Genomic DNA, 72,089 nt, shown 5'->3' with positions numbered 1-72,089 from the left:
AGATGAACTCGGTTAAATACCAACTCCTTAGACAGAGTAGGATTCCAAGGGAACTAGTAGCATATTGGCTATTCTAGTTTTCTTCCCAAGAAATTTTCCCCGATTCATGCATTCTCATATTATAGCATAACGTTTTGAAGGGTTTTTTTCAAAACTTTGATGTTCACGGTTTGGAAAAAGGCTTTAAGAATATGTGAACCTTTGATCTTAATGTGCTAACCTTCAGGCACTACCAAAGTCGTACTAAACCTTATGTACTTTTATAACCGCAATATGCTAAAGTCCAACTTCTAAGGAATTCAACAACTCCTAAAAGCACTACCAAAGTCCAAGTACTAAGGAGTTTAAGAAATTCCTAAAATATGCATTTCTAAGGCATAAAATTAATCGCATAATTAAAATAAATTAAAATTATGCTAATTGGACATAACATGCATATTATAAAAACACAAACTCATATTAAACAAATAAATTGCACAAACATTATAACAATTTAAAACATGAGCATACCGAATAATAAAATTCAAATTCAATTTGAATTTACAATTTGAATGAAAATTATATTAAAACAATATAATTTATAATATTTTAAAACCAAATTGTAGGCCCACAATATATTAGACAATTATATATATGAAACAAATGATTTATATAAACCCAGGCCCAAAACATTTTTTAAGAGTGGGCCAAGCCCAAAACATAACCCGACCCAACCATCCCCTTTAATTTGCTAATCCAACCATAGCCCTAGCCGTTGCAATCGGAAAGGGAAGAATACCGGAGAAAGCTGCGTAGAGAGGGAGAAAGAGCGCCAGCCGGAAAAAGGGTCGCCACTCGCCACCCCTACCCGAGACCAGCGCCGCCATCCCTCCGCCGTCTCCCACAGCCACACCATCTGACCGTGGCCAACAGCAGAGGCAGTACGAAGGAGACAACGCCGCCGCCCACGGTCTGCCAGCCTCGCCGTTCGCCAGAAAGAGCAGCCGGGAACCCAGCTTCTCTGTCACCGGTCGTTGCCTAAAGAAGAAAGGGAAGCAGCGACGTCGTCGGAGACCAGCTTCGCCGCCACCCCCTGTCTTCTACGCAGTCACTGGAGAAAATGGCGCATCGACGACCATTTGTTACCGTTACACGGTCGTCGGCGAGTGGCCAGAAACAGAGATCGGAATCGGAGAAAAGCAACAAGTTCAAACCACCATTTTCCATTTTTTTTTAATATTTCGAAAATAATATATGTATATTCTGAAAAAATTTCATGTATATATATACATATATGAAAACCAGATACATATATATTAATATACACACTGTAATATTCGAAAATACAAATTATAGAATACGGAGCAATACGTATACAGAACAAAATGTATCCATATAAATCCACCCACATATGAATCCAATATTCAAATTGCATATAAAGAGAGGCATACAGTATTTTTTCCAGAATATACTTTTACAAAATAATAGCAATTTGAACAACTAGGCAGAGATAAACAGGCTCTGATACCAAATGTAAGAAATAATAGGCACATATACACTTATCCATCATTGTATATGTGATAATAAGGACTAACCTCCAGCCGTAGTTGATTGCCTGTTTTCCCTTGTAGTTGATGTAGAATGCCTTAGTTGATTTCTGCAGTGATTTGGGCAGAGTGACTCCCACTTGTCTCAAGTATAATAGGATGGTGTATATTTTGTCAGAATAATGACAGTACTTGAGTAGTGGGAGGACCTTACTTATATAGTCTATCTAACCATCAATATAGGCTTTGTAACAATTGTAACGGTAACCGTTACAGTTGTTACAATTAGCACACCTTAATGGCCATTAAGGCCATAATAATCTTGCACCAATCAAAGGAAAAATGTTACAATACCTTGATTCATAGAAAACTTTTAAGAGCAACTCCATTAGGCATAATTTTTAAGGAAATTTTGTCAGTTTACAAGGACCGATGAGAGAGAATAAAAGTATAATTTTTTTTTTAAAGAAAACATCTGGAATTTAAAAAAAAAAAAAAAGTTTTACGCGCCCAACGGCACGTGTAGTGCACGCGCCCTAGTCCAGCTTGCTATACGTTATACTGATAATTCAAAATAGCACCTTAAATTATGTGGTTTTAATCCCCTGACTAATTGAAAACTTTTGATGCACTGTTTCCTTATTTATGACTCGATAATATCAATAACTTTCCTATAATATCTGGTCCTATTCATTCTTCCAAAGGCTGCACCCCAACCCTAAGGGCCTATTCATGAACAAATGATATGAAGAACAAAGTTATCTATCTCTAGATGCATACCAGCTCTGATCCTTTTTTTTTTTTTTTTTGGAAATCAAAACTTAATGCATTAAATCAAATAAAAGAGTGACAACAAGATAAGAAGGCGGAGTGGCCAACCACTCGTCTCAACTTGACACAGAAATGACCTCTCGAGTTTGCAGATTGCTTAGAAAAATATAAACAAACACCACCTAATCTGGATGCTACTTGTTTAATATCATCAATGATGGTACCAAAAGCCGAGTTGAATGATGTTGAGGATAATGCATGTACCACCAGCTGTGAATCTGTTTCAACGTCGATATCTTCCAACCCTAACTCCTTGAGCCAGCATAATGCTTCTCGTATGCTTACTGCCTTGGCGTCTTTTGCCTCGAATACCCCCAGACATCTCACCCCTTTTGTTGCAATAAAGTTTCCTTCTTCATCTCTGAACACCCATCCCAGCCCCATCGCCTTGTTCCTTAGGTTGATGGCAGCATCTATATTCAGTTTGAGTCTCCCCCTGTCTGGCTTCTTCCATTTTTACATTCAATCTCCTTTTCGAGAGTTGGAAGGAGACAGAGCGAGATAGAGAGGAATGAGAAATTATAGTGGAGTAGGGGTAGCGCGCCAGCAAGGGCTCTGATACGACATCACACTTCACCTTGTCTTTAATACACGAAGAGAATAAATGCTTACCTGTATTCGGTGGATAATAATAATAATAATAATAATAATAATAATAATAATAATAATAATAATAATAATAATAATAAACTCAATCAAATGCCGTGATGGTTCAGTTAGTGCTTTGGAGTAGTATTTCTGGAAACAGAGTTGAAATGTGAAGAGAGAAAAGGAAGCGCGAAGACTTGAGACTGAGAACAGCCATGATTACTTATTGGACTACTGGGGCTACTGGTCCGAGTAACAAACACTCTCTCCGCATAGTGGTGGAAGAAGAGTGGAAACGTGTCCAACTGGAATTGACATTTTTGGGAAGAAAAAAGAAAAATAATTGACAAAAATAAGAAAGTTCTTTTTCTTAATTGGATAAAAATTTTAAAAAAAAAATTAAAAATGCATTTTTGGTGTTGAGTGTTGACGGGATCTTAAAATATTTTCAAATATATCATTATTTTAGTTTTTTTTTTTGAAAAAGATACAAATAGACCCATTGAACTATTTAGGAAATAACAATTAAGCTAATGAAGTCAAATAAACTCCAAAATCATCAATGAATTGAACCCGACAAAAAGAGTAACGTAATTGATATTTTTAGCAGGTTAACAACTAATTTGCGCCTATTGAAACACCATGTATTTATTTTATTTTATACTTTATTATTATTATTATAATCTACCGTTTCTTCTCTTCGTTGAGTTCAAGTACCATTTCTAAGATAAAATCTTATTCAATTACACACTACAGATTGAAGCATAGAATCATTGAAAACCAAGAAAAAATACCTTCACTCTGTGAAAACTTAATAGAAAGGGGAGAAATAATTACCTAGATGGGTAAGAAGCCCTTGTAATTCAAAAGGCAGTGAGAGATGGAAATGCAAGCAGGGTCTCAGAGACGGACGACGCACGGTGGCTGTACAAAGGGAGGGATCGGAGGAGAAGGTGTTGAGGAAGAGGTCGTAGAGGAGCGTGGAGAGGAGAGTGGAGGAGCAGAGCTTGTTCCGAGATGGAAGGAGAGGGAGCGAGATAGGGAAGAATGAGAAATTATGGTGGAGTACGGGAAGCTCACCAGCAAGGGTTCCAATTCGGCATCACGCTTCTCATCGTCTCTGATCCACGAAGAGAATAAATGCTTACATGTATTCAGTGGATAATAATAATAATAATAATAATAATAATAATAATAATAATAATAATAATAATAATAATAATAATAATAATAATAATAAATAATAATAATAATAATAATAATAATAATAATATAATAATAATAATAATAATAATAATAATAATAATAATAATAATAATAATAATAATAATAATAATAATAATAATAATAATAATAATAATAATAATAATAATAAATAATAATAATAATAATAATAATAATAATAATAATAATAATAATAATAATAATAATAATAATAATAATAATAATAATAATAATAATAATAATAATAATAATAATAATAATAATAATAATAATAATAATAATAATAATAATAATAATAATAATAATAATAATAATAATAATAATAATAATAATAATAATAATAATAATAATAATAATAATAATAATAATAATAATAATAATAATAATAATAATAATAATAATAATAATAATAATAATAATAATAATAATAAAAAAAAAAAAAAAAAAAAAAAAAAAAAAAAAAAAAAAAAAAAAAAAAAAAAAAAAAAAATAATAATAATAATAATAATAATAATAATAATAATAATAATAATAATAATAATAATAATAATAATAATAATAATAATAATAATAATAATAATAATAATAATAATAATAATAATAATAATAATAATAATAATAATAATAATAATAATAATAATAATAATAATAATAATAATAATAATAATTTTTGAATAAGGGTAGTTATGTCTTTTACACATATATTCCATTTCTATTCCTTAAACCAACCAAACACTCAAATAACATTCATAATGTCTATTCCTTAACCGAACCAAACCATAGAATACAATTTCTATTCTATTCCTTACCTATTCCATTCCTTATGGAATAGTATTCCTATTCCCTCAAAATTCATTCCACGAACCAAACGTGCTGTAAATTCCTTCATAATTCTCACTTTATTCCTTTTCCACGAAATTACAATTCATTTTCCTTAATTTCCTCTTTCCAACCAAACGGTCAGTAAACGTAACTCTGAAATATGTTAGGTATATTATTTACAAACACCACAAATGTATTTCAACAAAATTTGAAAATGCGTTTGACGTATATATAAGCTTATTAAATGCGTTTGGCAAAAAAAAAACAAAAAGTTAAACGCAGTTGCAAATTTCTTTTGAAAGCGGATTGAATTTGGCTAGTGGAATGTAGAGCATAGTGGGATTAAAAACTTTTCCCTTGCAAGCTATTGCATTCCTATCATCTGAAAAGGCAAGAAACTTGTGAAAATTCCCCAAAAACCTATAGCAAATCTCAAGTGCAATAGAGAGCTAGGAGAAATAGTGAGACGTTTGGTTAGAAGGAATAGATTAGAGAAGAAATGAATTGTAATTCTGTTGGAAAAAGAAAAATGTGTGAATAAAATAAGAATTTAAATTACATTGTTGGGTAGGTAAGAATATAATTATTGGAAATAAAAAGGGAAGGAGTGGTATATAGACTAAGATATCCTTGGGTAATAATAATAATACTAAGAGCATCCTCACCAGTTATTTTTCTTGATTTTTTTTGTGGAGCGCATTATGACTTAGATGATAGAGAAGGGGGTGAGAGAAGCTATTTTTAACTCCTGCAAAGAAATGATTTTTTTGTAGATATCAAGGAGAGAAAGAAATGGAGAAAGCTATCTTTTTTTAACGTGTCAGATTTCATAATCATTCCCTCGCCGGAGAGGGAATTTTTCTTGGGATCCCAAATAGGGAGATTTTTGGGTTGGGATACAAAGAAGGGAATAACTTCTTTTGCTTTAGCTTTATTCCACTCCATATTCCAACCATGCCTTTTCCTTAGGCGATGTTGGTTTATACAGTTAAAAAAAATTAGAGTATGATAAGTGCCAAAATGTTAATGTTTTCACCTTGCATTTAAGCTTATTTTTCTTGTTATTTGTTATAATTTTTCCCAAAGTGTCCTCATTTGATTCATTTGTGTGCCTATGAGTAATTCTTGATGATTTAGATGAATTGAGTGATTTTTGGGACATTTCGAATGCATGTAGAGTCAATGGGATCCAATGAGAAGCTATGAAGATGGGGGAAACACTTTTAGAGAGCCAAATTATGGTGTGTTTTTTGGTCTTGGTCATTTGGACAAACAAAGGCAAAAGTGGAGCAAAAGATCAAGAAGTTGAAATTCCCGCACAAATCGTCCACTGCTCGGTTTTTTTATCATATATCTGCGTAGGATTGTCCAAATCAAGCGATTTTTAAGTCATTAGAAAGCTAACTTAAAGGGATACAACTTTAATGAAGACCACAAACGCTAATACAAAGATTTTGAGGGTGACAACTTGCCTAGAAGACAAACCTATGCACACTGCCTGTGGCCACAGGTGTGGCCACGGCCGTGGCCACTGGGCAGTGTGATACGCCCTTAAATGTAATTATATAAGTTTCTAGAATTTGTAGGATAATTAGGATTGTATAACTTAATTAGTGGGAGAGTTAATATTGTGCCTAAATTAGCATAGGGAAATTATGTATTATTACCTTGTATAGTTAGTATACTTTTGGTAGGTTAATTATTATAGCTATTAGTAAATTAGTATAAATAGGTTATTGTATATGAAGATGGGAAACCACTCAAAGAAAATATATTTTTATTGTTATATTATTATTCTTCTTGGAGTCCTCACATGCTCGAAGTGTGAAAGTGGAGTTTGCCGTGACTCGAATACGGTTAGGAGCCAGAAGCCTGCTCGAAAGGTTTCTTTCGTTGCGTACTAAATTTCAGTACGTAACATTGGTGCTTTCATTGAGTGATATGCCCTTAAATGTAATTATATAAGTTTCTAGAATTTGTAGGGTAATTAGGATTGTATAACTTAATTAGTGGGAGAGTTAATATTGTGCCTAAATTAGCATTGGGAAATTATGTATTATTACCTTGTATAGTTAGTATACTTTTGGTAGGTTAATTATTATAGCTATTAGTAAATTAGTATAAATAGGTTATTGTATATGAAGATGAGGAACCACTCAGATAAAATATATTGTTATTGTTATATTGTTATTCTTCTTGGAGTCCTCACACGCTCGAAGTGTGAAAGTGGAGTTTGCCGTGACTCGAATACGGTTAGGATCCAGAAGCCTACTCGAAAGGTTTCTTCCGTTGCGTACTAAATTTCAGTACGTAACACAGTGTGCCCTGCATTTCTGGCCACGGGTATAGTCACACCCGTGGCCAGGTGGCTGCAACACTTGACAACCCTGATTTTACCCTTTAAAAGAGGATTTTTTTTCACCCCAAAAATACATCTTTCATTTCCCTTTCATTCCTTAGTTAAGTTTAGCTTTAGTATAGCTTATATTAGTGTATATTTCTTGTTCCTTTCCATTTCCAAGCTCAAGAACACATTGCAATCTTGGATTTCAAGGCGTCAATAGAGAAGTTTTCTATTTATATCTTCCCTTTACTTCTCATTTATGCTTTCAATTACTCCTTTAATATTGTGTATCTATTGTTATATTATGAGTAGCTAAGTGTTTTAGGACTTGGGTTTGGTTTGATTTCTTGCTAATGATGCCTATTTGACTTGTATTGCATAAGGGGGATTATTTGCGTGTTCTAGGGTTCTTGTGTGAATTGGGTTTGTTGAGAAATTTATGTATGATTGTTGGATCCTAATCGTATGCTTCATTTTGAGTGTGTTTATTGCTACGAGAGTACAGCTTGTACAGTAGCCACACATTCACACACTTAATGCCCAATACAAGAGTATTTCGGGTGTTAAGGAGAATTTTTGCCTTATGTTCTTGTTTGGGCATCCTTGGGTTGAATTACCACGAGAGTGGAGTTTAATGTGAGGTTGCAAGTCCAAATAACTACGAGAGTGGTATTTGGACACTTTTATGCATCTCACTTACCCTATGTCTTGATTTAATTCCCTAATCCTTAGTATAATATATATTTGGCATCTTAGCTTGAATCAACCAAGTTCCGGTCCTTTATTTCGCTTGTCTTATTTGTTATTTGCTTAATCATATCAACTCAACTCCTTATTGATAGACATAGCTTCTAAAAGGGTAGTTTTAGCTTGTGCTTAACTCCACTTTGCATCAATTCCTAACATTACAAGAGTCATCTCCAGTGAAACGATATCTAAACTCTATACTGTGATTTGATACTTGATGGTTTGTATGTGTAAAAAACGTCCTCATCAGAATACAATGGGATTCCAGAATATTTTTGAAGAAATTACAACCCTGTTTGGTAAAATGGTTGTTAGCTGTTAGCTTATTGTGTTAATTAGAAGGTATAAATAATTGATAAATATTAGCTGATTGTAGAAAAGTGTTTGGTAAATTAGCTGTTAGCTGATAGTTGTTTGGTATATTAATTTTTTTTCTCAAAAGGCTAATTGAAAAAGTTGCTTGGAGTAGCTTGCTTTTTGAATTTTAGCCTTTTGGAGTTGCAAAAAGCTAATTAACCAAACATTTATATTGATATTTTAACTAAATCAAAGAATTAATAGTGGTTAGATAAGCCAAAATTGGCCTATATGCCAATTTTTTACCAAACAGGGAATATGTGTTCAACAGGGAAACATAAATCAAAATAATGTATATTTTTTAAGAAACTAGAATATGTGTTCATCAAGGAAACAACAATCAAAATAATGTACTATTACTGTAAAAATAAAAAATAATTTATTTCTTGCCTTCAAGCCGAGTGTTACGTACTGAAATTTAGTACGCAACGAAAGAAACCTTACGAGCAGGCTTCTGACTCCAATCCGTATTCGAGTTACGATAACTCCAAAAGAAAACAATATATGAAAGAAAATGAAGAATTCTTCAATATAAAAGACTAGAACAACAATATATTTATCTGCTTTTCATCTTCATATACAATATCCTATTTATACTAATTTACTAAAACCTATAATAATTAACCTACCAAAAATATACTAACTATACAAGGTAATGGTACATAATTTCCCTATGCTAATTTAGGCACAATATTAAACTCTCCCACTAATTATTTTGTACCATCCTAATTATGCTTCTAGAATATCCTACTAATTCTAGAAGCATAATTAACTCTTCCTAATTAAACTACATAATTACAATTAAGGGCGTATCACTCTCCATCCCTTTAAAAAACACCTTGTCCTCAAGGTGTAGGTATGAAAATGAGCATATCCATGCCTTGATACTGGTTGATTGATTTTCCAAATGTGGACATCATAGACAACATGTTCACTGGATTGCTCCGTAATAGAATTCATTGTTGGTGTCATGATTTGGACCAATTTTGGAATCATTTCTACGGCAAAGTGGATGAGAGTTTCATCCAAAAGACACTATTGCTGTGAAAATTGATTCTTGAAACAATTGGGGAGGCTTAATGTGCACAATTGTAGTTGTTGCTTTATCACTAATTGGTGCTTCAATTTGGGCTGAATCCATACGAACCATGATGTGTTCCCCCATAGTATTTGGTGCAGGATCTACCTTCTCAATAAAATTTTTAATTTCTTCTTGATTAGTATAGTCTTCACCAACAATTGCACTAGAACTCATGTCAACCACATTATCATCAATCTCTTTTTCGATTATCACTTCAGCATCAATTTCCCCATGAAGAGTGGGAGTTTGATGATCTACTTCCCCACAAGTAGCCATGATTAATTTTGCATCAGGAAATTCTATATTCATAGTGCAATACCTTTCATAAATGTTTTGTCGATTTGAGTCACCATGATTTACATCCTCCCAAATGTTCTGTCGGGCCGGGGTGTGGGGGCCCTTAGGGTTGGGGTTCAACCTTTTGGAAGAATGTTTTGTCCATGAAATGCTTGTTTGGCTACAATTGAATCCACAATAGAATCAAACCATACCAAAGCTTGGAAGGTGTAATTCTCATCCTTTAAAATATGAATATATTGTATGAGTCCTTTTGTAGAAAAGATCTCATACAATACAAAATCATCAATTGGATACCATACTTGATGTACAGAAACCAATAAGCATCGATAAATAATATTTTCCATAATATTTTTTTTTTGCTGATTTTTTTCCACTGTTTTTTTTTTTTTTTTTGTTTTTTGTTTGAACTTCCTTTTATGATTTTTTTTCTTTTTCTTTATGTGTTTTTTTAAACGATATTTAAAGGCAATAAGCAATCTAGATTACAGAGGTACGTAGTAAAAAAAAAAAAAAAAAAGAAATGCTGGACTACAAGAGAGATTATAAGTGATGTAAATCTATGACGCAAATCACAAAAAATTTGATTGTTGTGAATGATTTGCTTACTGCGAAGAAGAGGCTGAAATTATTGGTGATTAATGTTGATGATATGATGCGGCTTCTTTTGCTCCTTCTCCAATGTGACGATGACAATGGAAATGGCGTCCAGGACAGTGAGAGAAGCTATTGATGATACAGAACAACAATTGAAAAGGTGATTGTCAGGGAAATAAAACACACTGTAACTCAATCTCAAAAGTTCAAAATAGTATTTGATGCCCTTTCTCATCAGACAAAGCATGTTTAAATAGGATACAAAGGAAAATAAGAGAAGCTACTGGAATTAAAAGCTCGTAAATGAAGAGACAGAAAATTAAAACAAAATACATGAACCAAGAGTAATTAAAGATAGTCCAAGTTTCCAAGTCTTCCAGCCGCCAACAATTGAGTTTCCTGCATGCTTATGATTATTTGAATTCCTTATTTATGTTCTCCATCATTCTCCCCAGGTTGCAGAAGACTCGCCCTCGAGTCATCGGGATATAACGGAACATCCACCGAGTGGTATTTGAAAATGTCAGCAACATTGAATGTTTTTGAAATTTTTCACTCATCCGGTAAATCAATGATGTAAGCATTATCATTGATTTTCTTAATAATCTTAAAAGGGCCATATTTCTTAGGACTTAACTTGTGGAATGTTCCAGCTGGTACCCGTTCCTTTCGAATGAAGACCATAACCTCATCTCTTACTCCAAATATTTGGCGGCGGCGCCGTTTGTCAGCTTGAGCTTTATTTTTGGCATTGGTGGAGTTTAGTCTGGCTTTTACTTCTTCTTGAATCTCCGTAACCTACTTTACAAAATTTTTAGCCTTTGAACTCCCCTAGTCTAACTTTAAACTCTCATTCTCATTTTGTGGAAGCCGAAGTAAATCAACTGCATGCATGGGTTGCTTTCGATAGACAACAGAGAAAGGTGAACGTCCAATGGCAGAATGTACACTGCTATAATAGGAAAACTCTGCTTGAGCCAAAGCGAAATCCCATTGCTTAATATGTTCCCCACAAATACACCGTATGAGGTTTCCCATAAATACTCTGTAGCCGATCATGGTGGTCTGCGATGAGGTAGACTTGACAGAGTTGAAGGTCTATCCTAGAATAGACCTAACAGGGGATATCTCAGGGTCGTGAGTATGACCTCATGAGATTCAAGGCGACCAAAGCAAATTAAGTGTGTTGAGTTCAAACTTTGTCTATTCGATGAGTTCAAGATCAAATTCACTCCCGTCTAGAGAAGTACTTAATGTCACTATATGACAGTTCAAGTTTTATACACTGCATGAAAATTTGTTTTGATCGTTATCAGGCAATGATAGCATCAGCCTAAATCCCTTTAATGGTGGGGGATAGTTGGGAGCATTTAAAAGTCTGTTTTGTGATAGACTTTGACAGGGTAGAAGTCCATATTTGAGACAGACGTAACACTCTTTAATACTAAGGGTGTTCATAAGAAGTCAAAGAGTTTGACTTTTGTAGAACCTGCTTTTTGAGTTGGTGTGTGCATTCGAGTTCAAAATTTATCTAACCGGTGAGCTCAAGATTAACATCACTCCCGGGAAGTAGATTACTCAGTGTCACTAGGATCAACTCATTTGTATTGCTCAGACCTTACCCTTTTCCTTTCCTCTTTAATTTGTGGGGGATTGTTGGGAAAATGAAAGATGAAAGCGTCCACCTCACCCCTTTTGACTTTGTCATTTGATTAAGAAATGGAAAATCCATTTCATTACATGGTAGCGCAAAATGTGCTCCTTTGTAAGGTGTAGCTCCAAAAGCGCTAAAATGTGGACAAAACACTGTGTCCATCATGTGGGTGGGATGGAGGGGCTGCTTACTATAAATAGCAGCTTCCAACATCGTTTCAAAAGACACCTTGAATTCGAGTCATTTATTCGATTCTCCTTCTCCCTCCCGTCGTCTGAGCAATAGTGAGGTTCACCTACGCGATTGCTAGTGCAAGCTATCCGTAGTAGGTCTGTGTAGCCGGTCGAAAGCGTGCCAGGGTTCTAACTGCACCGTTACCGGGAAAATAACGCTTTTAAGATAGTGTTATTATAACACGGCACAGATTTTCTTTCTACCATACATCCGTAGTGTCCGTGCGTCTTAAAAGGCTTCCAGATCGCGCGTTGGCATTGCAATTTTCCCCAACAGTTAAAAGCGTTAATTTGCAACAGTCAACCTTTAGCATTATGACACCTTCTGTCATACCGGATCTATCAAAGATCACCGCGCTTGATGGGAGAAATTACAATAGATGGGCTCAAAGAATGCTTATTCTTTTTGAACAATTAAAGTTGGTTTACGTGCTATTTTCAGTTGCACCTGAACCTACTCCAATAGTGTTCTCTCCTTTTGGTGCTACAAAATGTAATCATGAACCTGATTACACTCCGGGTAAAGAATCGAGAGAAAGCAGTCCTGAAATAGATTACATTCCGGGTCAAGAACCGGGTGTAACTCTGACTCAATTCAGAAATGACAATGCGGCAGCCAGAGGATACCTACTGTCACAAATGAATGACGAATTGTTCGACATCTATGTCAAACAAGATTCGGCAAAAGTCATTTGGGAATCACTGTCAGAAAAGTACGGTGCCAATGGAAATGAAAATCAAAGTGTCAGAACCGTCTACAACGAAAGGAGTAGAAAAATCAAGAAGTTTAAAGGAAGGTGTTTTGCGTGCAGAAAGCAATGACACCGAGCACACCAGTGCTACCATCACAAGGGCAAAACCAGCAAAAGTCAATCTGACAGAACAAGATGAGTATTGAGTCTCTTTAAATAAATAGTTATTTTGAGTAACTATTTTTGCTCTGGTTCTAAGGGTTCGCATGAAGTATGGTTATCTTAGTACTGAATTCTAGTTGAGCAGTCTAGATTTTGATTACTTAGTAGTACTTATTTCTTTAGTGTTTTGAATACTAATGACATTGATTGAAAGAATTCGTGCATAGATATTGCTCAAATCTTTTACCAAAATTATTTGTATAAAAATAAGAGCATATATCATAGGCTTCAATTGTAATTTAGTGAGAACATAGAAAAGTCATCATTCTTGAACACTCTGTCTAGGAAGATGGTTTTTAAGTAAACTTCGGTTTCACCACTCGACCTGGGAGTTTTTAAGAAGTAGGGTGTTGATCATGCAGGCTAGTTAGAGCGCCACTTGATCTTTACCTGAAATGAGGTTGACTTTCATATGTTGCTAATACAATCAAAGCCTTGCAATAGAAGTTGTTGAAGTACTGCAATAGTAATATTGATTTGCATCCTATAAATGCTTTATATGAGTTTTAAATTCCTTAAGGGAAGGAAAAATTGTGCTAGTGGCAACTCTGAAGTCTCATTGTTGAGAGATATTCCGAATAAATATGAACTTAAACATATTCCTTTTGTATGAGATTAATTTCTTATAAGAATATGATGTGAAATTTGTGATTATGTTGTTCAACTTGATGTAGCATGTGGACAACATTATTTCTATGGCTTACTAACAATGAGCATTTGTATATATATTATTTAAACTCTTGGTTGAGTCATATTGAAATACCTATAATTCCTAGTTAAAGGGTAATTGTGATCAATTGAGATAACCAAGTTTGTTGAAATATATTCAACTGTTGAGCATGTATCAGGCAGAGTGCAAAGCTGCTATAATGGTCCACAAAGTAAGTCGGCAAAACTCAGTCTACAAAGGAGCTAAAGTTGGGCACCAAATATCAGTCTGGGTAAGAGATCAAATACGTTTGACAAAATTATTTGTAAGTGTTGCATTGTGGGGGTAATAAACTCCTTATATTTTCATCAAAAGTTTCTCTGTGGTATTGAGAATAATGATGAAAGAGAATGTTTCATGTTAAACATGAAAATCTCAAGGGATTATTTACGAGTAAACGAAGTACTCGTCAAAGTGCATGTAAGTTTGGTCAAGAGAATCAACTTACTTGAGGGCTAATTATGAGGATTAGTCGTTGACTCATTGGAAGGACTTGAAGTCCAAGTGGTAATGAATTCGTGGTAGATCCCACTTCTGTGGTCAAACGAAGCCATGAAAAGAGTTACAAAATAGTACACTAGTTGGTCATTCCGACAGTGTGTGTACTTGTGAGGTTGAGCTACAGCTCTTAATGAATTCATAACTCTTTGAGAAAGGGTGGTTTTGTTGAGACAAACCTAATGAATTCACCGCATGTGAGGTTGAGCTACAGCTCTTAATGAATTCATAACTCTTTGAGAAAGGGTGGTTTTGTTGAGACAAACCTAATGAATTCACCGCATAATGACATGAGTACAAAGTGCTCTTGGTGCCTTATACTCAATTGGGATGGTCTATGTTGAGATAGACCTAAAGCGATCCCTAACTTGAGTGGAAAAGGGCTACCATGGTCTATGTTGAGATAGACCTAAAGACATCCCTAACTTGAGTAGAAAAGGGCTAACCGCCTCTTATGAAAGATAATGGGGTTATCCCAAGAAGCTGAGTGGCTAAGAAACATGGTGATAACCGTGTAATTGTGGGAGTGTCCAACACCTTCACCACATTGTGATTCACAAACTGTCATTTGTGTTGCGCAAAACGATGTCTACAATGGGAAACGTAGACACATAAGAGTCAGACATGAGTCTGTACGGCAGCTAATAATAAATGGGGTAATCACAATGGTTTTTGTGAGATCTGAAAGGAAAATTGCAGATCATTTCACAAAGGGCCTAAACAGAAAGGTCGTCCTTGACACATCAAGGGAAATGGGTTTGGGACCCATAAATACTCTGTAGCCGATCATGGTGGTCTGCGATGAGGTAGACTTGACAGAGTTGAAGGTCTATCCTAGAATAGACCTAACAGGGGATATCTCAGGGTCGTGAGTATGACCTCATGAGATTCAAGGCGACCAAAGCAAATTAAGTGCGTTGAGTTCAAACTTTGTCTATTCGATGAGTTCAAGATCAAATTCACTCCCGTCTAGAGAAGTACTTAATGTCACTATATGACAGTTCAAGTTTTATACACTGCATGAAAATTTGTTTTGATCGTTATCAGGCAATGATAGCATCAGCCTAAATCCCTTTAATGGTGGGGGATAGTTAGGAGCATTTAAAAGTCCGTTTTGTGATAGACTTTGACAGGGTAGAAGTCCATATTTGAGACAGACGTAACACTCTTTAATACTAAGGGTGTTCATAAGAAGTCAAAGAGTTTGACTTTTGTAGAACCTGCTTTTTGAGTTGGTGTGTGCATTCGAGTTCAAAATTTATCTAACCGGTGAGCTCAAGATTAACATCACTCCCGGGAAGTAGATTACTCAGTGTCACTAGGATCAACTCATTTGTATTGCTCAGACCTTACCCTTTTCCTTTCCTCTTTAATTTGTGGGGGATTGTTGGGAAAATGAAAGATGAAAGCGTCCACCTCACCCCTTTTGACTTTGTCATTTGATTAAGAAATGGAAAATCCATTTCATTACATGGTAGCGCAAAATGTGCTCCTTTGTAAGGTGTAGCACCAAAAGCGCTAAAATGTGGACAAAACACTGTGTCCATCATGTGGGTGGGATGGAGGGGCTGCTTACTATAAATAGCAGCTTCCAACATCGTTTCAAAAGACACCTTGAATTCGAGTCATTTATTCGATTCTCCTTCTCCCTCCCGTCGTCTGAGCAATAGTGAGGTTCGCCTACGCGATTGCTAGTGCAAGCTATCCGTAGTAGGTCTGTGTAGCCGGTCGAAAGCGTGCCAGGGTTCTAACTGCACCGTTACCGGGCAAATAACGCTTTTAAGGTAGTGTTATTATAACACGGCACAGATTTTCTTTCTACCATACATCCGTAGTGTCCGTGCGTCTTAAAAGGCTTCCAGATCGCGCGTTGGCGTTGCAATTTTCCCCAACAAAAGTGTGCCATTTTTGAGAATCTATCCACTACCACAAAGAGAGAGTCTACACCACGTTGTGTTCTTGGAAGCCCGAGCACAAAGTCCATAGATAAATCTTCCCATATATCTTCTGGAACTGGTAGAGGCATGTACAATCCCGTATTTTGGGAATGTCCTTTTGCTCTTTGACAAACAATGCAACGTTTCACAAAAAGTCCTACGTCTCTCTCTAACTGAGGCCAGTAAAATCTCTCTTCAAGACTGGCAATTGTCTTAACTCGACCAAAATGACCTGCTAAACCGCCTGCATGCAAGTCCCTGATCAATTTTTCTCTTAGAGACGTTCTAGGAATACACAACTTTGTTCCTTTAAAAAGATATCCTTCAGACACATGGAAGTCTAGAAATGGAGCATGACATTGAACTTGCTCCCAAATTTGCATGAAATCCTCATCCTTAACATATAGCTCCTTGAGTTGGTCAAACTCAATAACCTCCCCTTGCATGATGACCAATAAATTTCTCCTGCGACTAAGAGCATCTGCTGCTCAGTTTAAGGTTCCGGACTTATGTTTGATAACAAAAGAAAATTGTTCTAAGAAGGAAGACCTCCTGCATGCATACGGTTGATGTGTTTTTGATTCCGAAAGTATTTAAGTGCTTCATGGTCTGTATGTATGACAAAGTCTTGAGAGAGTAAGTAGTGCCTCCAAGAGTGAAGAACCCGAACAACAACATACAATTCTTGCTCATAAGTGGACCACTTTTCGCGTGCTGAGCTTAATTTCTCACTATAAAAAGCGACCGGCCTTCCACCTTGTTAGAGTACTGCTCCTATGCCCACGCCACTTGCATCACATTGTAATTCGAATGGCTTTGAAAAATCTGGCAAAGCCAAGACAGGGGCATTGATGAGTTTTTCTTTAAGTGAATTGAAGCTGAATTCTGCATCTTTATTCCATTTGAACCTCCCCTGCTTCATGCAATTAGTCAGTGGTGCCGCAATTGCACTAAAGTCCCGAATAAATCTTCTGTAGAAGGAAGCCAAACCATGGAAGCTCCGGACTTCTCCAACTGTCTGAGGGGTTGGCCATTCTTGGATGGCATTTATTTTGGCCTTATCAACTCGTATTCCATCACTGCTCACCACATAACCCAAAAACACCAGCTCATTGGTTAGAAAAGAACATTTCTTCAAGTTGATAAATAACTTACTTTCTCGTAAGGTCATGAAGACTTGACGCAGGTGGTCCAAATGCTCCTCATGTTTTTTGCTGTAAATTTAGATGTCGTCAAAATATACGACAACAAATTTGCTGATAAAAGGCCGAAGGACTTGATTCATGAGTCTCATAAACGTGCTTGGTGCATTTGACAACCCAAAAGGCATCACAAGCCATTCATAGAGTCCATCTCTTGTTTTAAACGCAGTTTTCCACTCATCCCCTGGCCTAACTCGAACTTGATGATAACCACTTCGAAGGTCTATTTTAGAGAAAATAAAAGCCCCATGAAGTTGGTCGAGCATGTCGTCAAGACGAGGGATGGGAAACCGATAACGCACTGTTATTTTAATGATAGCTCGGCCCCTATCGATGCACATTCGCATACTCCCATCTTTTTATGGAACTAGCAAAGCAGGAACCGCACAAGGACTCTTACTCTCTCTGATGAGTCCCTTTTGAAGGAGGCTTGTCACTTGTTCAGTCAGTATATCGTGCTCTTCTGGACTCATTTGATAGTGCGGGAGGTTGGGTAAACTAGCCCATGGTTGCAAATCTATTTGATGTTGTATATCGCGTAATGGTGGTAGTCATCCCGGTAGATCATCAGGGGCTAAATCAGAAAATTCAGACAATAAATCAAATAGCTCTGCTGGCAGCTGGTAGGTTCCCTGTTTACACGCTTTCATTACCACCATGACTATGGTCTGGAGTTCATTGGCTTCTACCATAAAGTCTTTCCAATTCTGTGAGATTGTGACAACACAAGTTTTCTTTTTCATTGAAGTTTCCGCTGGTGGGATGACAATTTTCTTTTTACTCCAAACAAAGGAGTAGTTGTTCTGCCTTCCGTGGTGAGTGGCATCAACATCAAACTGCCAGGGTCTACCGAGTAAAATGTGACATGCATCCATGTCAATGACCTCGCATCTTACCGTATCTTCATAACTCTTGCCGATTGAAATAGGGACATGGCAGATTTCTATAACAGAGACAGGCGGTCCCTCCTTTATCCACCCCATTTTGTATGGCCGAGGGTGAGGATGTGTTTGTAGACCGAGATGCTGCACCAGAGTTTTTGAAACAATATTGTCGCAACTGCCATTATCAATAATAAGTTTGCACACTTTTCCCCGGACACTGCAATACGCCCTAAAGATATTGTTGCGTTGATTAGGACTCTTATCTTTTGTAGTGTATAAGAGGCGTTGAACAACACAACTCACATGCTCCCTGATGGATTTAATTAACCCGGGGTGGACCCGAATCAATAAATCCGGATAAGAACACAATATAATAAATAATAAACGAAATATAAAACGATGTCGTAAAGGTCGCTGAGGACCGTATATGATATTAATTGCCGTAGTATTTGGCTATTACAAAGATTCGGTAGGACAAAGTGTGTAATAATTGTATAATGTGGAATGAATTGCCCTTTGTTAGGACAATGAGGGGGGTTTTTATACAAGCTAACCCCCAACCGCCTCTCCCTAAATTGGGGGGTGGTTAGATCTCACTTTGACCGGGCCCGGGCGGACCAGGTTGGGTCGGGGCCCGAGCTCGGGTGGTGCCGAGATCGGGTAGGACCGAGCTCCCCAAGCTCCGCGTAGGTCGGCTCGGGTCGGGGCACTTCCATGGTGCTCCGGGTCCGTGTTGGTCTTGGGCACCTCCATGGTGCTCCGGGTCCGTGTTGCTCTCGGGCACCTCCATGGTGCCCCGGGTCCATGTTGCTCTTGGGCACCTCCGTGGTGCCCCAGGTCCGCGTTGCTCTCGGGCACCTCCATGGTGCCCCGGGTCCGTGTTGCTCTTGGGAACTTTCGTGGTACCCCGGGTCCGTGTTTCTCTTGGGCTCCACCATGGTGCCCCGGGTCCATGTTGCTACCCCGGGTCGGGTCGTGGGTATAATATATCCATCATGAGTCCCCCACTCTCTTCGTTGCGAGTAGGAGTCAACGAATGAGAGTAAATATCCGGACCCGACCTCCATGTGCGAATGTAGCCGAACTCACCATGGCTGAGGTGCCTTGTGCCGAGGCGTCTTGAGTCGAGGTGTCTTGGGCCGAGGTGAGACGTCTTGGGCCGCTCCACCTCCTTGCTCCGCTCCTCCCGGGTCGGTTTGCTCCGCGCCCCGACCTTCCTCACGCACGTGGCCCGAGCTCAAAGTAGCCGACCTTGTTCTCCCTCGGTGATGTACTAGACTTGGATGTTTTTGAATATTTTGAATGAACAATTGGCTCCTTTGCTTTGGTGACGTGATGGTTGCCACCTTTTACCTCCTACTGCCTTCCTTTGAAATACTTGTGTTTTTTTTTTTTTTTTGGCCACCCCGGCACCAGCCGTGGTGGGCCTCGGCAGCGTGCCGAGCTGGGAGCTTAGGCCTAATTTTTTTTTTTTTTTTTTTTTTGGCCATGTGCTAGCCTCTTCAATAAAGTCCTATGAGACTATGTCATCGGGCTCTCCCGTCGGGGTTGGTACGCGAGGCCGGACCTCGTGCCCCCTTAGGGTACGTTAGCCTCTCGAGCTAAGTCCTTCCGGACTACGCCACTGGGCTCTTCCGTTGGGGTTTGTACGCGAGGTCGGACCTCGTGTCCCCTTACGGTGCGCCAAACTGCTTGGGCCCAGTCCTGCCGGACCAAACCACCGGGCTCCTCCGTCGGGGTTTGTACGCGAGATTAGACCTCGTGCCCCCTTAGGGTGCGCGTTAGCTGCTCGAGCACAGTCCGACCGGACTGTACCACTGTGCTCTTCTGTCGGGGTTGGTACGCGAGGTCGTCCCTCGTGCCCCCTTAGGGTGCGTCCTCCGTCGGGGTTAGTACGCGAGGCCGGACCTCGTGCCCCCTTAGGGTCCGGGGGGGGGGGGGCGGGGGGGAAGACATGAGTGAGCACTCGTTCCCCCCTGTTTCACGATTTTTTCCGTTTTTTTTTTAGGGAGATAAAATGCATGAGAACCAACTTTGTAACAAAAAAGGTCCTGCGCACAATGTGCTCGGTAATATGCGATTTTATTCCGACTATTACCGCTCACTCAGACATTATTAGGGGAGGGGAATGGTCCTCCTCCTAGAATAGCAACGCCAAGACCCACCTCTCACGTGGTAGGTCTACTGGTAAAATTTCAGTAGGTGCTCTGAGTTCCAGACTCTGGCTATCATCTTTCCTTTGGGAGTTTTGAGCTTGTAGCTGCCCGGGCGGACCACGGCTTCTATAATGTACAGGCCCTCCCAATTAGCGGCAAACTTTCCTCCGGCTTGGGGCTGGCTCGCCTCCCTTCTCCTGAGCACATAGTCACCTACTTGGAAATAGCGGGGTCGGACCCGCTTATCGTGGTATTCCTTGGTCTGCCTCTGGTAGTTTTCAGCTCGAATCGAGGCTGCTTCGCGCCTGTCATCAATCAGGTTGAGGTCAATTCTATGGTGCTCCTCGTTCGTGTCAGGGTCGTAGTCCTCCTCCCGCCGGGAATGTATCACCACCTCCGCTGGAGCTCGGGCTTCGAAACCGTAGGCTAAAGAAAAAGGTCTCCCCAGTAGCCCTCCGGGGGGTGGTGCGGTAGGCCCAAAGAATGGCGTCGAGCTCCTCCACCCACGCTCCCCCCCCCCCCCCGCAGATTCCAGTTTCTTTTTCAGGCTGCCCACAATGGTGCGGTTGGCATTTTTCACCTTGCCATTTGCTTGGGGGTAGCATACGGCTACCCGGCTGTGAGTAATGTGCCATTCTGCACAGAACCCCTCAAACTCTTGCCTCTCGAATTGGCGTCCATTGTCGGTGATGAGTTGCATCGGGACCCCAAAATGGCAAAAATGTTTTTGTGCACAAAGTGCTTGCAACGGGCACTTGTTATGGTTGCCAGCGGTTCCGCCTCTACCCACTTGGTGAAGTAGTCCACTGCTACTATGAGGTACTTCCTTTTTCCCGACCCCATGGGCAGAGCTCCCACTAGGTTCACTCCCCACCTGGAGAAGGGGATGACCAAGCTGATGGGGGTGTAGCTCGTGGCTGGCCGGCCGGGGGTGACTTGGAAGTGTTGGCAGGTCTCGCAACTTCGGGCATAGTCGGCGCACTCCTTGGCCATTTTGGGCCAAAAGTACCCCTGTAAGATGGCCCTCCGGGACATGGCAAAGGCCCCCTGGTGGGCTGAACAGGTCCCTTCGTGGAGTTCTTCCATGACTGACCTGGCTTCGTCTGGGTATAAGCTGCGCAGCAAGGCGCCGTTATAGGACCTCTTGTAGAGTGTGTCCCCCATGACCACGTACGTGGGGGCTCGTTGTTTGACTAGCTTGGCGTCGACCTCGTCAGGAGGTAGCGTACCTGTCTTCTTGTGTTAGGAACCTTGTATTAAGATTTTGATGATACCAATGTAATGTAGAAAAATAGACCCCTATCTATTAGCTTTTTCGTTCGCTGCTTTCGTCCTAGACGAGAGTTGCCATAACTCCTTTGTAATTCGTGTTAAGCTAGACAAACACACGAAAATGAGTTATGATTAGATGTTAGGGTCTCCCAGACGAAAGAAGACATGAGGCATGGTGAACAATCAACGAAAGATAAGCTGGACTTGTCAACTATCACGAAAGGACAGTTTTGTTAAAGACGAATCCTATCAAGCATTACTTCTCTTCATCAACGAGAAGAATGTTCTACCTGTCTGATTTGACAATATCCTAGGACAATAAGGACTTCATCTTACGGGGCACACTTTTCAAGGAGCAGTAAATGAAGATGTACGATCTCCTGGAGCTAAAGGACAAAACTCTAATGCTTTCCATACCTTCAACGGCTACATGGTACAACCTCATTAATGGAGCATTTAATGCATGAAGCTCCCCGGTCCTTGTCCACTAGTTAAAAGGTTCGAAAATTTCATCTCCCTCCAACAGATGAATTTTCATCACCTATAAAAACCCACCTTCATCAACCAAGAAGGTGCTGGTTCATTATCACTCGACTTATTTACTTGCAAAAGCTCTTGAACACTCCTATATTTCCAAAAGCTTTTGTGAACCAGTATTGAGGTGTTAAGTTACTTGAAGAAGGTCTTTGATCATTTTCTTACATCTCAAAAGAAGTCTTGCAATTTGTTTGAAGCAATCATCTCTCACAGTCAAGACTTCATCGTTGGAGAAATCAAGAAATCATTTTCTACCAACCTCAACTCAGAAGAAGAAGAAGTTGATAGAGGCGGAGTAAACTCGAGAAGTTGAAAAACCTACGAAGGCTGTCCGGCTTAATGATCAAGGAAGTCTTTGTGTAATTGTGCTAAGGAGTGATAGTGCAATCCTTCCATAAGTTGTGGAATAAGAGTGGAGTAGGCAACGTTGGCCAAACCACTATAAAATCTCGTGTTCCTTCCATCCCTTTACTTATGCTTTTTATTTCTGCATTTGCATCATTCTAATCATCACCCTTAACCGAAAGTTTTTTTTTTTAATTTCATAAACTCGTGCAAAAGTATTTAAATGTAATCTGGCTTTTCCGCTGCGCCAAAACACCGAAAGGTGACATTTAGGGCTTTCGCGAAAAGAGTCTATTTACCCCCCCCCCCCCTCTAGACTCTCGTTTCATTCTATCGGGACCAACAAGTGGTATCAGAGCCAATACCTTGTTCGGTAAAGGCTTTGCATTTACTGCCTGGTAGATCCCCTATCAAAAATCTCTTGAAAATCTTGCATATTTTCTTTGCACGCTTTTTATGTAAAATGGAAAAGGAACATGCACATCGCTCTAAGCAACTTGCCTTTAGTCTTGCCAAATTTAATGACTGGAAATTAAGAATGCAGGCTCTCCTATGCTCTATTCATGATGAAATGTGGGACGTCATAACAACCGGACCAATTACGGTCATGATGGCGAATGCACAAGCAGCCGCACAGGGAGCAGGAGCTGCACAGATGATACCAAAGCCGAAAGACCAGTATACCACGAACGAAAGAACAAGGGCAAATTTGGATAATGTGGCAAGAAATATTCTCTACAACTCTCTGGATGATTCCTTGTTTCCCAGGGTCCGAAAATGCAAGAATGCCATGGAAGTGTGGAATGTCCTAATGAGTTTGGGAGAAGGAGACGAGCAAGAAAAAGACAACAAACTGACAATGGCCATGAAGAAGTTTGAAGATTTCAAAATGCTGTCAAATGAGACAATCATGGAGATGGAACTCAGATTCACCAGACTTATGGGCGATCTGTCAGATCTCGGGAAAGAGCCAACTGAAAAGGAGATGAATCTGAAGATTCTTGGGAAATGAAGGTTATTGCGATGAGGGATAACCGAGATATGAAAACTACAAGCACGACCAAGATTTTCAGTGATCTCAAAGCATATGAGTTCGAGCATGAACCAAAAGATGCTGAAGAATCAGAAACAAAAAACATTGCTCTCGTGGCAAATCAATCAGCATCAACATCCAACAGGTCGAAATCTAACACTTGTGATTTTTTATCTGATGAACAATATGCACTATTTGTCAGGAAAATGAAGAGGTTCATGAGAAAGAACAACTTTCAAGACCCACAACGATCGGGCCACCGAAAGAAGCATGAAAGTTCCCCTCAAAGCTCAAAAATCGAGAACTTGGACTCGCAACTATTGTGCTTTAACTGCCGAAAGCCAGGACACTTCAAGGCGAACTGTCCTCATCCTATTGTGAGCAAATATCAAGATAACAACACTACCACAAGTCACTCAAAAGAGACTGGAGAAAGACATAAAAGGAGCGACAAGCCAGAATCATCAAATTCCAGAAATGAAGGAAGAAGGAAGGCAATGGTAGTGAACGAAACTTCTGACACTGTTGCAACCGAAAGTAGCTCCTCAAGTTCAAGCTCAGAAGACGAAAACACTGATGAGGAGAAAGGACTGCTATGCCTATTCAGTCAAGAGTCAGACGAACTGTGCCTCATGGCAGGTGAAGATGAGGTAAACTCTCATTCATCTTCTTGCTATTCTGCTGAGTCAAGTTCTGTGGGAAGTCAAACCTCCAATGAATCTGTCACCGAAATGATGAGGAGGTTCAAGGTAATAAATAGCACTTACTCCAAACTAAAGGAGGAAAACTCTCGCCTCATGATTAGCTATAATGAACTAAAGCAAGTTCGTATTGAGAACAACATGCTAGTCATTGCTAAGGAGCAACTTGAGAAAAATGTTCTCGCTCTAAAGGAGCAATGCACAGCAAAAGATAAGAGAGAGCAAGAACTGCTTGAAGTCTTGGATAAATTCAATAATTCATCCGATCTAATGGACAGAATGATGAATGAATCCAGACTGCCCAGGGAAAGAACCGGAATTGGTTTTAACCCCAGCTCCTCTTCACAAGTTGAATTGAACAAATCCACGAATGCATATTCACACGAAAGCTTCGAGGCTGCATTTGTTCAAGGACCCACCCAGGTGTCTGAGCCTATGATGGTAATTAACAATGTCGAAACACCACAAACAACAAGCCAACCGAAAGGAACGGCTGTACAACGTGTTGTGGAATCTGGAAAAGAGAAAACTGTTAAAGGCAACCCTAGACAAATTTATGTCAGAAGGAATGGACCAAATGGCAATAGACAAGATCTAAACCATAAAGGAGGTCAGCCTAACAGGAATACTCGATCCAAGAAAAAGACGAATGTTAACCAGAGGCAATACCGTCCAAAAGTCACACGAAAGAATCCCATTCAAGGAAAGTCAAAGAACGGACAAATCAGACAACCCGAAAGATCCTTCAAAAGATCTAGGTATGGCAATGGATGGACTGGGCCATCAGAAGAAGATTGGTTTGATTACCCAGAGCCTCTCCCTAGAGCAGTATTTGAAAAGGTTCATCTGCGTAAACAAACTAATCATCTCAAGCATTATGAGAATCCTCCTCAGGAATATCTTCGCAAAAGATATAATGCTAAAGTCTTTGCCAGTATTCATTATGATTATCGTACATCTAATGGATACAGAGGACCAAGGATGAGTCGTGGATACTCAAGGTTGATGTGGGTTCCAAAATTAACTGCTAACCCTCAAGGACCCGAAACTAAATGGGTACCTAAAAACACATAATCTTTGATGCAGGAAAAACAGGTCATATGGTATGTTGATAGTGGCTGCTCAAGACATATGACTGGTGATAAAACAATGTTGAGCAACTTTATAGAAGTAGATGGACCCAAAGTTATCTTTGGAGGAGAAAACAGTGGCAAAACTCGTGGAAAAGGGGACATCATCAAAAAGGGAATAACAATACAAGATGTGTCTTATGTTGAAGGACTGAAGTTCAATCTCTTAAGCACAAGTCAATTCTGTGACAAAGGATACCATGTAAATTTCTCCAAAGATGAATGCAAGATCGTGAACACGAAAGATGGCAAGACAGCCTTGACGGGTCAACGAAAGAAGAACATGTACGTAATATCCTTAAATTCTTCTAACGCCAATGTTTGTCTTGTGGCCAAAAGTAATGCAGATCTCAATCAAGAATGGCACAACAAACTGAGTCATCTGAACTTGAAGACGATAAACAAGCTTGCTAAAAGAAATCTTGTGAGAGGGCTACCCGAAGTATCTTACACGAAAGATAAAATATGTGAGGCATGTCAAAAAGGGAAGCAACTCAGGTCATCCTTCAAGTCAAAAGATGTAGATGCTAATTCTCGCTCTCTAAGTCTTTTACATATGGATCTCTTTGGACCAGTAGATCCAGCAAGTTTAAGTGGGAGAAAATATACTCTTGTTATTGTAGATGACTACACAAAATATACATGGGTGCTTTTCTTGAAGAAGAAGAACGAAATAGAAACAGCTCTTCCAAATCTTCTGAGACAACTTCAAACAGAAAAGGAGACCAAAATAATTCGTATAAGATCTGATCAGGGAACGGAATTTGTCAATAAGGTCATAAAGGAATTTTGTGCGCAAAATGGTATCTTCCATCAACTCTCGGCAGCACAAACTCCTCAGCAAAACGGAGTGGCCGAAAGGAGAAACAGAACCTTAAAAGAAGCTGCACGAACGATGATCTCGCACTCAGGTCTACCAAAGAGATTTTGGGCCGAAGCCATAAACACGGCATGCTATACTCAAAATAGATCCCTGATCAACAAATCTCACAACAAGACACCATATGAGCTATGGAAAGGTAAAACTCCGAGTATTGGTTATTTTCATGTCTTTGGTTGCAGGTGCTTCATACACAACAATGGAAAGAATCATCTAAGAGCTTTTGACGAAAAAGCTGATGAAGGACTATTCATGGGATATTCCTCAGTAAGCAAAGCATTCAGAATTCTAAACAAACGAACGCTGGTAATTGAGGAATCCATTCATGTCAAGTTTGATGAACAATCTGAGAAGAATCCTTCTGGATATAAGACTCCAATCAATTCAAGTCAAAGTCCTCAGCAACCTATTGACGAAGACGTCTCTGACGAAGAAGATATACTTTCGTCTTACACGAAGTATCAGCTAAAAATTTCAGAACCCGAATCTGCGTCTCAAGAGAAGGTTGCAACTCAACAGATTGATCCTACAAATACCACAACATCTGAACCAATGATATACATTGACCTACCATATATCCCTGAAATGGATGCTCAAAATCAACAAAATGCTTTTGAACCAGACCTTCGATGGTTAAAGGATCATCCATCAAATCAGGTTATTGGTAATGTCCAAGAAGGTGTGAAAACAAGAGCATCATTACAAGAAAGTATGATGGCATTCTTCTTGTCACAAATGGAACCAAAAACCATAGAAGAAGCTTTAAGTGACCCTGACTGGGTAGTAGCCATGCAAGAAGAGCTTCATCAGTTTGAACGAAATGAGGTATGGGAACTTGTTTCGAGACCATCTCATCAAAATGTCATTGGAACTAAATGGGTGTTTAGAAACAAGATGAGTGAAGATGGGCTCATTGTTAGGAAAAAATCTCGTCTTGTTGCTAAGGGTATTGCCAAGAAGAAGGAATTGATTTTGATGAAACCTTCGCCCCGGTAGCCAGACTTGAGGCTATACGCATATTCCTAGCTTTTGCAGCCTATAAGAATTTCAAAGTTTATCAAATGGATGTCAAAAGTGAATTCTTAAATGGACTTCTTGAAGAAGCACGACCCGACCCGGGGTAGCAACATGGACCGGGGGCACCATGGTGGAGCCCAAGAGCAACACGGACCCGAGGCACCACGGAGGTGCCCAAGAGCAACACGGACCCGGGGCACCATGGAGGTGCCCGAGAGCAACGCAAACCCGGGGCACCACGGAGGTGCCCAAGAGCAACATGGACCCGGGGCACCTTGGAGGTGCCCGAGAGCAACGCGGACCCGGAACACCATGGAGGTGCCCAAGACCAACACGGACCCGGAGCACCATGGAGGTGCCCCGACCCAAGCCGACCTACGCGGAGCTCGGGGAGCTCGGTCCTACCCGATCTCGGCACCACCCGAGCTCGGGCCCCGACCCGACCCGGTCCACTCGGGCCCGGTCAAAGTGAGATCTAGCCACCCCCCGATTTAGGGGGAGGCGGTTGGGGGTTAGCTTGTATAAAAACTTGATTGCTATAATCTGCAAGCGCACAGAGTCAATCACAGTATAAATTCCTGGAGTATTCCAGGGTCGATCCCACGAAGAACACTATTAACTGTTATCTTTAATAATCAAATTGTTGATAAGGAAAATCCCAAATAAATATAATTAATGTGATTAAAAATAATATTTATAAACTTGATGGGAAGAAAATTCCAATTGAGAGAAGACTAGGGATTTGGGGTTCACCTATTAGATAATTAACTAACTCTCCTAAGTATTGATTCTTATGACTATTGTGATGATTGCTTCATATATATCCTAATACTCCGTCGAGCTACTAGGTTGTATCCAATTAACTGTGATCATCCGTCGATATCTCACCAACATTAATTGAACCCATTAAGCAACAATCAATATCACCACAAATACCTAAAGCTATGTCTAGTCTAGGTCAATTGTGTCTATCTTACGAGTTCTAGGTTCATAATTCACCTGTCAGTTCTTCTTATGAACCCTGATATTAGAATTATGCAATGGCCAGTCACACAATTCACAATTAAAATACATAAAATAAATATAATCAAATTCAATTATTAAACTGGAATTAGAAGAATCAACACATGAATAATAGTCAATTAATCTAATCAAGGTTAATCCAAATCCCTAATTAAATTTCTAGCCAAGAATCATAATTAAATGCATAAACTGTTTAATAAATAATAATCTGGAAATTTGAACAAGAATAAAATAGATACGGAAGAAAGTAATTCAAGCCTAGAGAAGCGATAGCCACAATCGAAGCACAGCTGCACAGAAATCTCCTGCGATGAAGTCTCGAATGTCTTCTCCTTTCGTCGCCGAAGACTCCTACTGCTTTGCCATCTTCTGTTCTCCTTTTTGCTTTCGTCTTTTTTCCGTTCTCTCCACTGCCGTTCTGCCGAACTCCAAGATAACCAAAAAGCCCCCCCCCCCCTAAACCTTATCTCTATCTTTCTTTTATACTGCGCAAATCCCTAGAATTAAAGAAAATAAAACAAAATTAAATTAAAGCCAAATAATTATAAGCTAATCACAACTTAATAAAATCTAATTATTAAAACAATTGAATATATAAAACTAACAAATAAATCTAATACTATAGTTAAAATAAAACTCCTATTTATATTAATAAAAATGCAACATTAGCCTAATACTTATTAAAATCAATCTAAACTAGTCTAAACTAGTAACATATAACTAAATATAATATTTATAATAAAATCAACCCTAGAACTTAATTTATTTATGCAAATTACTAACTAAAATTACTCTAAATAATGTCTAGAAATTAAGCTTATCAAAACCCCCCTCCTTGTCCTAACAAAGGGCAATTCATTCCACATTATACGATTATTACACACTTTGTCCTACCGAATCTTTGTAATAGCCAAATACTACGACAATTAATATCATATACGGTCCTCAGCGACCTTTACGACATCGTTTTATATTTCGTTTATTATTTATTATATTGCGTTCTTATCCGGATTTATTGATTCGGGTCTACCCCGGGTTAATTAAATCCATCATTGGTGCTCTTGTTAAGAGCTGTTGTACAAGCTTAAGCGCTCTCCCCACTTTTGTTCATCCACAGCTATGATGAGGTCGAGATCCAACTCTCGCCACACCAACGGTTCCCGCGACACCCAGTTCGTCGCGAACGGGAACGGCCCCAACGGGGCCCCTGCCCTCAGCATCCAACCGGCCGCCGCCACCAGGTCGGAGGGGGATCTGAGGGCCCAGCTCACCAACCCCCGCAGTGGCGGAGCTCCACCGCCCGCCCCCCTGTTCGAGACCTAGACCTCATCCGGGAGGGGATGGCGGTCTTCGAGCAAGCCTCCACAGGGTTAGCCCGAGTTGTGGCGGACCTCCGGGCACGTATACCTGCCGACCCAGGCGTCAACCGAAGGTTGCCTGCACCTCCTCAACCTCCCCCCACCCGAGGGCGCAGCGGTCCAAGCACCCGACAGCCCCAGGCACCTGTCACCCAGGGGGAGGTCAATTCACCCCGCCAGACGAACACACGGGGAGCAGGGGACTCACGACGCGACCGACGTCAGGACGACGACGAAAGGAGGTCAAACCTTAAATAAGAACACCTTTTTATGGTAGTTGTGCATAATAAATAGTCTAGAAAGAATGGATTTCTCTTTCCTCCAACTACATAAAAACGTGTATATATATACATGCACATATTATTTTCGGAACAGATTTAGTGCTCTATGAATTTTATTTCAGGTAAAATCAGTCCGAGTATCTAAATTTTTGGCGCCACATCAGCAGACAAATTGGATGGAGTATATATAACCTAAACTAACTATCAGTTAGGTCAAAGGTTGGAAGCTATTGGAATATCAAAAATACCCCTCACTTATTAAAAGTCAACATTTAAGTTGTGGGGATATTTGTGTAAAGACACCTCCCTTCCACCCAACCGGTTGGAAGAGCCACTATTACACTCAAATCTCTCAAAATCTTTTCACCTTCCATAGCCGAAACACTCAATCTTCATCTCTTTCAAAATCTTCAATCCCTCAATCTCTAAAAATACCAAGCACATTATGGTTGCCATTGGAGATTCAAGATCTCAACCGAATGAAGAACACTCTACACAACTCAACCTCTCGAAGCTAGCAGTTGGAATCAAGGCCGGAGGAAGTTTTGACCCTCAAGGATTTCTAAAAGAAACCGAGAACTCTCATCTTGCACAAAGAATCATCCATGCACTTCAACAAAGTAATCTCATGAGGTTATGTTCTTATCCATACTCAGGATTTTATGATGAAGATGTAGCAGATTTTTATATGAATGCCAAGGTTGTTGGATGGACCATTGAGTCCACCGTGAATGGAACTCTCATCACCATTGATGGACATGAGTTGCACACAACCTTTGGACTGCCTATATCTAGTCCAGAACAACCACTGTTGGACTTAGATGTTCACACATATGATCACACGGAAATTTGGACAGAAATTCGGAATGAGAATGCTTCTCTCGAACCAAATCTTTCCGGTCAAAAATCTGACTTGAAGCATGAGTATGAGATGCTAGTTAGAATTCTCTATAAATGTGTGTTGTGCAAATTGAATAGTATGGAGGATATATCACCCGTGAGAATTGGATATTTGCATGCTGTGATGAATGGAGTTAGGGGTGACTGGAGTAAGCTTATTTTAAGCCGGATTGCACATTTTGTGAAAGGTGCAAAATTAGGAATGGGAAGTTCAACCGTATCCTAGGGTTCGGTTTGCTTATTGGAGAAATTATAAAAATGAAAGGGTTACCAATGAGATCAAGAAAGCCTTTTGGAAGTAACCGGATACTGTTTAAGGATCATGAAGAATCAACTGATTTGAACTCCAAGAGAAAAAGGAAACCGAGAGGCATTCCTGCTAGGAAAAGGCCAGTTGTAGAAATTCTTGGTTTATCCTCTCAACCCTCAACTCAATCCCATGAAAATCCTACCTCAAGCCAAAATCCAAATACAAGCCAAAATCCAACCATAAGTCACAATCCCAATACAAGCCAAAGTTTCATAAATCCTTTTTCCCAAATTGCCGAACTGGAAACAATGTTGAATGAGGAGATTCATCAAGTTGATGGACTTGATTTGGTGTTGGTGAGTGAATACCGAAGAGTCTTAAATTGGAGAAAATGGAGACTTGGTTCCTACCAAGATTTGATGACAAAAGGACCGAGTATGCAAAAAGAAGAATTATTTTCCTTGAATTGGATTGGTAATTTTGATGTTGGCCATGCAACTTTGATGTCTACGGTGAATGGGTTGGCCGAAGCTACTGTTGATGTCACAGTCCAAGGAGATATGCCTACCGAAGATGACTTCCTAGTTGATATTGATGAATTTGTCACAAGGAATGTAGAAGAAGAAAATGTCACATGTGGTGCACATTTAATGGACAGTGGTTTATATGATGTGAGTGTTTTGAATTTCACTGAAATAAGTCAAGATCAAAATGCCATGCAAGCTAGCCAACACATGGAGGAAATTCAATCCATTCATGCAGAAAGTGGACAAGGTAACACGCACGTGTTACACACACCGAAAAGAGAAGGATATCAAGTGGAAAATCAAGCACAATCTCACATGCTTGAAGTCAATTCTGCTCAAGAAGGAGCAAGGTGTGTTCCCATAACCCGAGAAGAGCAAGACATTGATGGCACAACCTCAAAGGAAAAATTGGAAAATCTGGAGAAAGTTGTACTAAGCCTTGTTGACCGAATGGAAAGCATGTTTCAAGGCATCTACACTCATGTGGATCATGTTGTCAATACTCAAGGTGGAAAATTTGAAACATCTTTTGACGAAAATCGGAGGAGTCAACAACATTTGATCGACACCCACCAAGCACTTGAGAGACAAGTTGGAGGATTGAATGCAAATGTCAAGGGGCAACTCAATGAGTTCTACATCCAACTCTCTCAAATCCTCAAGAATTCTGGAAAGGCAAATGAAGCAATTTCCGTGAGTCAAAGCCAAGGAATCCTCAATGTTGTTCATCAACATGAGAAGCAGATTAGTGATGTTCACACGGATCTCATCTCTGTCAACACCAAAGTGGGCTGCCTTCGGGGATCATATGAAAATATTTCCGAATCTATTTCATCTCTTCGAGAATCTGTTCATACACTCCTTGATTACGCCAAAAAGGGGGAAGAGAGATTCAGTCATTTGGAAGGCATGCTTGAGATGATGATGACTGCCATGTCCACCCGAAATGTTGGCACAAGCAGTAGTAGAGGTGGAGGAGGCAGATCTGCTGGCAGAAATGTTGCTAGAAGAGGAGGACTAGAATATTGGTTCGGTGGTGGTGAAGCTGGCAGTCCAGGAGGATCAAGCAGCGCAAATACCACTAACCGTTCTTTTCGTGACATTGTTTGTGCAGGTGGAAATGTTGAGCAAATCAATTGGTATAACCGTGCAGCTCTCTATTTGGAATCCACACCAAGAGATGGTAGAGTTGAAATACCAAAGTTGGTGACTTTGAATGATCTACCAAAGGGTATGAAGAAGAGTGGTCCAAGTGATCAAAATTTTTGGGTTTCAAACGAGAATTTCAGAAGAATCCAAAGCTATGCTAGAGCTTTGATGATCATGGTTCTAAAGGACTATATCAAGGTCAATGATGCCGAGCTACAAAATGGAAGAAGCCTAGAAGAATGCATCATATGGTATGAAGAAGGTATACTGCCCGGGAACAACATCATTGAAGCATTCAACTATTATTCAGTTGGGCAGGTATGCAACAATTATGCCATTAGTGACAATTTCATTGATGTTCAAAATCATATAAATCATGTGCTTAAAGAGAAGAGAAACAAAGTCATTAGATGATTTGTATGATTGTCACATTTATTTTGTATGGTCCACGGGAACATGAACCCATGAACAATTTGGAACAAGTTGGAATGATTCGAATTATCTGATTATGATGCTATTAAGTTTTTCTTGTTATTTATTGTTATTTTATTTGTCTTGAAAGGTAACATTTTTAGCTTAGATTGTATCAAATCGCATAAATTGGAAAAATGCAAAAATTCATTATTATTAAAATCCAAAAATGCGAATAGGAATTTTAGTTGCTAAAAATACCTTTCTTAGAGTCAAAATCAAATGTTAAACTCATCTTGGCTATGTCTAAGCTAATAAAATCTTTTGAAAAATAATTGTTTTTAAAAGACAAGCCAAATGACTGAGTATAGGTTTTGGCGTCATCAAAAAGGGGGAAAATTGATAGGAATATTTTTGTAAGTTTTGATGAGCCAAATGTACTTTAGATCCCCTTAGTTTTTAGGTCTTTTAGTACAAGCATCATAAATCAGAATATCGAGTCAAAAGGAATCTACCATAGGAAGAACAAATTTAATTTGAGAAATTAATTTTGGTCCTATGAGTATTCATCCGAGAAAGAAGCATAAAGGAATGGCATTGCAAAGAATAACTAGATGAGCCTAATGGTGAAATGGTAGAAGTTCTTACTCAAAACGATCACACTTGAGATCGATTCCCCCCAAGGATTTATTTTTTTTTACTAGTCAAATTCCGCACAAGCACAATGTGCAAAAGAGCACGATGTTCACCAAGGAGCACAATGCTACCAAAGGAGCACAATGCTATCAAAAGAGCACAATGTATTTTTAAAAAAGCACGATGTGCTAAGGAGCACGATGTATGCTGACAAGCACGATGTATGCTGACAAGCACGATGTGTGCTAAGGAGCACAATGTATCTAAAGGAGCACAATGTTCTACAGGAGCACAATGTGAACAAGCACGATGTGTCCAAAAGAGCACAATGTGACCAAATCAGAAAAGCACAATGTTCAAGTCAAAGGAGCACGATGTTCAAAGTCAAAGGAGCACAATGTGGCAAAGAAGCAAGATGATCAGAAATTGGATAAATTCGAAGGAATTTATTTCCAAGTCTACCCACATGCCACAAGAATCCAAAATTGCCTGAAAGACATTTGATCAGAACGGAAAAATATTTATGAAGACATGAATATAAAAACTTATCCTAGAAATAAATTCTATCAGATGAATTTATTTCAAAGATACGTTGGATATTCAATATAACAAGAAAAATAATATTTTAAGAAACAACTAGAAAATCAAGTTGTGATAAAATATTATTTGTCAGGCAAGTTGACAATCAAATCAAAATTGAAGACCTACTATTGTCAACAATATCAGGCTATGAAGATTCAAAATTCAAATATCAAATTATCCCACTCCAACGGATATATTTGATTGCCTATAAAAAGCCATGAAGACTTGAAGACGTGGTGTAGAGAAGGAGCAGAGCAACGAGATAGAAGTGCAATACACACGAAAATTCAAAAGTGCAAGTGCTCAAATATTCTTAGAGACTTAGTCTGAATAGTCTCAAATCTAGTTGGAGAGAGATACAATTACCTTTGTATTTGTAATTGTAGAAAGAGTATAGTTGTGTGCAAAATACTCTAGTGAGTGTAGCTGTGTGCAAAACACTCGTAGTTGCTAAGTGTAGCTGTGTGCAAGGCACTTAGTTGGCGTTGAGTATAGCTGTGTGCGAAATACTCGGAGTTGAGTGTAGCTGTGTGCGAGACACTCGGAGTTGGGTGTAGCTGTGTGCAAGACATCCGGAAGAAGTGCTTGTGTAGTGCTTATTCACTATTGTAACTGTGTGTGGAAAATAGTGAATTTCTCCTAGACGCGAAAGGAGAAAAGTGGACTAGGAAGATTACGCCACTTCCGAACCACTATAAATTGCCTCTCTCATTTACATACTGCACTTACATAATTTGCTCTATCTATCTATCTTATCCGACTAACCCGTTTACTATTCACAGTCAATCTTAATCGTTCAGGTTTAGTGTGTTTTTACGTATGCATGTGACTCAAACTTCTCAAGCTTAAATATTGAATTATTCTAAGCAAGTTTGGCGTGTTGCATGTAACATTCATTACACGGTCAACGTGATACGATATTTATTTATAATCTTGAATATTGTTATTATATATTGAGTGAACCATCTCATTTATATATTCAAGATACCTCTGTCACTTTATTCATCTCACATGCGTATTTAATTCATTAATTGGGCATAACTCTTTACATACTACCTATTCCGCTGTGCAGTTCAAACTTACTCTATTTACTTGTTACTTAGAGTTGAAATTACCAAAGAGTTATTTAAATTGCGAAAAAAGCTTGAAAGTCTATCCACCCCCCCTCTAGACTTTCACCACCCTATCGGGACCAACACATCTTGAGGTGGTGCTTCCCGTTTTCCACCACTTGCTGAGCTAAGAAGAATTGGTGAGGTTTCCAGTTTTCCCTCACACACATTTTCTTTCTCTTGCTTGATCGGGGTCTCGTCCATGGGTGGGACATGTGGAACTATGGCACGAGACAGGTCTTCGGGGTGTGCAGATGAAGCTTCTTCCTCACTATCAGAGGGTAATTTTCTTAAGGGAGATCTTTGAGGAAAGGTGTCATAGTCAGGGCCGATTAAAATTGTAGCGCTGTCTTCGGGTTCGTCTTCTTGAACACCTTCATTACCCAACTGATCATCATTGTCCTCATCAGCGTCATCATCATCGTTGTCGTCATTCTCGTCATCTGCATCGTCAACATCATCATCATTGTCATCTTCATTAACGTCACTTTCGTCTTCTTCAATCTCTCGGCCATGCTCATCCTTCGTGCCACTGATATTGCTGTTTGGATCATTCTAATGTTCCTTTTCTAGCGTGGTCTTGATCTTTGATAGCAGCATGGCATATCGAAGTTGCTTCATTTCTTCTTCCAAGGTCGGATCCAAAGGTGGCTTGTTATGTTCAATGCAGATTGGAGCTTTGTCTCTCCCGAGAGTGCGATTCGTCATCTTGTATGAGAACACTCGATTGATTTCTTCAATTCGAAGGGCTTTGGAAACATCTTCTGTGCCAATCCATTTCAGTGCAAATTCTTCTTCGTCTTGCATAACTTCAAAAGTTTCAAGAAAAGTTCTTAGGGGAGCAGTGCGCCACTTTTGCCACTGCAGAACTCGTTGAAAATCACTTTCAACGGATGCTCGAAGAATTTGATCTGGTGTTGGTGCTTTGGTAGCTGGAACAGAAGGATTCGTGATAGCGGAGGTTGCGACTTGCACAACAGCTGATTCTTCTACCAACGCAGGTTCTTGTGTCAGATTAACCTGCTCTGCATTGGTAGGTTCTTGTGGCAGAGAAGAAACAACAACAAATTCAGCAGTCGCTCCTTTCGTCTTTTCTGGCAAGCCAGGTTCTTGTGGAAGACTTAAGCGACTGGCCTCCATTCCTACATCAGCAGGTTCTTGTGTCAACTCACGAAGAAGTTGCTCTGCCAAAGTAGGTTCTTGTGGATGGGGGACTTGAGAAGGAACGAGATCAACTACAGGATCTTGATCAGCAGGGAGACTTCCAGGAAGGACAACTTTCGGTTGTGCTTCCCCCTCAGAAAGTGCGTCGTTTAGAACTTCTTCCCCCTGTGGAGATGCTTCTCTGTGTCTGCTGCTTTCGGTGTAGAAAGTTCTTTCGGGGAAGTTTTAGGCTTGACAGGGGACCAAAAGTGACCCTTTTTGATGATCCTAGAGAGTACCAGATTGTCTTCTTCGGATGAATCCTTTACAATGATCGTTTCTGGTGATGGAGTAGGATCTTTCTTCTCTTGAGGGGATTTTGGAGGAAAATGAACGGGTGGAGTATCTTCTGCCTCTTTCGCCTTACTCCGAGAGGAGTGTTTTTCTCGTTTTTGTCGTTTCGTCTTGGGTTGATCATCCTCTGAAACCCTAGGGGTTCTCGACTTCCTCTTGGCTTTAACCTGCTCAATAGGAATCCCCAACTCCAATGCCTTCTGCTTGTCATATCCGGAAGGTTTTTGTTTCATATGGCATGCTTTCTGTCCAAGTCGGATTCCTGGGCGCATTAAGACTCCTTTCGTGGCAAGAAGATGATTTATCACAAAGCCATATCCTAACTTCTTTGCAATGTCTCCTGGACTCTTCCTGTGATAGGTGATGGTGTGAGCGAGATTGTTGAAGATGATCTTGGACCAATCAACTTTGAGCTCATTCAGAAATGCATGCAGCATTTTTAATTTCTCCTTCGTCACGTCATCAGTGCCCGAGGTCTTGTGATCAACAATTTTGTTGAAAATGTCAACAGTAAACTCATAATCTAGCCGGAACCACTTCTTTTTCAACGGCCATGTGATTTCTGCCTTGGATGGTGCGTGATTGTTCTTGATGGATTCATAGAACTCCTCTGGATCGAGATGATAATAGATAATATCAGACTTGTAGGTTTCATCTCTCTGTGGAAACCCGTATGTAGATCGAACGTCTTCCGAGGTAAGGACCACATGATGATTATTGACTCTGGAAGTAATGGTCAGACAATCAGAAGATATGGAAGCATTCATATAGAACTGAGTTACGTCAATTGGGTGTTATATGGTGTAAAGATGTGTGATGAAATTATACAACCCTGTTTCTGTGAGGAGTCGAATGATGTTTTCGCCAAATCTTCTGTCCAATATGTATTCAAGAAAGCCATGGGCATCCCACATGCTACCTCCGACAATAAATGGTACTCTGGATTTGATGAACCTTAGGTTTTCAGTTGGAAAGCTTGGGATTTCCAGGATGGATGGTATTTCTGGTTCTTTGTCAGTGGGTGAAGCTTGTGAATGTTCTGCCATTGTTAAGAATTTAAGAGAAAGAACAGAATGGTGGATGAGAGAAGAGACTGTGTGAAGAAGGTAAGGTAAAATGAGCAAAAAGGTTTAAATAGGGTTTTATAGAACTCCGGGTAACCGGGTATGGGTAACCCATTTAGATATGAATTGTTTGAATTTGAAAAGTACTCCCGGTTCCTCTTTTCCAATATGGTAACTGATCAACGTGGAGGAGTGATAAGATCGTGTGCAGATCAAAAACGATCATTCCCTCATTTAATGAGGTGAGAGAAAAGCACTTGAGTGCTTATGGGTGCATTAAATGCACGTCACATCCTGTATCAGACAGAGTGGGAGAGTGGACCATTTTTCTCGGCCACATGATCCCATTAAGATCCATTTAAACGGTTGCGATTAAAAGCTGAAAATATCAAGCATTTTAGGCATGATTCCAAACCCGAAAATAGATAAGATTTTCATAACATAAGACTTGTAAGACAAATAAAGTCAAACAGGTCCTTCTTACAACAACAGAGATGCTTTTCCCGAGAGAATTATTACACAGAACAACACGTAACATGAACGTTTACGATCTCTCGTGCATTAGTACGCAAGATTGCCTTTTACTCATTGCTACCCTTCTTCTTTCGTGCGTACTCAAAGTATTCCCTCTTTCGGATTTCATGAGCAAACACTTCAGCGATGAGTGTCTCGTGATCTGCTCCCAATGTTTCTCTAGAGAGACCTCGTCTCTCCATGTCATCCAGTTCAGCCATTACTGTAACACCCCGTGTTACGATCCCTAAAATCAATTAAATCATTTAATTAATTACCCAAAAGAAAGAATTAAATCACAGGAATTAATTAGGAAAGGCCCACCATAGTCCACGGGCCCTTATCCCTAAACCCAATCCTTAGTCCCAAAAGAAATAGAATTAGCAAGCCTATAATATTAGTTCCTAACTAGGACTCCTAAATATATAAATAGAGGACTTAAGAGGTACCTAGAACCCCCCCCCCCCCCCCCCCACACCACAATAAACGTTCCACCTCCCCAAAGAGCTCCAAGAATTCCCTTAGAAGAAATCAAGAAAGCAAGAAAGCTTAAAGAAAGACCCTTCATAGCCAAGGAATTAATTAAGGCTAAGAGGTAACCCATGTCTCAACAAAACCTATTTTCATAGCTATGATTTCCCCCATAGGATTTCCCCATATTATTGTGTATTGATGATTTGTATTATTATTGACGATTGATGGGATAATTCTATGGGTGATCTTGATGATGAAAGGTTCTTGACAATTATGATGTTCTTGATGATTATATGACGTTCTTGATGATTATATGATGTTCTTGATGATTGTAGGATGTTCTTGAGGTTTACATGATATTCCTGCCGAATCTTGATATTAGAAGATGAATTGTGTCCTTGTGGATTTAAAAATGATTAGAAGGTTGTATCGTATGGAATTATTCTTGGTATATTGGGTGGGATTTCGCATGATTGGGTGTTTATTATGTTTAGAAAAGCATGATAGGTTATGTGCCGTTTGTTTCTTGATTTTGATCCGTTGATTGTCTACGTGTGTTATCAAGTGCGTTTGAAAGTGTCTAAGCATGGTTTCGGGTTCCACAAAGGTTCCCGGGGCGTTTTTTGATGAAAAAAGAGTCAGTGGGGGTAGGTGGGGGTAGGGGACCCGCCACCTACCCGCGGCCAAATCGGGCAACGCCGGCAGCGGGCAGCTACCCGCCGGGCACCCGCTGCCCGGATTTGTAGAACGCCGGCGGGTGACCCCCACCCACCGGCTACCCGCTGGAAATTCCCCCACTTCGGGACCCCGGCTTCCCCGTTTGATGTTCCCCCGACCCCCGTGGTGTCCCAACGGACTCTGTCTGTCGTGCCTATGTCTAGTTTGATTTTCGGGTACCGTTCGTAGGTCGTATGAGTCTTATATATTGCATGCTAGTTGAATTGGTATCCCGTTGACCTGGGTGAAAGAAGTATGAACCCCTTAGGACTATTCTTAGTATGTGAAGGATCACGCATAGGTTTTGTTATACGTTTTCTCCCCCTTCCCAATGTGTTAATGTGGGTTGCATGTACTTGCTATATGTTATGTGTGCATGTTACCCCGACTTGGTTGAGATCAATCGGGATATACGGGCAGTCGGGTGGGCTGAGAACCATACCGGCTATTAACCAGGCTGGTAGAGACCGATCAGGTATATAAATATTATATAGGACTAAGATCCACTATACGGGCAGTTGAATGGGTTGAGAACCATCCCAACTGTTAACCAGGCTGGTAGAGACCGGTCAGGTATATAAATATTATATTGGACAAAGGTCCACTATACGGGCAGTTGAATGGGTTGAGAACCATCCCAACTGTTAACCAGGCTGGTAAAGACCGGTCAGGTATATAAATATTATGTAGAGCTGCGGCTCATCGGTCGGTTGCGATCGACCCCTCCGTGCTGTGAGACGGGGCAGGGTGCTGCGGGGCCGTGTCAGAGCTATATGCGCTGACCCTCATGTATGGGCATGCGATTGGTCCTGTGGCACCAACAAAGTGTGCTATGTGATGGAGTAAGGATGAGTTGTTGATTATGAATATCTTGTGGATGAGACTATGGGATTTGTACCGGGGATTGTATATGTTGGGTTATGATTATTAACTGTGCTTATCTTTCTTGCCCGTTGTAAACTGTATATGCTTGGTATAACTGCTGTCTGTGCTTAGCCCTATCTGTTGAGTCTATCCCTGTTTTAAAAGCTAGAGTTCGTAGGGTATATCTTCATGCTCAAAAGGTTTTCGTATATCTATATATATATCTATATGTATTGTATTTCAACGCGTTGGAGTGGGTTACCAGCATCTCTCGCTGAACAGATATATTTGGCTTTCAGGCACAGAAGAGTAGGTCACTGGAGCGCGCTAGAAATTGGAGTGTAGAAGTAGTTAGCTTCCCTTTCGGCCTGCGTGCCATGTTTATGCGTTACATTATTGAGGATATTAGTTAGTTAGCCTGTGCACCTGAGTTCTCTAGCTCAGGTGTGGCATCGCACCCCGTACTCTGGTATTATGTTTTGGGATTTAATGAGATTTCACCTTTATTTTATAAGTTTTAAATATCTTGAAAATCTGGGGTGTTACAATTACCTTGGCTTTAGCAAAAGCGTACAATGCACGATACCTTTCTTCGTGCTTTAGAAGAGGTGTGAGTTCAACAAGGGAGTAGAACTCTGAGATGTCTGGTTCCTTCCCAGAGGGTGAACCTTTCTCAACTGAGTTTCCAGGATCAGGGTGAGACAGTTTTTCAGGCAGTGATAAGCTTTCGGGAGTAAGAGCCATTTCCTTCCCTTTATCCATGAGCTTGACGAATTTGAAGAGTGAGACTATGGTTAAGTGAGAGGGTCCATTAAATAGAGGTTTGGACCTCTCAAAAGATGTGTCCGAATGACTTGACCAAGGCACGCCTTAGGGAATATATTCATTTCCAAGAAGGTTGTCCTTGATCCGAGATTTTTAAGCATAGGACAAATGAGACAAGTGAAGTCTCGCTTAACCACTTTAAAGAAAAAGTAAAGCCAACAAAGTTTTATTATTCATAGAGCCGAGAGAAGAGAATACATAACATGAGTTACAAAGATCAAGGAATCGATTCTTCTTTCTCTCGTTTTTCTTGACTCCAGACGGCTCATCTTTTGCCTTTTTCAGATTTCCCAGCATCTGCTTAAACCATTTTCCGGTTCATGGGTAGTTTGAGCCAAATGAGGATTCAGGTTCTTCCTCCTTATCATATGCCTCTTTCTCACGTTCTTGTTTCAGAAACTCCATATAGTCTCGATCACGGAACTTGCTAGGATCCTCAGGGATGACTTGAGTAGGATCTTTTGAAATCCTTTCTTCACTTTCAACAATAAAACCAGCCATCTCATCATATTGAAGAGATGAGTCGGAATCAGAGAGAATTTCCACTGGTGCCTGTGGACTGTTACCAGGATAAAGGTCACCCTGTTCCTCCCTGAGACGTCTAGCACCCTCTCTTAGTTTGTGAGAGTCACCTCTGGTGAAAGGTTTCTTTGGAGCCATGGTGAGGAAGAGAATGATGGTGATAAAGTGAGGAATTCTCCTCCTTTTATAGCAAGAGATCCATACTGTTCATGTGTCTGTTACACATATTTTTCAACGTAGCAATAAATGCTCATAAATATGTTCAAGGAGTTATCAATTCCAGGCAAGACTTTGACTGTTAAATGATTCTTTATTGAGCATAGCTCCAACTCCAATGAACTTAATAGTCATGTAACTCATAATAATTTATGGCCCCTTTTTTACCAGATTAAATTTGAGTGAAGAGTTTTCCTGTGACTTTAGACAAGAAACAGACAAAGTTAAACATAGTCATGAAATACATTCATTCTTAGTACGAAAAGATAACATTTTTATTGGATCATAAGGATGAGAGACAGGGAGTTCCAAGTCAGGAGAGTACAGCACACAACTTTTTAGAGAAAGCGATAGGGCACGTGAAGTTCCAGACGAGTCATCTCTTCGGTCACGTCAGACAGATTTGTCTTCATTGCATATTCATCCAGCTCCTCAAGTGAGAGAGTGGGTTCAGGTGGAAGAGTGGAGGACCGAGAGTGAACCATAGTGAAATCTTCATAAGATTGATCACTAGGTTGGGGAACTTCGTAAGAAGGATGCCAATGAGAAGTAAGAAATGATGATGGGTGCTCGTTAGAGCTTTTCATCATGACAACTCTCTCTTTAGCAAGCCGTGTGGCTTGTTCCATGCAGTATGCTTTCTTAGCCCTGGACTCATTGACCAGAAAGTCACGAGCTTCCTTATCCTCTCGTGTTGCTGTGTTAGGCATGGAATAAGTCACGATGACCCTTTCCCCATCTTCTTCCAGCCTAATAATGGTGGCATTTGGTAGCTTGCTAGCTTCTCGTAGATGATGTTTTAGACGATTAGCTCTTTTCTCAGCTTCATCGATCTTTCCTTTTCCTTTGTCCATTCCTGCAAGCTTTTTCCTTTTCTATGGTTTTGAGAAAGAGTATAGCTCATGAAGTAGAGACACAATTTATAGGCAGAAAGATGTCGTGAGAATCTTAATAAAATCTTTTAGATACTGACATCATATTGAAAAGATAATGAAAGATGGAGTCATAAATTAAAAGATCACAAACATGATAACATCACAACTTATCACCGTGGCCTAACAAAGTTATTTAGGCCTTCCTTTTCTTGCTGCTTGCGGTGGACTTGAGATGAGATGTCATCTTAATTGGAGTGCTTGTCAGTGAGGAGTTAAAGCTCCCATTTTGTTCCAGCACACTGTCTTCTTTGACATACCCTATAGGGTTGCCAAAAGAGTGAAATGATTCTCTTGACTCATTTTCGGTTGTGTCACGGAGAAGACTTTGTATGTGTTGAGAATGTTCAAGAAACTGATTAAACTCTTGCTTGGTTACGAGTGACTCATTGAGAATTTCACTTTTCCCTCCTTGTGCCTCAGTGATTGTTCTTTCGTTTCCTGTACTCATATCTGCACAAGCGAAGACAAACACTAGAAATTTTTGTTAGATATGAACTCTTAACCACGTAGTGTATCTTTTTATAAAGATCCTTGCGTGTAAGAATGAATCAAATCTTTTGAATATCGAGATCAATAATCTTTGCAGATTTGATTCTCTTGGCTTTATGTCATTTCAATCATTCCAAGTTCATGCCTTAGAGAGGATAATCTTGCTTCACTCAAGGGTTCCGTGAGTATATCTGCAAGTTGATCATCAGTATTAACATACTCAAGAGATATGTCTTTCTTTTCGACATGATCACGAATGAAGTGATATTTGATGTCAATATTCTTAGTCCGAGAGTGTAAGACAGGATTATGTGTAATGGCGATTGCACTCGTGTTATCGCATTTAATGCTCACTTCTCGTGCATTTATGCCATAATCTCTCAATTGATGTCTCATCCATAAGATTTGAGCACAACAGCTTCCAGCTACAATGTATTCGGCTTCAGCCGTACTTGTAGCAATAGAGTGTTGCTTTTTGCTAAACCAAGACACAATTCGTCCTCCTAGGAACTGGCAGGTTCCTGAGGTACTCTTTCGATCAATACGACATCCTGCGAAGTCTGCATCTGAGTATCCAATAAGATCAAATGATCCTTCTTTCGGATACCAGAGTCTGACACTTTGCATTCCCTTAAGATATCTTAATATCTTTTTAGTTGCACTTAGGTGACTTTCTTTCGGTTTGGCTTGAAATCGAGCACATACACCAATAGCAAACGAAATGTCAGGTCTGCTTGCTGTTAGGTATAAGAGAGAACCAATAATGCCTCGAAAGTTTTTCTGATCAACATCTTTTCCTTCATTATCAACATCCATTCTAAGAGATGTGCTCATAGGAATTTTGACCGAACTTTTTCCATCAATGCCAAATTTCCAGATTAGATCCTTGGTATATTTGGCTTGATTAATGAATATTCCATCTGGGTATTGTTTGACTTGTAATCCCAGAAAATAGTTTAGTTCTCCCATCACACTCATCTCAAATTTACCCTTCATAAGATTGGAGAACTTTTCACACAAAGTTGGGTTCGTGCTTCCGAAGATGATGTCATCAACGTAGATTTGAACTAATAGAATATGATCATTATCTTTTATACGAAAGAGTGTTTTGTCCACCACTCCTTTCGTGAAGCCACAGTTGATAATAAAATATGAGAGAGTGTCATACCAAGCTCGTGGGGCTTGCTTTAAGCCATAAAGAGCCTTTTTGAGATGATAGACTTTTTCAAGCTCATTCATTATCAATTGCAAAACCAGGTGGTTGCTCAACATATATAATATATCCATCACTCCCCATCTTCCTCAACAATCTCTTCAATGTAACTCTCTTCTTTTCCATCCTCATCTTCTTCGTTTTCCTCTATTAAATTAACAGAACGACGGGCTCGACACTCATTCGAACGGTGGCCTGGTTCTCCACACTTAAAACATTTTCCGGTCATAGGCTTGGCATAAGGATTAGTGTTTCGAGTAGGTACCTCATTATTCTGTCTTTGTCGCTGAGCCTTTGAGAATCCGGACTCGGAAGGTGCTACAGGTTGAGAAGAATGGGTACCAGACTGTCTGGGAGTGGAGTGTTGCGCAGGAGAGTTGTTTATAGGGCATGATGTTGCTGTAGCATAGGATTTCCTTTGGCTGGATTGTGTCAAGATGTTTTCTACTTTTATAGCCATGTCGTAAGCTTCATCGACAGACCAGATAGGTGCTAACGTCATTCTTTCCCGGATGTTAAATCTCAGCCCGTTGATGTAACGAGCCGTTTGTTGCTCCGGGGTCTCAGAGAGATTACAGCGTGCTCCTAACCGTAGAATTCCTCAGTATATTCATTGACATTCTGAGATCCTTGAGCACAATTTTGATACCTCTGAAATCAATGTTGCAAAAATCGCGCCTAGGCGCCAATTAATCGGCGCCTAGGCGCTAGGCGCCATTGCGCCTCCGCGGCCAGCCGGCTAGGCGGTCTAGGCGGCCGCCTAACCGGCCGGTTCGGCGGTTCGGCGCTATAATTTTTTTTTTTTTTTTTTATGTTGAAAAGGTTTCGGAAGGCATAACTTTTGACTCGGTTGTCCGTTTTGGACAAGTTTTGTAAGGCATAACTTTTGACTCGGTTGGTCCACTAATTTCTCAAAAAAATGCTTCTTTAGCTCTTAATTTTAGTTTTTTATGTATTTAGATGATTTAAACAATCTTTTGAACACTTTTACAACCACTTTCGTAAATAATTTCTAAGAAATGACTATGGAAACCTTATGTTTTATTACTAAATTTTAAAAAAATTTAATTTTTAATTTTATTTTTAATTAAAAAAATTAAAAAAAATTAAAAAATAAAAATAAAAAATCGGCGCCTAGGAGGCACCTAGAGTGTTTTGCAACATTGGTTGCTCCTGCTCCTGTAAACAGGAGGGTTAGCTTGTGGTTGGTAACCTTGAACTTGTTCACCAACTGGTTGATGTCTAGCATGGTTTACTGCTGGGGGAACTCTCTGTCCTTCAAGTCTCAAGCTAATATTAGCAAGGATATTATGGATTTCTTGGATACGGTTGCCTGTGTTTGCAAAGCTGCCCAAAGTGCGTCAATACCACGGTCACCGCCAGTGGGTGGGTTGTTTCCTGCGTTGTTATTATTGCCTTGTGCCATCTTGGGTCGTAACAATAGAGGGGATCGAGTCGCTGCCTCGTTGTTGCCTAGGAACTTAAGGCTCTGATACCAACTGATACAGAACAACAATTGAAAAGGTGATTGCCAGGGAAATAAAACACACTGTAACTCAATCTCAAAAGTTCAAAATAGTATTTGATGCCCTTTCTCATCAGACAAAGCATGTTTAAATAGGATACAAAGGAAAATAAGAGAAGCTACTAGAATTAAAAGCTGGTAAATGAAGAGACAGAAAATTAAAACAAAATACATGAACAAGAGTAATTAAAGATAGTCCAAGTTTCCAAGTCTTCCAGCCGCCAACCATTGAGTTTCCTGCATGCATGCTTATGATTATTTGAATTCCTTACTTATGTTCTCCATCAATTGACGAACTGCAATGGTGGATGTTATTGATTCTCCGGTTGAAGTTGTCTGCTTGGAGAGTGGATATTGATGATGCAAGTGGACGCATGGATGAACACAGAGATGCAAATGCATGTAGTAAGGAATTGCTTTTTTTTTCTTTTTTTTTTTCCAGGTTTTGTGTATGCAAAAATAAAAAATAAAAAAAAAAAATTTAAAAATTTAAAAAAATAAAAAAAAAAGAAAAAAAAGAAAGATAGGCTGATGCAATGAAAGCAGCAATGTTACGTACTGAGTACGCAACGAAAGAAACCTTTCGAGCAGGCTTCTGACTCCCATCCGTATTCGAGTTGCGGTAACTCCAAAAGAAAATAATATATGAAAGAAAATGAAGAACTCTTCAATATAAAAGACTAGAACAACAAACTTTGCAATGTTTGATTAATAGCTACGGCCATGATTAATCTCCTCAATTGATACAATCAAACTTTGCAATGTTTGATTAATGGTTTGGAGTTGGAGATTCAGATTATTGGTGTACATAGTTTGATGATGGATGAAAAACTGAGAGATTTGTTACTAACCGATTTGTCATGACGGTATGTAAACAAATCAAAAAGTTGATTTCAAGAATTGTGATGAAACAAAAGAAAAAAAATACGAATAAGGAAAAATTATGTGGGTTTTTTTTTTTTTTTTTGTGATTTGTTTGAGGTTTTTTTTTTTAGTTGATATGCAAATAAAAAAGAAAGGATCAAATAATGTAAGAAACGTTCATGCTTGTTGCTCGTTCTTTTCTGATGTTTTATTTTATTTTTTTATTTTTTTATTTTTTGAATTTTGTAAGGGATGCTGCCAAAAACTGAAAACAAAAACAAAACAAAATAAAAATAAAAAGATAGAGAATACTCTCACCAATAGACTCAACGAGAGCACCAATGTTACGTACTGAAATTTAGTACGCAACTGAAAAAACCTTTCGAGCAGGCTTCTGGCTCCAATCCGTATTCGAGTTACGGTAACTCCAAAAGAAAACAGTATAGCAAAAGAGAACTCTTCAATATAAATGATTTCTGCATGAGTTTTACATTACATAGAGTACCCTTTATATACTATCTCACCTCCTAAAATAATGTAATAATTGAATGACTAATTATTCTCCTCACTATCAATTACACATAAATGCTAATTATTTTCCTTATTACATATATAAGGTAATATACATTATCCTTGCTGCATTGATCATCACCAATCAATAGTGTATCACTCCTTGCCCCTTCGAAAATCACCTTGTCCTCAAGGTGGAAGTATAAGTGGTTCTTCTCTTGAGTTCTACCCAACACAAATGTTCAACCCAAATTTTTGGTTGAAAATTGTTAGGAAGGTTGTACATCAAGTACAAGGTTCGACTGAACCAACACCATTGGAATATACAGACAATATACATTATTCTTGCTGCATTGATCATCACCAATCAATGGTGTATCACTCCTTGCCCCTTCGAAAATCACATTGTCCTCAAGGTGGAAGTATAAGTGGTTCTTCTCTTGAGTTCTACCCAACACAAATGTTCAACTCAAATTTTTGGTTGAAAATTGTTAGGAAGATTGTACATCAAGTACAAGGTTCGACTGAACCAACACCATTGGAATATACAGACAAATGAGAATTCCTCATTGTGTAGCCCCGGTAACAAAATCTTTTGTATCTTGCAGTGTGTTCTTTTGGATATAAACTTTGTTTTCCATGAGGTAGTTTTCTTTGGTAGGAGAAACTAATGGTACATTAATCTTTTCTTGCACACTTTCATCCTCCTTATTGTTGGAAATTTATATAGTAATGGAGATTAATGTTTCAGATGGACTACCATGAAAGCTTAAATAATATTTGGAGTTGTGGATTTATAAATATTTTTTTTAGTTTGGTAGAAAGCAAGTTGGTAAATATGAATATCTCGGACGGTGGGAACCAAATAGTACACAAGTTTGATATACACGTTTTGTTGGTTTTTATGATTCGGTGATAACGAATCATTGGTGACTTATCGAATCGTGTTTAACGATTTGTTAATTCTTGTACAAATCGTGTTGATCAAATCAAGTGGAAGATTCGCCAAGAATCGTTCCTTTAACAATTTGTTAAAATTGTGTACAAATCGTCTTTTCGTCAATTCGGTGGAAGACTCTCCATTCGTTGGATTATGTACATGCATGCATTCGGTGCCAATCAACTCGACTGGCCACTGCTTTGTTGATTCGGTGGATGGGCATGCATGTAGTATGCATGGAAAGTATATGTATATACTCTTCTACTCTTTGCATGGTCACATGCACTAAAGTAAAACATGTATATATATGTATATATTATATATTATTTACGTAATAATATTGTATGCATACATAATCTATGAAGGTTCATATTATATGAATTAGTATATGTTATATGTAATTATTATTTCCCGAGATATATCTTATGAAAGTTAAGTTTTAAATTCAAATAAGAACTTGCATGTAACTTCTCTAAACAAGTTATATTTACATCTATAAATAGTTTGGAGAAGCATCTGAAAGGACATGCATTTTTACATGCAATCATTTTGCAGAAAACCAAAGATACTTCACAGGCTTACATCTCTACAGGAAATTCTTAAACAAAGCAACTTAAGAATTTCATTCATCTTCTTGTATCTCATAAGATTAAATCTTGAACCTTGTTGCTTTTATAGATGGAGATTTAAAGCTTATAGGAAAGTGATTACACGCCTGAAGATATCAAATGATCCAATTGTGTTCCATGTTGTCTTCTGTATTTTTGTTGTATCTCAATTGTATTACAGAATACAAGCACTTTTTCCAACACTTATTAGGACTCAAACTTGTACAATTCTTCATAACTGTCATTGGTTCTTCAATTGTAAATGCTAGGGGGGGGGGGGTGGCGATATCAATGGTGGAGGCCTGTCAAAGATGTGTAAATTTTTTTCGATGTTTAACTCCTTGAGATCACGAACACTTTTATCATGAACCACATTCATTGACACCTCAAACTGTAGTTGATCTTTTGACATTGTTTCCTTGAGGATATCTACATGCTTGCTCGAGCCATCTAGTTGACGACGTTGATCTTTTTCCAATTTATGAAGATTGTTGTGAGATGAATAATAGCTACGGCCATGGTTAATCTCCTCGATTGATACAATCAAACTTTGCAATGTTTGACTAATGGTTTAGAGTTGGAGATTCAGATTATTAGTGTACATATTTTGATGATGGATGAAAACGGAGAGATTTGTTACTAACCGATTTGTCATGACGGGTATGTAAACAAATCAAAAAGTTGATTTCAATAATTGTGATGAAACAAAAGAAAAAAAATACGAATAAGGAAAAAATTTGTGGGTTTTTTTTTTTTTTTTTTGTGATTTGTTTGAGGTTTTTTTTTTTTTGGTTGATATGCAAATAAAAAAGAAAGGATCAAATAATGTAAGAAACGTTCATGCTTGTTGCTCGTTCTTTACTGATGTTTTTTTTTTTTTTTGAATTTTTTTTTTTTGAATTTTGTAAGGGATGCTGTCAAAAACTGAAAACAAAAACAAAACAAAATAAAAATAAAAAGATAGAGAATACTCTCACCAATAGACTCAATGAAAGCAGCAATGTTACGTACTGAAATTTAGTACGCAGCGAAACAAAACCTTTCGAGCAGGCTTCTGGCTCCAATCCGTATTCGAGTTACGGTAACTCCAAAAGAAAACAATATATGAAAGAAAATGAAGAACTCTTCAATATAAAAGACTAGAACAATAATATATTTCTCTGTTTTTCATCTTCATATACAATAACCTATTTGTACTAACTAGTAATTCACCCGCGCGATGCACGGAAAAAAATTATGTTATTATAAATATAAATAAAAAATAGAAAAACTAAAATATTTTAAATTAATTAATATAATAATATTTTTGAACTTCCATTGGTCAAGTATTTATTATTTTTATAGAATACAAAATTACAATTAAAATTAAAATTAAAATTATAATTTGTATGGTTAATATAATCTCTAATTATGTGCATATTCAAATAAACTTATAGAGATAATTTACATAATTACATTGATTTATTCTTAATTGTACTTCATCTATATTATAATTTTCACAATACAAATAATAACTAAGATAATTACATTTGAAAGCAAATTTCAAATTTTGTATGTGTAAATTTAAACTCTAATTGAACACATTTTTTATATGATTATATAATATATAGCTATTTTATTTTTCAAAAGTATATTTTTTATATGATTATATAATATATAGCTATTTTATTTTTTAAATGTTGTGTGTGTTTTTTTTTTTATAATAATAAAGGATGTTGTGGCATTAATTGTAACATTAATTATTTCCCAAACCATATAGCTTTATTATATAAAGGATTTACTAATACCTATAATAATTAACGTATCAAAAGTATACTAGCTATACAAGGTAATGGTACATAATTTTCCTATGCTAATTTAGGCACAATAATAAACTCTCCCACTAATTATGTTGTACCATCTTAATTATCCTACTAATTCTAGAAGCATAATTAACTCTTCCTAATTAAACTACATAATTACAATTAAGGGCGTATCACCGAGGTTGTCGCCGCCATGAACCATAGCAACCCTAAATAGACGAACATCAAACAACACAACTACTTCTCAATATACAAAAATCGTTGATACAAAGTACACAAACAAAAAGGGTGAAAAGGACTTGAGAGGGACCACAAATATTGACGAAAATGATGTGTGCAAGCCAGAAATTCGAAGAAAACTAACAGGGGGAGGAGTCTAAATGTGGGGAAGGAAAAGGCAGTAAATAATGGTGGCATTTACGGAGTATTTAGATATTAATGGTAGTAAATACGGTAGGTGTACTGTCCACCTACCGTATTTTCTGCCATTATTTCAAAAAATAAATGGAAACGCTATAACGCTAAAGAGATAGGCATTACTGAAGGCAATAACGCCAAAGGGAAAGTCGAATTTTCCTTTTGCGTAACCCAACATTAAAATTCCTGATCAGGAATCCCACTTTGAATTGCCTCCTCCTAGGCAAATGCACCCCAGATTTTAGTATATTTTTTTTTTCTTTTTTCTTTTTCTTTTACACACAAATAGAAGCATAGAATCATTAAAAACCTAGAAAAAATACCTTCACTCTACGAAAACCCTAATAAAAAGGGGGGAAATAGTTACCTAGATGAGTAAGAAGCCCTTGTAATTCAAAAGGTAGTTAGCAAAGGAAATGCAAGCAGGGTCGTGGAGACGGACTGCGCACGGTGGCTACACGGAGGAACGAATCCAGTGTCGTTCCAATAAAAATTGGGGTCATATGTAATATCTTAATTTGGGTCCCTTTTTTTCAAGTCTAACATTCATCTTGACGTGCTATATGAAGATTAGATCTAACAAATTTTTCCTTGGCATCATCTTTTTGCTCATCTAATTGAGTTTTTTTTTTTTTTTTTTTTTTTTTTAATGAATCTTTCAAGAGCTCCCTTTTGAGATTGGTTTAGTTGCTCAATTCTTCTTTTTCTTTTTTACACTTCTCAAACTCAGTTGAATAGATGAATATTTTCTAGAAGACATAAAATCCTAAAGAAAAAAATAAAAATTTATTTAGAAACTCTACGAATAAATTATTAATCAAAAAACAAATTCTTGAATATATTATTTTGAAATCAGAATTATTAAGTCATGTAAATAACACAATAAACAAGAATTGTGAAACAATACGTAATTTTAATTACGTGTCAAGAGAATTGAAGAACTTCAGAGTTTGAATGATAAAAAAAGAATTGAAGAATCAATAGCATACGAGTTAAATTTGCCGTCTTTGCGTCAATTCACAAAATTGCATTGTTTGGACAACGAATAAAACTAAAACTAAATTAGTTTGTGTGATGCCTGCAAATTGTTGTCTTTGATAACTTATTAACTGAATTGAGAATGCCCAAATTGGCAAATTTGATTTGCAATTTTGCATAATCATTAATTAGTAACTCAAAAAACACTACTCAAATACTTAAATTAAAAACACAAATTAAATATTTACGTTAGTTCAAATAGACAAATAACTAGAGTCCTAGACAATTTGTTGTTAATTATGTAGTTCTCGTGAGTTGTAAGTTCTTTGCAAATTCTCGCAATTCGTAAGCTACATTAGGGACTAGGGTAGTAATAGGTTTGTCGGCTTGCTTTGTTCAAAACTACGAACGCTGAATCGCTATATATATATATATATATATATATATATATATATATATATATATATATATATACACACGGTAACTTCTCTTTTCTTTTCTTTTCTTTTTTTTTTTAAATAATGGGACTCTAAAATTTGGGGGCCCTGTCCATCGACCTGGGGCAGACGTGTCCAGGGCTGGCTCTGGACGAATCAGAGGAGAAGGTGTTGAGGAAGAGGTCGTAGAGGAGTGTGGAGAGGACAGTGGAGGAGGAGAGCTTATTTCCGAGATGGAAGGAGAGGGAGCGAGATAGGGAGGAATGAGAAATTATGGTAGAATAGGGGTAGCTCGCCAGCGAGGGCTCCGATTCGGCGTCACGCTTCACCTCGTCCCTGATCCACGAAGAGAATAAATGCTTACCTAAGGAAATGCAAGTAGGGTCGTGGATATGGACGGCGCACAGGTCATCCATGGTGGTTACACGGAGGGACAGATCGAAGGAGAAGGCGTTGAGGAAGAGGTCTAGGAGCAGAGCTTGTTTCCGAGACGGAGTGAGAGGGAGCGAGATTGGACACAGTGTGAGATCTAAATATGATCTAACTATACAGAGAATAATATACGAGAAACTTAACTCGTAGCAGCGGAAGCGTAAGCACTGTAGATCTCCAGCCATGGTTGATATCGTGTTTGTATTGCCTCTTGAACAGTAGATCTGCAGAATAGGGTTAGCCGTTTTGTCTCATGCTTAACTCAGAACCCTAGATGGTGTACTGGTATTTTCTGAGCAGCATGAGTACCATAATGAATCATATATCTTGTATCCCATCAATACAAACTTTATATAGGCACATTGGTGGAATAAGACTTAAACCTAAAGGTCCAACCCAACCAATTACTTAATGGGCCTAGTCCACTTGCACCACATAAGTAAGACCCATAATATATAATATATATTATACGGGAAAGTCTTACAGTCTCCCACTTGGTGCAAGTACTAGCACAATTCTGATCAAAGAACAAACACACGAACCATAGTAATATGTCCTCTACCGAATAAGTGAGTAATATCTCCTATGATCACATGCATTTTTTTATTCCCCAACTTGAATCCTTTATGAACAAACCCAATGTTTATTCTTGGTACCTTAAGGGATGTTTCTCAAAATAAAATATATATATGCGCAACTTAAGAGAGAAAACCATCCAAATTGTACAAAAGAGTACACTGTATGATCTCTAAAATCCTTAAAAGCATGCCTTAAGTAGAGATCTCTTAATTAGCATAATGCTAACTATATATTCCATGACTTCTTTATAAGTTAACATAAGTACTACCTCTAATGGCTAAGAGCTTGGAGTTGACACGTCTGTCACTCCCACTCATCAAAATAGCCAAAAGATAGTCAAGTCACAGAAACATTCCAATAACTTAGACAATAAACCAAAACTCTAAGTACATAAATTTGGAATCTTAAACATACACCATAACTTCCCAAATAATCTTAAGGTCCACCTCAAAATGAACTGAACATTATGAGTCTTACTTTTATGTTTCTCAAAATTGTCTTGAGCCTTACAAACCAAAATGGCCCAGGATCAATTTTGAAGAAACTAAAGACTATTAAATGCTGAAGAATTTATTACTTAACAGTGCACCACAAGTTATATGTTTTGTTCTAATAAACTCCTCAATATTGTTACAACATTTTTCATAAATATGTTGCTAAACCAATATGCATTTATATGAACAAATACAATATTAATACTTGTGGAATCTTTTGGACTTATTGTTTGACATACAATCTAATTTAGGATGTATGAAGCCTATTAAATCCAAAATCTTTAATGGAGTATCTTAATGATCTTTTTCTAAATGATCACTCCCACTGATTATGGAGTATCTTAATGATCCTTTTCTAAAGGATCACTCCCACTGATTATGGAGTATCTTAATGATCCTTTTTAAATGATCACTCCCACTGATTAAGATATTCTTTAGCAAAATTAATGATATACGTACTCATAATTGATTTGACCAACTAATTAATGAAGATATATTCCCCACCATTAGTTGGGCATACTAAATAATCAATATATGATTCCAAGCATAGTCCAACTAAAGGAATAACTAATGAAGAAATAATTGTCCACCATAGTTGGACATACTATAATAATAAAATACACTTTCCAAAATCAATTTGGAATTTGGCTCAAAAGGTACATTTTATTCTTGGAATAAAAAAAAACAGGTATATCATATCACATAACTTACTATAGTTGATCCAAATAACCAAGTAAGCTTAGTGAAACAATTAATAAAAGTGGCTAAATTTTAGGAAGTGATTGAATACATGTTTTGTCAATGCAAACCATGAAACTTAGAATTATAAATGAACTAAATTTAAAAATTCTAAGAAATTGTAATAAAATTATTATCTAGTGGGTTGAGGGATTTATTGACATAAAACATGTCTGTGAGCTAAAGTTTTAATTCTATTAAATCCAACTAAACCCTTATGATAATATTTTATCTCAAATGCTAAATGGACAGAAGAATCTAGTGACATAAAACTTGCCTGTGGGCTAAAGTTTTACTCAATTAGATCCAACTGAAATTTTATGATGAAACAATTATCAAATGAGTTGAAGAATCAAGTGACATAAAACTTGCCTGTAGGCTAAAGTTTTACTCAATAAGATTCATTACAACTATTATGATAAAAACTTAAGGAATCATGTTCCTTTTCTTAATCCCTGTGGGTAAATTAAGAAATATGATTTAAAATTTACATCATAAAATTAAACTTTATGATAGAGATGGGAATTATTTACAACTAACCATAAAGTAAATAAAATTGATTTATTTCTATCATCACTGATAAAACTACTAAACTACATTCCGATACATAATTGCCTGTGGGCTAAATTATGACCGTAGTCCAGTATTTCATCCTGATTAACTATACAAATATAACGAAATTGCCTGTGGGCTAAATTCCATCATATTACATACAATTAATCACAAATGATATGTCCAAAACTGTATGTGATCAAGATAAACTGCTTAATATATAATTTTAACTGATTAAGGATGCTGTGGCTACTCCCCAACTCATTAAAATTATAAGATCACTAGACAATTATCATTGCCATCTTTATGTAATTTAAACCTTAGACAATTTTAGTAAATTAAAGATGCTGTGGCTACTCTTTAATTAATCTAAAATTGTAATCACTTGGCAAAATGGGAATTTAAAGCCTAACAAACGAATTAAACCCACACATGATAGACAATTATTAGGTATACTCCCAGGAAAGTTGGTCGAGACGAAGCTCGGTTAAATACCAACTCCTTAGACAGAGTAGCGTCGCAAAGGGACTAGTAGCAACAAGGCTTTTAAGCCAGGGCCTTAGAACTAGTATTCCTCCCCCAAGAAACTTCCCTAAGTCATGTGTTCTCATATTTGAAGTAAAATCGTTTGGGAGATCTATGAGATTGTAGATTCACCTACGGATAAGGCTTTAAATTGATGAACTAAATTAAAGGACTAAACGTGCTTAAATTCAGGCACTACCGCAACTAAAGTTTATGCATAAGTCCAACTTAATTAGGAACTAATATAATTCCATCCTAAATTTATGCATTTCTAAAGGCATAATAAGAATATTGCATAATTTAAAACAGAATATTATGCTTAGGACAAACATGCATAAAATTAAACGTTTAAACTCATATGTTCCAAACAAATTGCATAACTTAAAAGCAATTTACAATATGAGTTTTCAATTTTTTTTTTTTAACTGTAAGCCCATGACAATATGTTTTAAAGCATAAAAATTAAATTTATGAGAAATAACTGAATTCACAAATTATAACAATATCAAACCAAAAGGATATGTTGTCATTTGTAAATCAAAATCTCACAAAACGTAATTGCATAGTCAAACTAAATATTATGCACTTAATGTGATCAAATGCATAAAACAATCTAAATAGTATGAAATCACACCAAATATTAATTTATTCATACTTAATCAAATATGGGCAAAAACATTAATCATAATTCAAAGACTGAATGAATTATGGAATAAATGTACAGTAATGGCAATAGTCAGTTGCCTAAAAAAAAAATTCCTTATCTGAAGCATTGCCACATAAACATAATTGGAAACAATTTAGGATTCATAAATAAACCATAATAATAATGTTATCATTAAAATATTAATGGTAATAAATAACCTTATAATCACCATTAATATTTGGTAATAACAACCAAAGTATGGTAATATACCTTCTTTAATGTTTCCATTTTTCTTAAGGAAATAAAATGTGGCAATTTCAAAATTATAGCAGTCAAACTATAACTATAGCACTAATTATTAAAAAAAATAATGATAAAAAAATTTAATGACTAACCTTAATGATGCAAACCGCATCTCCCATAGTGCTAAAATTCTCCCATCTTCACCAGTAACCTCAATGCAACGTCACGTAACAATAATCACCAAATAGGTCATCTTTCCAAACATAATAGATTACCAAGAAATAATAATTACTATGAAAGGTAATAAACGAGATTAGCCCCTAAACTTAATAACAGTAATTAACAATGCCAAGTTTAACTTAATAAATGGCAAAACTATAATTAAGGGGATACTAAATGCCAATCTCATATTACCACATAATAATTAATCAAGACTATGATGTCTTTTAGGGAGACTGAAATTATGGTAATAATCAAATTATCATTGTTAAGCCAATATACCAACTATATTGCTTACTATATTATTTAAGGTATTAATATTATTATTAAGGCCCTGAAAATTATTGATAGATTTAAAAAAAAACAAATATAATAGCGAAAATAACAATTATAATCCTTAAATTCTTAATGACTAATAAATAGACCCAATATAATAATTATAGCACTTAATCACTCAAATTAGACCCATAAACCCAATGGTCCAAATGAGTTGTGACATGGATATAAAATGGTCTAGTACTGAAATATATCCAAAATTAATATTATTACCAACCATGAATACCATTAACAAAATATGGTAGTCAGTAATAATTAAGACTTAGTGAACATGTTATGCATAATAATCAATATTATTATCATAATAAACATGTTATAAGTCAAAATAAAATAGCTATAATTATTATTAAATATCACTGAATAATGGTGGGATCCAAACTTAATGACCCAAGATAGGTCCCAAATGACTTGTTCAAAATAGGTTTTAAAGTCCCAAGTGAAATATAGGACTAAAATATGCCCAAAATTAAATGGGAAACCAAAACAAGCGACTTTAATTTAGTAGGTCATGTCTAAAATTGACCTAAGGATCCAAAGTTGAATGATATTTAATACATAGTCTATGAGTTAATAATATGTTAAATCCATCCTTAAAATATGCTTTTCTAAATGTACAATTATAATAAAATAATTTATGAATATACAAAGCATGCTTGAATTTTGCATATTAACTCATAAATCCTAAATAAATTGCAATACTTTTGGCAATTAAATATGCAACTTAATATTAAATTAAAATTCAAATAGCAAATTTAAAACTTAATATTTGCCCATAATTAAATAATAATTTAATTATCAATTTAATGCCAAAATTAAGAACAAATTAAAGGGCATCAATATTTCAAAACAAGCAATTATCATATATTTACCAATTTGCCAAATAATATACAATATTAATTAAGGTAATATTAATATGGTAATATTAGACCAAATAATCACCATATTAAATATAAGGCAAATATTAATATTAATATATATGGTAAATAATAGATAATTGCATGATTAAAGGAAATGTACCAGTACGTATGCCATCTTCTTCAGTCTTCTTCCACGCATCACCAGAAACCAGCGCCTTTGTTCCAGCGGCGGAGCTCACAGCGGAGGACCGAAAGAAGAATAAAAAAAAATGGCAGCCGCAAAGCCCCGTAACGCACGCGTCAATTCCTTACGCGTTTGATCGATCTCCTCCACCCGCTTCTCCGCCGCCCGACCGGAAACAAGGGGAAATTTACAGAAGAATCCCCTGCGCCACACCAAGACAGCAACAGCAGGCCGTCGTCGTCGTCTTCATCGCAACGCCACAACCGGCCGTCGAACGCCTGGAGAATCATTCACTTGTTGCCGTTGTTGCACCGTCTCTCGTAGCAACGCCAGCCACCGTCGTCAACAGGGGCCGCCGGCAACGACGACCACGATCCAGTTATGCCGGAAAAAAAAATAATTTAATCCGGCGTAAGACAAAAAAATAAATAAATAAACCAGGCAGTAAGCCAATTTTATTTTTATTTATTTATTTATTTTATTTTGAAAGAAATACAAATTCCTCACTTAATGCCAAAAGAAAAAATATTCGGCGATCCAAAAAAAAAATCATATACAAAAAACTTAATATATACGAAAATAAATTAATATTGTTTTAGGCAAAACAATCCACCAGGCGGAGATTATAAAGGCTCTGATACCAAATGTGAGATCTAAATATGATCTAACTATACAGAGAATAATATACGAGAAACTTAACTCGTAGCAGCGGAAGCGTAAGCACTGTAGATCTCCAGCCATGGTTGATATCGTGTTTGTATTGCCTCTTGAACAGTAGATCTGCAGAATAGGGTTAGCGGTTTTGTCTCATGCTTAACTCAGAACCCTAGATGGTATACTGGTATTTTCTGAGCAGCATGAGTACCATAATGAATCATATATCTTGTATCCCATCAATACAAACTTTATATAGGCACATTGGTGGAATAAGACTTAAACCTAAAGGTCCAACCCAACCAATTACTTAATGGGCCTAGTCCACTTGCACCACATAAATAAGACTTATAATATATAATATATATTATACGGGAAAGTCTTACACACAGTCTTCAAATTTTCAAATTTGTTCACCATGTCAAAGCTGAATTATCTATGAACAGGGAGGTCCAAGCTTTCTGTTCAAATGGAACATGAGCATTACTCTGTCCGAGAGAGGTACTAGCTTCACTTGTAATTCTAGGAATATTGCGAGAATAAAGACCATCATTAGGCACTGATGAAGATGAAAACAATTCAATCAGTTTAGCAGTTTGAAACTTGTCCACCTCAAACCAAAAAAGCTTCGTTTCATAGTAGTTATCAGCAATGATGGGGAAAACTGGTCTTCTGTCAAAGCATTGCACCTCTTGTGGATATAAAATTGACCTTGAATGGCAGAATATGCTAAGATATGAGCACCACCAACTATTTTATATATAAATGCTTTTAAAAACAAAGAAGGCAGAAAGGGTATAAGTACCTGTGCAGGGTATTCTGTGAGCTCCACACTACCACCAGTCCACGTAGGTGGATCAATATTTAATTGTCCATGTATATGAGCTCCACACTATCCAAAATCGAAATACATCGCACTTCAATACTTGCATAAACACACACTATGTATGCGTATTTTTATGTATATACACAGCTACACTAAAATACACCCCAGTTCACACAAAAATAGCACAAAATCTCTTTTCCAGAAAAAGGAAACATAAAAGTAAGGTTAAAACTACCGATACTTGCCTGTTTAGGCAAAGGAAACATAAAAGTAAGGCCCATTGGATAATGTGGAGAGGCCTCTTTGGCAAAAAGTGGTAACCGAGTTGGGAACTTGGTTGGAAGGTAGCCGAGTCCAAGACACTCCGCAAATTATGCTGTTCAACCGAATGCACCTTGCAAGGTGCATACGGTTGCAAAACGGCGCCGTTTTGGTTAAAAAAACACGCGTCCCACTTAAAGAAGAAATCATGTTCGATTCCCGGCAATAGCATTTTTATATATCCAGAATTTCATAACTATATATCCACAATTTCATAACTATATATCCACAATGAATGAATGAAGTAAAAATCCACAATGAATGAATGAATAAAGTAAAAATCCACAATAAATGAATGAATGAAGTAAAAATTCACAATGAATGAACTAAATATCCACAATATATGATTGAACTAAATATCCACAATGAATGAACTAAATATCCATAAATTCATAACTATATAACCACAATTTCATAACTATATATCCACAATTTCATAACTATATATCCACAGTGAATGAATGAAGTAAAAATCCACAATGAATGAATGAATGAAGTAAAAATCCACAATAAATGAATGAATGAAGTAAAAATCCACAATGAATGAACTAAATATCCACAATATATGATTGAACTAAATATCCACAATGAATGAACTAAATATCCATAAATTCATAACTATATAACCACAATTTCATAACTATATATCCACAATTTCATAACTATATATCCACAATAATGCTATTGCTGAGAGTCGAACCTGATTTTTTTTTTAAAGTGGGACGCGCATTTTTAATCAAAACGACGTCGTTTTGAACCGTATGCACCATGCGCATGGTACATTCGGTTGCACAGCATAACTATTGAAGACACTCAGTATCAGCAACACCCAATAAGCACGTGCACACCACGTGCCCAAGATATTCCTTTGAAGTATTTTAATTTTTTTGTCAGCATTAAATTTTTTCTTCCGAGTCCAACCCATTTTCTTCTAATTTGTTTTTTTTTTTTTTTTTTTTTGTGTTACCTCTCATTTGTATAAGCTCGATTGTTAGAGCATCCTTATCCGTGGGAGGAATTAGTGGGGAGAATGTAAGAGTGATTAGGAAAGATAATGTGAGGGGGAGAGAAGAAAAAAAAAAAAAAAAAAAAAAAAAAAAAAACAAAACAAACAAAACTGAATTAAAATAAATAATAATAATAATAATAATAATAATAAAAAGTGAAAAGGAAAGTCAGGCGCGCTAGTCGCCATTGGCGCGTGCAGTGCACGCGCCCGGCTTTGGCACAGCTGTGCGCGAAACGCGCACAATGTTTCTTTTTTTTTTTTTCCCCTTTTCTTTATATTCTGACATTATTTCTTGTTTTGCAGGAGAATTCTTTTTAAAATAACTCCTTTCCACATCAACTTTGCTCCTTGTTTGAGAAGAGTTCATTCTGAAATAACTTGGAAAAAGACTCTATAGTGGATGCTCTTAGCAATCTTTGAAGCAAAGATTTCAACTTTTTCTAATAATACATATGATCTCTCAAAGAGAAAATGACTTATTTGGGAATAGGTTTTTCAAACCGAACTGAAGTTCAATGTTAAACTGAATGGTTCCATTTTTTCAATACCAAACATACTAAAACCAAATGCAAATGGAAATGCCCAGTCCTATCTAGTTACAATTCCTTTTCCCTTAATTTCTTCCTTCCCACCAAACGGTCAATAAACATAAATCTGAAATATTTTAGGTATATTTACAAATATTTTAGGTATAATAATTAGGGGTAAAAAAAAGTCTTTCTTCTCCCTTTTTCCCTTTCCTTTTCCATTGATTTGCAATTCATTCGGGAAGAGTATGAATTGCAATTCAACAGAATGAAGGAATTGCAATTATCTCCAACCAAACACTATAATTTATATGACCAAAAAATTATGTTGTAATTAAATTGCAACTACATCCAACCATACTGTCCATAAAAGCTTGTTGCCGTTGCTGGCCTTTGGATTGAAACAAATGCTTCTTCAATGGCAGAGAAAATTTTCATCCAAAAAAAAAAAAAAAAAATGGCAGAGAAAATTCAAAATTCTATTCATTCACTTCATTTTTGGTCTTTTCTGAGCCTGTATACCAACTCCTAGGCAAGGTCGCTGGCAGTGGCTAGGCTTTCTTTTCTTTGATTTTTTTGGTTTTTATACAGTTCTGGTCACTTTTTGTGTATCAATAGTATTACTGCTGTGTGCTGTGTTTGAATTTTTTCTTTTTTTGTCAAACGTATTTTTTAAATGCATTTGGCATATGTATACATGCTTGTATGTATATGTACACGCATTTTTAAAATGGGTTTGGCAAAAAAAAACTTGTCAAGTAAATTTTATTTTTTTTAGTACTATTGACTCTATTATTAGGAGGTAGTATATGTTATGTAATTTTTCTATTCGATCCAGCCCAAAGAGTCAATATCCCCTACTAAGTTCGATCATGTGATCTTTCATATAAAAAGAAGTCACAGAGATGGCATTCAAGCACAAGGTGCTTAGCTTTCAAAAATGCAGTTGATCATACATATATGTCACACGCATTGTCGAAATGCATTAATGATATTCACAAATATACGTAATTGCATTTTGAAATTGCATTTGGGATTATAATTTAAAAAAAAAAAAAAAAAGAGTCAATTACCAAAATGGTCACTTGACTATAGCGAAATTACCGATTTAGTCCTTGACAATTTTTGTTACACAATTAAGTCCTCCAACTATGAAAATATTAACCAATTAGGTCCTCCATCCAAGAGACCGTCTAACATATGTTAGAAGTGAGGGTAGTGTGGGAATTTCACTATCACTTTCTCCATCTTCTTCATGTCAACCGGCGGCGAGTAGATTCCAAATTTCCTACCCCAATTCACCCAACCGCACATGCCCAAAGCAACCTCTGAGATCAGACGGCGACCAGCTACGGCGACGGGCGGCATCCTTTCGGCGAGCTTGGCGAGAAGCAAGACGATGCAGCATCTGTCCTCAGTCCCTTTTGTCCTACCAAACAAAAGTTTTCAACTTTGGACTCATACAGTATCTAAAAATGCTCAGTCAAGTTGCAGGAAAACTCATCCCCTCCATGAAAACAAATTTTAAAGAACTTCAAATTTAAGTTCTAATTAAATTCTAAAATCTGTTCATTAATAATAAAAAATATGACAGTTCAATTCTGCATCATCTTAATCATTATACTATGAAAAAGTAGCCGATTAAATCCATCTGAAACGACATAAAATTCTCATACAATATAACAACTCTGAGGACTAAAACACTGTGTTTGACACAACGGTTAGAAGTTAGAAGCTGTAAAAAGACTTTTGTACCCTTGTTAGTTAGACTCTTGTAACTGCATAAACTGACCTACCAGCTTCAGAATGGGTTGTTGAATGAAATACAGTTCTTCTTTTACTTTCTGAATTCTCACCTAAGCAAAACCCTTACAAGTGGTATCAGAGCACTCGCTCCGATGACCAACACATGAGATTATGATGAAGCTACCAGGTAGATCGCCGAAATGCAAGAACAGATGCAAGCTGTTAGCTGATTATGTTAATTAGAGGGTATAAATAGTTGATAACATTAGCTGATTGTAGAAAGTGTTTGGTAAATTAGCTGTTAGCTGATAGCTGTTTGGTATATTAATTTTTTTCTCAAAAACCTAATTGAAAAAGTTGTTTGGAGTAGTTTTTTGAATTTTAGCCTTTTGGAGTTGCAAAAAGCTAATTTATCAAATATTTATACTGATATTGTAACTAAATCAAACAATTAATAGTGGTCAAATATGCCAAAATTGGCCTATAGACCAATTTTTTACCAAACAGAGTCAATTTGTGTTCAACAGGGAAACATCAATCAAAATAATGTATATTTTTGAAGAAACTAGAATATGTGTTCATCAAGGAAACAACAATCAAATAATGTACTATTACCGCAAAAATAAAAAAAATAATTTTTTTCTTGCCTTCAAGCCGAGGCTGTCGCCGCCATGAACCGCCGCAACCCTGAATAGACGAACGTCAAACAATATAACTACTTCTCAATATACAAAAATCGTTGATACAAAGTACACAAACAAAAAGGGTGAAAAGGACTTGAGAGGGACCACAAATATTGAAGAAAATGATGTGTGCAAGCCAGAAATTCGAAGAAAACTACCAGGGGGGAGTCTAAATGTGGGGAAGGAAAATGCAGTAAATAATGGTGGCATTTACGGAGTATTTATGTATTAATGGTAGTAAATACGGTAAGTGTACTGTCCACCTACCGTATTTTCTGCCATTATTTCAAAAAATAAATGGAAAAGCTATAACGCTAAAGCGTTAGGCATTAATGAAGGCAATAACGCTAAAGGGAAAGTCGAATTTTCCTTTTGCGTAACCCAACATTAAAATTCCTGATTAGGAATCCCACTTTGAATTGCCTCCTCCTAGGCAAATGCACCTCAAATTATAATTTATTTTTTTTTTCTTTTTTCTTTTTGTTTTACACACAAATAAAAGCATAGAATCATTAAAAACCTAGAAAAAATAACTTCACTCTATGAAAACTCTAATAAAAGGGGGGTGGGGGGGGGGGGGGGAAATAGTTATCTAGATGAGTAAGAAGCCCTTGTAATCCAAAAGGTAGTGAGCCAAGGAAATGCAAGTAAGGTCGCGGAGTTGGACTGCGCACGGTGGCTGCACGGAGCAACGGATCCAGGGCCGTTTCCAATAAAAATTGGTGTCCTGTGCAATATCTTAATTTGGTCCCCTTTTTTTCAAGTCTAACAATCATCTTGATGTGCTATATGAAGATTAGCATCTAACAAATTTCCCTTGGCATCATCTTTTTGCTATCTAATTGAGTTTTTTTTTTTTTTTTTGTAATGAATTTTTCAAGAGCTCCCTTTTGAGATTGGTTTAGTTGCTCAAATCTTCTTCTCTTTTTTTACACTTCTCAAACCCGGATGAATGTTTTCTAGAAGACATAAAATTCTAAGAAAAAAATAAAAATTTATTTAGAAACTCTAGAAATAAATTATTAATCAAGAAACAAATTCTTGAATATATTATTCTGAAATCAGAATTATTAAGTCATGTAAATAACACAATAAACAAGAATTGTGAAACAATACGTAATTTTAATTACGTGTCAAGAAAATTGAAGAACTTCAGAGTTTGAATGATAAAAAAAGAATTGAAGAATCAATAGCATACAAGTTAAATTTGTCGTCTTTGCGTCAATTCACTAAATTACACTGTCTAGACAACGAATAAAACTAAATTAGTTTGTGTGATGCCTGCAAATTGTTGTCTTTGATAACTTATTAACTAAATTGAGAATGCCCAAATTGGCAAATTTGATTTGCAATTTTGCATAATCATTAATTAGTAACTCAAAAAACACTACTCAAATACTTAAATTAAAAACACAAATTAAATATTTGAATTAGTTCAAATAGACAAATTGATGTTAACTATGTAGTTCTTGTGAGTTGTAAGTTCTCTGCAAATTCTCGCAATTCATAAGCTAGATTTGGGACTAGGGTAGTAATACGTTTGTCAGCTTGCTTTGTTCAAAACTGCGAACGCTGAATCGCTATATATATATATATATATATATATATATATATATATATATACTGTAACTTCTCATTTATTTTTTTAAATAATGGGCCCCCAAAATTTGGGGGCCCAGTGCGCCGGCCCTGGATGGATCGGAGGAGAAGGTGTTGAGGAAGAGGTCGTAGAGGAGCGTGGAGAGGATAGTGGAGGAGGAGAGCTTGTTTCCGAGATGGAAGGAGAAGGAGCGAGATAGGGAGGAATGAGAAATTATGGTGGAATAGGGGTAGCTCGCCAGCGAGGGCTCCGATTTGGCGTTACGCTTCAGCTCGTCCTTGATCCACAAAGAGAATAAATGCTTACCAAAGAAAATGCAAGTAGGATCGCGGAGATGGAAGGCGCACAGGTCATCCACGGTGGTTGCACGGAGGGATAGATCGGAGGAGAAGGTGTTTAGGAAGAGGTTGGAGAAGAGAGTGGAGGAGCAGAGCTTGTTTCCGAAACGAAATGAGAGGGAGCGAGATTGGACACAATCTTCAAATTTTCAAATTTGTTCACCATGTCAGAAGCTGAATTATCTATGAACAGTGAGGTCCAAGCTTTCTGTTCAAATGGAACATGAGCATTACTCTGTCGGAGAGAGGTACTAGCTTCACTTGTAATTCTAGGAATATTGCGAGAATGAAGACCATCATTAGGCACTGATGAACATGAAAACAATTCAATCAGTTTAGATGTTTGAAACTTGTCCAGCTCAAACCAAAAAAGCTTCGTTTCATAGTTATCAGCAATGATGGGGGAAAACTGGTCTTCTGTCAAAGCTTGGCACCTCTTGTGGATCAATATTTAATTGTCCATAACCAACAGCCTTAAATATATCGTGAAGCTTCCGATCACTATAGTTAAAAAGAAAAAGTGGAAGCCCAGGACTAACCTTCTTCACATATTGAGAATGTAGATGTGGCAATCCTATCCAACAAAAAATTGGAATCAACATAATAATCATCAAACACTGCAAAATTTCTTCTAGGTAGAAAGCACAATATGTGAAGGAGTGACTAACCAAATAACTTCTTGGAAAAGCATTCTTGAATTGTATAATGTTTACATCCAAAGATAACTGCTCCTAAATCACTCTCAGATAGATTACAAACAGATGCACTAAAATTGGGTGCCGCTTTGTTTACATGTCTTCCAGCCTTCTTCTTCTTAGAACCCATTCTACCATGCACAACATCAATAGCTAATAGGGTCGCGGAGATGGACGGCGCACATGTCATCCACGGTGGTTGCACGGAAGGACGGATAGGAGGAGAAGGTGTTGAGGAAGAGGTCGGAGAGGAGAGTGGAGGAGCAGAGCTTGTTTCCGAGACGGAAGGAGAGGGAGCGAGATTGGAAAGAATGAGAAATTATGGTGGAGTAGGGTAGCTCGCTAGCGAGGGCTCCGATTCGGCGTCACGCTTCACCTCGTTCCTGGTCCACGAAGAGAATAAATGTTTACCTAAGGAAATGCAAGTAGGGTCGCGTAGACGGACGACGCACAAGTCATCCACGGTGGTTGCACGGAGAGACGGATCGGAGGAGAAGGTGTTTAGGAAGAGGCCGGAGAGGAGAGTGGAGGAGCAGAGCTTGTTCCGAGATGGAAGGAGAGGGAGCGAGATAGGGAGGAATGAGAAATTATGGTGGAGTAGGGGTAGCTCACCAGCGAGGGTTCCAATTCGGCATCACGCTTCACCTAATCCACGAAGAGAATAAATGCTTACATGTATTCAGTGGATGATGGTGATGGTGATGGTGATGGTGATGATTACATGTATTCAGTGGATGATGATGATGATGATAATAATAATAATAATAATAATAATAAATAATATTAATATTATATATTTTGAATAAGGGTAGTTATGTCTTTTACACATATATTCCATTTCTATTCATTAAACCAATCAAACACTCAAATAACATTCATAAAGTCTATTCATTAACCGGTCCAAACAATATAATACAATTTCTATTCTGTTCCTTACATATTCCATTCCTTATTGAATAGTATTCCTATTCCCTCAAAATTCATTTCGCGAACTAAACGTGCTGTAAATTCCTTCGTAATTCTCACTTTATTCTTTCTCCACGAAATTACAATTCGTTTTCCTTAATTTCCTCTTTCCAACCAAACGGTCAGTAAACGTAACTCTGAAATATGATAGGTATATTTACAAACACCACAAATGTATTTCAAAAAAATTTAAAAACGCGTTTAACGTATATATAAGCTTATTAAATGTGTTTTGCAAAAAAACAAAAACAAAAAAAAAACAAAAACAAAAACAAAAACAAAAAACAAAAACAAAAACAAAAAGTTAAACGCAGTTGCAAATTGCGTTTGAAAGCAGACTAAATTTGGCTAGTGGAATGTAGAGCAGAGTGGGATTAAAAACTTTTCCCTTGCAAGCTATTGCATTCCGATCATCTGAAAAGGCAAGAAACTTGCTAAAATTCCCCAAAAACCTATAGCAAGTCTCAAGTGCAATAGAGAGCCAGGAGAAATAGTGAGGCGTTTGGTTGGAAGGAATGAATTAGAGAAGAAATGAATTGTAATTCGGTTGGAAAAAGAATAATGTGAATAAAATAAGAATTTAAATTACATTGTTTGGTAGGAAAGAATATAATTATTGGAAATAAAAAGGGAAGCAGTTGCATAAAGACTAAAATATCCTTGGGTAATAATAATACTAAGAGCATCCTCACCCGTGTATTGTTCTTGATTTTTTGTGGAGCCTATTATGACTTTGATGATAGAGAATGAGGAGAGAGAGGCTATTTTTAACTCTCGCAAAGAAATGGTTTTTTTTTTTTTGGATATCAAGGAGAGAAAGAAATGTAGAAAGCTGTCTTTTTTTTTTTTTTTAACGTGTCAAATTTCATAATCATTCCCTCGCCGGAGAGGAAATTTTTTCTTGGGATCCTTAATAGGGAGATTTTTGGGTTGGGAAACAAAGAAGGGAATAACTTCTTTTGCTTTAGCTTTATTCCACTCCCTATTCCAACCACGCCTTTTCCTTAGGCGATGTTGGTTTATACAGTAAAAAAAAAAAATTAGAATATGGTAAGTGCCAAAATATTAATGTTTTCACCTTGCATTTAAGCTTGTTTTCCTTTTTATTTGTTATAATTTTGCCCAAAGTGTCCTCATTTGATTCATTTGTGTGCTTATGAGTAATTCTTGATGCTTTAGATGAATTGAGTGATTTTTGGGACATTTCGGATGCATGTAGAGTCAATGGGAGCCAATGAGAAGCTAAGAAGATGGGGGCAACACTTTTTAGAGAGCCAAATTATGGTGTGTTTTTTGGTCTTGGTCATTTGGACAAACAAAGACAAAAGTGGAGCAAAAGAGCAAGAAGTTGAAATTCTCGCACAAATCGTCCACTACTCGGTTTTTGATAATATCTCTGTGTTTGATTGTCTAAATCAAGTGATTTTATGTCATTAGAAAGCTAACTTGAAGGGCTACAACTTTTATGAAGACCACAAATGCTCATACAAAGGTTTTGAGGGTGAAAACTTGCCTAGAAGACGAACTCAATGCACACTGCCTGTGGCCACAGGTGTGGCCACGGCCGTGGCCACTGGGCAATGTGCCCTGCATTTCTGGCCACAGGTGAAGTCACACTCGTGGCCAGTGTCTGCAACACTTGACAACCCCGATTTTACCCTTTAAAAGAGGATTTTTTTCACCCCAAAAATACATCTTTCATTTCCCTTTCATTCCTTAGTTAGGTTTAGCTTTAGTATAACTTAGATTAGTGTAGATTTGTTGTTCCTTTCCATTTCCAAGCTCAAGAACACATTGCAATCTTGGATTTCAAGACTTCAATAGAGAAGTTTTCTATTTATCTCTTCCCTTTACTTCTCATTTATGCTTTCAATTACTCCTTTAATATTGTGTATCTATTGTTATATTATGAGTAGCTAAGTATTTTAGGACTTGGATTTGGTTTGATTTCTTGCTATTGATGCCTATTTGACTTGTATTGCATAGGGGGAATTATTTGGCTGTTCTAGGGTTGTTGTGTGAATTGGGTTTGTTGAGAAATTTGTGTATGATTATTGATCCCAATTGTATGCTTCATTTTGAGTGTGTTTGTTGCTACGAGAGTAGAGCTTGTACACTAGCCACACATACACACTTAATTCCCAATACGAGAGTATTTCGGTTGTTAAGGAGAATTTTTGCCTTGTGTTCTTGTTTGGGCATCTTTGGGTTGAATTACCATGAGAGTGGAGTTTAATGTGAGGTTGCAAGTCCAAATAACTACGAGAGTGGTATTTGGACACTTTTATGCATCTCACTTACCATATGTCTTGATTTAATTCCCTAATCCTTAGTATAATATTTGGCATCTTAGCTTGAATCAACCAAGTTCCGATCCTTTATTTCGCTTGTCGTATTTGTTATTTGCTTAATCATATCAACCCAACTCCTTATTGATAGGCCTAGCTTCTAAAATGGTAGTTTTAGCTTGTGTTTAACTCCACTTTGCATCAATTCCTAGCATTACAAGAGCCATCTCCAGTGGAACGATATCTAAACTCTATATTGTGATTTGATACTTGATGGATGTGTAAAAAACATCCTCATCAGAATACAACGGGATTCCAGAATATTTTTGAAGAAAATACAACCCTGTTTGGTAAAATGATTGTTAGCTATTAGCTGATTGTGTTAATTAGAGGGTATAAATAGTTGATAACATTAGCTGATTATAGAAAAGTGTTTGGTAAATTAGCTGTTAGAAGATAGCTGTTTGGTATATTAATTTCTTTTCTCAAAAAGCTAATTGGAAAAAGTTGTTTGCAGTAGCTTTTTGAATTTTAGCCTTTTGAAATTGCAAAAAGTTAATTAACCAAATATTTATAATGATATTTTAACTAAATCAAACAATTAATAGTGGTCAAATAAGTTAAAATTGGCCTACAATTTTTTACAAAACAGGGTCAATATGTGTTCAACGGGGAAACATCAATCAAAATAATGTATATTTTTGAAGAAACTAGAATATGTGTTCATCAAGGAAACAACAATCAAAATAATGTACTATTACCACAAAAATAAAAAATAAATTTTTTCTTGCCTTCAAGCCGAGGCTGTCGCCGCCATGAACCGCAGCAACCCTGAATAGACGAACGTCAAACAATACAACTACTTCTCAAGATACAAAAATCGTTGATACAAACTACACAAACAAAAAGGGTGAAAAGGACTTGAGAGGGACTACAAATATTGAAGAAAATGATGTGCGCAAGCCAGAAATTCGAAGAAAACTACCAGGGGAGGAGTCTAAATGTGGGGAAGGAAAATGCAGTAAATAATGGTGGCATTTACGGAGTATTTAGGTATTAATGGTAGTAAATACGGTAGGTGTACTGTCCACCTACCGTATTTTCTGCCATTATTTCAAAAAATAAATGGAAAAGCTATATCGCTAAAGCGTTAGGTGTTATTGAAGGTAATAACGCCAAAGGAAAAGTCAAATTTTCCTTTTGCGTAACCCAACATTAAAATTCCTGATCAGGAATCCCACTTTGAATTGCCTCATCCTAGGCAAATGCACCTCAGATTTTTTTTTTCTTTTTTCTTTTTCTTTTACACACAAATAGAAGCATAGAATCATTAAAAACCTATAAAAAATAACTTCACTCTACGAAAATCCTAATAAAAAGGGGGGAAATAGTTACCTAGATGAGTAAGAAGCCCTTGTAATTCAAAAGGTAGTGAGCCAAGGAATGCAAGTAGGGTCGCGGAGACGGACTGCGCAC

General features: G+C 37.5%; 1 long non-coding RNA gene across 1 annotated transcript; it reads left to right on the top strand.

The window, feature by feature from the left end:
* The first annotated feature begins 16,333 nt into the window (after positions 1 to 16,333).
* On the top strand, positions 16,334 to 46,391 carry LOC109154939. The gene is made up of 5 exons (XR_002049821.1): positions 16,334 to 16,857; positions 21,728 to 21,732; positions 38,333 to 38,337; positions 41,478 to 41,482; positions 46,321 to 46,391. It is a non-coding gene; the product is annotated as an uncharacterized LOC109154939 (long non-coding RNA).
* Positions 46,392 to 72,089: the final 25,698 nt, after the last annotated feature.

This window comes from Ipomoea nil, unplaced genomic scaffold, assembly GCF_001879475.1.
Source record: "Ipomoea nil cultivar Tokyo-kokei standard unplaced genomic scaffold, Asagao_1.1 scaffold2662, whole genome shotgun sequence".
NCBI classification, from domain to species: Eukaryota; Viridiplantae; Streptophyta; class Magnoliopsida; order Solanales; family Convolvulaceae; genus Ipomoea; species Ipomoea nil.
The sequence above is the reverse complement of the archived record's forward strand: the minus strand, read 5'-3'. Positions and strand labels throughout refer to the sequence as shown.